Source organism: Coenobita brevimanus, chromosome 99 (genome assembly GCF_032717465.1).
Source record: "Coenobita brevimanus isolate Jiangsu-jjx chromosome 99, ASM3271746v2, whole genome shotgun sequence".
Classification (NCBI taxonomy): domain Eukaryota; kingdom Metazoa; phylum Arthropoda; class Malacostraca; order Decapoda; family Coenobitidae; genus Coenobita; species Coenobita brevimanus.
The window spans coordinates 7974400-8029399 of NC_137052.1; the positions used below are offsets into that span (position 1 = coordinate 7974400).

The 55000-nt window shown below is 43.7% G+C and overlaps 2 protein-coding genes and 2 pseudogenes across 2 annotated transcripts; 1 reads left to right on the top strand and 3 right to left on the bottom strand.

The window, feature by feature from the left end:
* Positions 1–14135: 14135 nt before the first annotated feature.
* On the bottom strand, positions 14136–14260 carry LOC145414497 (5S ribosomal RNA; annotated as a pseudogene).
* Positions 14261–16934: 2674 nt separating this feature from the next.
* On the top strand, positions 16935–17060 carry LOC145414502 (5S ribosomal RNA; annotated as a pseudogene).
* Positions 17061–26511: 9451 nt separating this feature from the next.
* LOC145414407 (uncharacterized) lies at positions 26512–35485 on the bottom strand. Its single transcript, XM_080283942.1, has 3 exons — positions 35409–35485; positions 34635–35326; positions 26512–26570 (listed from the first exon to the last, which is right to left on the bottom strand). Exons 1-3 carry the CDS (start codon positions 35483–35485, stop codon positions 26512–26514), a joined length of 828 nt encoding a protein of 275 aa, XP_080140068.1.
* Positions 35486–36789: 1304 nt separating this feature from the next.
* LOC145414408 (uncharacterized) lies at positions 36790–37461 on the bottom strand. Its single transcript, XM_080283944.1, has 2 exons — positions 37212–37461; positions 36790–37034 (listed from the first exon to the last, which is right to left on the bottom strand). Exons 1-2 carry the CDS (start codon positions 37459–37461, stop codon positions 36790–36792), a joined length of 495 nt encoding a protein of 164 aa, XP_080140070.1.
* Between the last annotated feature and the right edge of the window lie 17539 nt (positions 37462–55000).

Sequence of the window (55000 nt, forward strand, 5' to 3'; positions counted from 1 at the left end):
CCTACAGCTGTTCAAGTCATTGTCAGATTTTATTTTTTTATTTTTCTTATGAATGGAGGACGCCAATAATCTGGTGTATGGATTATTTTTTTATTCATTAGTTTTTCCGTCCTCTGTTCCATTATCAATATATATATATATATATATATATATATATATATATATATATATATATATATATATATATATATATATAGATAAGTAGATAGATAGAAAGACAAATAGATAGATATACGGAGAGAGAGAGAGAGAGAGAGAGAGAGAGAGAGAGAGAGAGAGAGAGAGAGAGAGAGAGATGGGCGTAATCAATTATTTGTAATCGATTACTTCGATTACTTCTAAAAAATGTAGTAATAGATTTTTTTTTTATAACCGATTACTTGAAACGATTACTACAGAAGATGCACATTTACTTTTGATTTTATCAGAAAAATATTATTTTCTCTGAGATATAAAAGAAAACGTTATGTACGTTTTGACCGTTTTCTTTAATGCCACTGGGTGCAAGAGCACTACGCTAGTTGGTAAGGCACGAGCTGGAAAATGTAAACATCTTCCCTTGTGTTCTACAAAGTATTATTTGCCAGATAGTGAGTATATTGCTGGTCAATACCCCTAGACAGTTGGCATTAGACAGGAATGATAAAACAACTGCTATTTAGGTAGATTAGGATAAAACCAGAATGCATCATCTACCGGCTGTGTGTGTGTGTGTGTGTGTGTGTGTGTGTGTGTGTGTGTGTGTGTGTAATAATGCATGCAAGTAATGAGTTCGCTTAATATCACACAGAAGTTTAATACAGAGAGAGGGGAGGCAGGGCAGGCGATACAACGGGGTCAGGGGCTGCCTGCGCTTGTGGCCACAGAGCAGAGGGCAGAGAGGGAAAAGGGAAGGCACTCAACAGGGGGTAGAGAACAGACTGTACACTTCCTAGGAAATAAAACTGACTGGAATTAGCTGGAATAAGATACTTTTCCATAATATGTCGGTACTGGCTGTAAGAAATCATTGTAACCACTCACTAAGGCTGATAATTGTTATACCTGTGAACTGGCTGTAAGAAATCATTGTAACCACTCACTAAATTAGGCTGATAATTGTTATACCTGTGAACTGGCTGTAAGAAATCATTGTAACCACTCACTAAATTTGTACGGGTATAGCTACTGACTCCTTACTGTATCTATCAGTACTACTGGTAGATACAGTAAGGAGTGGGGCCTTGAAAAACAAACATATAAGCCCAGATTCCAGTAATCGGAATGGTAATCGATTACTAATCGATTATTTTCCCTAAAGTAATCAGCAATTGCGATTACAAAAAAAAAAATGGTTGTATTGCCCACCACTAAGAGAGAGAGAGAGAGAGAGAAATGGAGAAATGAATTCCCCGAGCAAGGCAACTAAGGCCATATAGCCCCACTGGGTTACAGGAGGGAGCTACCCCTCCCGGCAACGGTAGCCCCGGGCGAGGCTCGAACTTGCGAGAGAGAGAGAGAGAGAGAGAGAGAGAGAGAGAGAGAGAGAGAGAGAGAGCGCTTACAAATAAACAAGATCATGTGCACAGCACGTGTGTGGTTGCCCCCTCGTCCTCAAGAGAGGTCCTTCAGAACAAGTGTTCTTTGTTGTACTTGGAGCCGTGGTGTTCTATTTAGCTCGTGAGTCGACCCTTTGATGGGTTTTCCTGCTTCCAAGGTTAATGTGTACAGTAAGTGTGACAGTGAGAATTGAGAAATACATAAATACATATATTTATACATACATACATCAGGAGGTAAGTATTGTAGTTAGCTAGGTAGACAGATACGGAGATTGTTCAGCCGACAAAGATATATGTTAGATACATACATACATGCATACATACATGGACATATTTACACACATACATACCGGTATATAAATATATAATACAAAAAATAATGATAATAAATTTTATTATTATGATTATTATTATCGGTAATAATAATAATAATAATAATAATAATAATAACAATAATTATTCTTATTCTTATTCTTCTTATTATTATTACTATTACCATTATTATTGTTGTTGTTGTTGTTGTTCTTCTTCTTATTATTATTATTATAAAATTATTGATATGATTATTTTTATTAAACAGAATGCCTCAGATGGAGCAGGAATAGTGTGGACACTAATCTGCTGAGGGCATCACCTACCCACCTGAAGCAACGAATGGAAAAGAAGGAAGTGAGAACGTAGAAGAAGGAAAAAAAAAAAAATCGTGAAACAGGTAGAGAAACTTGAACTGTTTACCTGTGAGTTGCAAGTGTATATGACGATTGTATGTGCTTTAAATCTTGGTCGTATATTTGATATAGTTAATGTTCAAAACTTGATAAACATCTGACAGGGATAACAATCAGTACAAACCTCTAAGCAACAACTAACGACAAACAAGAGTATAACAGAAACAACTGATAAACACCTCGGTACACTAGCGATCCAGAGAAAGTATCCAGGCCTTGTCGATGCCGTAGCCAGGAAACGAAGAATGGCCTGGTGTTCGGACACAGCTTCATACCCCCTCATCTCCCCCTCCATCCTTCCATTATCAACTACCACCACCTCCCTTGATCGAGAGGTAGCTCACTCCATTGCTTCGCGGTTTGTAGCACACACACACACACACACACACACACACACACACACACACACACACACAGAATGACTCAGTCCTGCAATAAATAACACCCGCTTTGTGTTCTAGGGCGTCAGTGCAATTAATGCAATTCAGTAGCAGAAATATCAGCGTCACGGGTGAGGCGTGTTCTACCCTAAGCTAAATAAAACTGACAGCCAGTAGCAGGAATAAAATAGCAGTTTACTTCATGAATGAACTATGGTGTTTGGAAAGTGTCTGTCTGTTATGCAGTAATTCTGCATATGTTTTACGTCTTCCTAATCAGGAGAATCGTATTTTCATTAAGCTAAATAAACTCATCTGGCAGTTACAATAATGCATTACCAATTGATATGAACTGATAATTCCAGTTAATGTGAAAGTAATATTTTGGAAATTGTCTGCCGCACTTTCATTCTGTTTATTCTACCTCTTTGTCTTTCACGTTTTCATCTGTTGAAAGACTTCACTCTCGTTTATGCTCAATAAAATCGTCTGCCTTTAGCAGGAGTGAAATAGCAATCAATGTGAAATGATAACTGAGGAACCGTGTGCTTGTCTTTCCCTCTGTCCGTCTATCCCAGTGTCTATCACATCTTCCTCTACGGGAGGGGTCTGTTAGCACATAATCTGAATCATGCCATGTAGTGGACACAAAAATGAAATAAGTCAACATGAATCAATAATCCAGAGTGTCTCTATCAGTTTGTCTGTCTGTTTATCTTAATTTGGAGGTAATTTCCTTCCGAAGATGTATGTAATCGTCTGTCTTTAGCAAGAATAAAAGAGCACACATCTCAGATCTCAGTGGGCGTGTCTGTGTAATTCCTTTTCCTTGCCGTAATAGTTTATACTGTACTCGTATTCATCTTGGCTTACATAATGTGTTTTTTGATACTGAGAATAAAATAACAATGTTGACTTTCTCCAAGGCATATGCCTGTCTTTCCGTCATTTCTTCCGTCTCCCTGTCCATCCCTCTGAAGATGACTTCTGTCCAGCCATGTGTTTCTTTGCCAGACAGAATTTCAAGCAAGTGTGAATGTTAAGCAAAACATTACAATATTTTACATACTCAGCCAATATAACGCTCATTCCTTTTTGCATTTCGCTCGTTTATTATGTTGCTGTGCAGTCGGAATTTTTTCATATGCATTGCACTCACGAGCACTAATTTCTGCTCAGGGATGCCCCTTCCCAAACCTGTATACCGAGGGTAGAGGGGAGGAGGGGACGAAAAGAGCTCCACCCGCCTCTTCCCCAGCTCCCAACCCTCCGCCATACCCCTCCCCAACGCAACCCCCACCCGCCATTCTTAACTGGCAGTTACATCTCAAGCTGACCTCATAGTTAACACTCTTGCTCACACTGCTACACAAACATAAAACTCTAGGGTATGTAAAAGCATATCATACTTATCTACCAACACGCTGCAGCAAAATATTAATGGTTATATAGTTAACAGTAAACCAAAACGTTAACAACGGCCATCCCAGGCCTAGTGCGTTAAGCGTACTGTTTTGAACACACACACACACACACACACACACACACACACACACACACACACACACACAGTATGTGCATTGGTGCGTGCTTGAGTGTTGCTTCTCCGAGTGTGCGTGTGCATGCATGAGTGTGCGCGCGGACATTCTTAACATTCAAGCTTCCTTGGAATTCTGTCTGACGGGGAATCATGTTGTTGAACAGATGTCATCGTTAGAGAAACAGACAGAAAAACTGACGGAAAGACCGTCATATGCCTTAAGAGTGATTAGTCAGTGTACTTAGTTTATTCTTCATATCAATAAACACATTTAGTAAGCCAGGTTGAATATCAACTATTCCCGCAAGGAAAAGGAAAGACACAGACACACGCAATTTGAGATTAAGAATCATTGTTATTGTATTCTTGCTAAAGACAAACGATTACATCCATCTTCGGAAAGAAATCGCCTCCTAAATAAGACAGTCAGACAAACAGGAAGACACAAATTCTGGATTATTGATTCACGCTGACTTATTATATTATATTCTTAATTTCACCAGACGACATTATTCAAATTAAGTGATAACAGACCCCTCTTGTAGAGGAAAACATGATAGGCAATTGGGCAGACGGACAAGGTGATAGACAAACAGTCTCTCACTCATTATTTCAATTTGATTGCTATTTCACTCCTGCTAAAAACAGACGATTTTATTCAGTATAATGAGAAGAAACTCATTCTGAAGATGAAGACGGGAAAGACAAAGAAGCAGGTAAAATAAACAGAACGAAGGTGAGGCAGACAGTTTCCGAATTATCAGTTCACATTAACTGGAATTATCAGTTTACATTAATTGGTATTGCAATATTATTACTGCCAGATGATTTTATTCACCTGAAAATACGGCTCTTCCGGACAGGAATACTTTAAGCATATGAAGACATACTAACAAACACTCTCCAAATAGTTCATTCATGAAGTAAACTGCTATTTTATTCTTGCTACTGGCTGATAGGTTTATTAGGTTTAGAACAGAACACACCTCACCCTTTACAGAGATATTTTTACTTACTGAATTACATTAATTACACCCACGCTCTCGAAGAGAGAGTGGGTGTTATTTATTTAACAGACTTCAGTCATGCAAGTAATGACCTGTCTTCTTTCCTTACTTTATCACACATTTCTGTGTGTGTGTGTGTGTGTGTGTGTGTGTGTGTGTGTGTGTGTGTGTGTGTGTGTGTGTGTTTTTCTTACCGCGAAGCAAAGGAGTGAGCTACTTCTAGATCAAGAGATCAAGGAAAGTGGTTGTAGTTGGGACTGGATGGAGGAAGGAGGAGGGGAGGGGGTTTAAAGCTGTGTCCGAACACCAGACCATTCTTGGTTTCCTGGCCACGGCATCGACAAGGCCTGGATACTTCCTTTGGGTCGCGAGTGTACATAGGAGGGTACATACACATTTACATAAATACATACATAAGAGGGTACATACACAGGTGCATACGTAAGTTGGTACATTCACACGCACTAATTCTTCCTCCAGGGTTATCCCTGCCTTCTCCCCTGTACCCTGGGGAGAGGGAAGAGTGGGATCGGAACCAGCTCTACCCCACCTTCAACCCCCAACTCCCCCACCTTCATCCACCACTTGCCAGTTAGTGCTTAGCCACAAATTTTCTCATGTCCCGTAAATTATGGCTTAACTTTTATCGCACACGCTGTCAACGGCCAAGATTTGGATGCTAACAATACTTTATTATTTAACTGCAGGCTTAAATTGAGCACAACATTCACAAACAATGTAATCCACATTATTGTGCCCTATACGACTATGGGCTGTAGTGCTTGTATTCTCCCTCCCCCCCACCGTCTCTCTCTCTCTCTCTCTCTCTCTCTTTGTTACTTTCACTTTTTCTTTCCTGACGGAGGAGTTATGAGGAAAAGATGTGCAACAAATGGGTAAATTGATTGAAGGGAAAATAATACAAGGAATAAACTCACTTGTACCCGATTGTAAAAATTATCAAAGAAAGAAGGAAAAACAGCCATGGTTCTACAAGCATGCCAAAGGAGCAGTCAAGAAAAACCACTTTGCTTGGAAACGTTACCAAAAAGTCAAATCTAACCTGAGTTACAGAGAATATATTAACCAAAGGAATGCATGAACAAAGGTTCTGAGGAATCTGTTTCAGGAAACGAAAACAAATTCAAAAGCGCTGTATAAATACGTAAACAGTAGTAAAAGAATCACAGACCACGTAAGAAGAGTAACAAAACGTGACAACACACAAACGACTAGTAACATGGATATAGCAAATGAGCTGAAGTGTTTCTTAAATCAGTTTTTACTCAAGTGGATGACCAAACTGAATTAATGCTAAATGATTTCATTTGTCTAAAATATTTACAATGAAGTACAGGATGCCTTTGACTCCAATGGCAGAGAACATGAAGAAGAATTAACAGATACCTGTGCTGAGAAGTCTCAAGTGAAAAGCAAACTTTATCATCATCATCATCCGGACCTTCTTTCCCTCTCTAGGGCAGGGTGAGGAGTAACAATGTCCAAACAGCCCAAATCTGCCCAATCCAATGGGCAACTCTTCCATTCACTCACCGTTGAAGCCCCCAGAAGCCTGGCTCTCTGATACGCCAAAAACATTCACCATGTTCTATAGCGTCACATAAACGTATCCGATAGAGTCAGTCTGGAAGCTGTCACGTTCAAAAAAGGTGCCTGATCATGCGCTTCTCCTCACAGTATTCATCCAGCCAGCTTGATCTTTTGTCAGTCCCTTAGCCTCACCGACTCCCTCACTTCCTCACACACTCATCCACCATATTCCTCCACCTTCTCCTTGGCCTACTTCGCCTTCTCCCTCCTTCAAATTACTCACACATACCTTTTTCACAACTCTATTTTTGTCCATTCTTTCCACATGACCATACCATTTCAGTACACTCTCTCCGATTCTGATGTCCACAGATATCCTCACTGCACATCTTTCACGAATCACATTATTTCGTATCCTATGCACTCTCTGTATTCCACATACATTCCTCTGCAGTCCCATTTCCACTGCTCTCACTCTTGACTTTTCATTTTCATGCCACACCACAGTCTCACATCATATATTAAAGTTGGCACTAACACTCCTTCATGCAAGTCTCGTACAGCCGCAACACTCAAGCCTCTGTTTCTTATCAAGGCTTTCATTGCACCAGCTACTTTCCTTCCTTGTGTCACTCTACTTTCCACTTCTTTTGCAAATTTTCCTCTCTTTTCTATCACTGTACCCAGGTATTTGAAGTCTCTCACCGATTCCAGTCTCTCTCCAATCACTGTAACATGAAACTAGGAGTCACCTTCTCTCTCTATAACCATCACTTTACTCTTTTCCACATTTACTATCAAGGCACGACACTCACAGACGTCAGCAAAACTCTGCACTAGTCTACCAAGTTCTTATCCCATATGAGAAGTAGACTGTAGCACCAGTCGAGCAGGGCAGTACTCCCAAGGTGGATGGAAAGCTGATGACAAGGAGAGCTGGAGCTCCCGTTTCATCAGCCCTCGGGACTACTCCCTGACCCCCCCCCCTTTGCTGAACTTTTTCAGTGTTTCAGTAACACAGAGAGTAGGCCAGCATGCTCTCCAATACAAGTTTCTCTAACTGTCAACACCAAACTACATGCACACCACACATTACACTTCCTTTTCAAAATTAAAAAAGAAAAATGGCATTATTAAATCAGGCCACGGGATCCCCAGGGGGGGGGGGACCATAAATTCCCGCACTATCTGCCCCTCTCCCTGCGACGACTCAGAGAGATGCCTGGAACCACTGTCTGACTCACTTCTTCATTTCTGCAGCATTCGCGGCCTTTCCTCTAACTTTCTGCCGAACATCTCCTCTCCTCCTCTAAACCTCATCTTCTCTTCCTGACAGAGACTCTGCTGTCTAAGGCAACTGACAACAAACCCTTTTCTGTTTCCTCCTGTTTTCTCTATATTCATTTCAAAGCCAAAGATGGCTGTTGTGTATATGAACGCAGCGATTGATCTTGCTCTCGTGTTCCTGAAGTTGATTTTTCTTAATGCTCTACTCTCTGGCATCGGCTTTCTCATCATTCTCTGACTAAATATATCTGCGATGTTTACTTATCTCCTAATTCTACTGACTATGAAAAATTTTCTACAGTATGGTGGAACAAATTCTATCCATTTCTCCTTTCCCTGAAATCTCCATTCAAGGAGATTTCAATGTTCACCACCACCTTTGCTCTCCTCTCCTTTCACTGATCCACTTGGTGAACAAGCCTACATCTTTTCTATCCTTAATGACCTAGAGCAACTTGTACAGCACCCTACCCGTATCCCCAACCACCTTGGAGAGAGCTCCAACATACCTGACCTCTTTCTTACAACTAATCCTTCTGTTTACACTGTTAATCTTTCCTCTCCGTTTGGCTCCTCCAATCACAACCTTATTACTTTAACCTGTCCTATCGCTCCGGTACGGCCTGTGGACCCTCCAAAGAAACGTTGACTGTGGCACTTTGGAGCTGCGAATTGGGAGGCCCTCAGGCAGTACTTTTTTGATATCCCTTGGAATGTTTATTGCTTCCATGGCCGGGAGCCATCTGAGTGTGCATTGCGCATTATGGAGGTTATTCTCTCGGGCAAGGAAGCATACATTCCCTTCTCATATCCTTTGACTATTGCAAGAAAGTCTTGGTTTAATCACACTTGTTCTAATGCTGTCCGCAACAAGGAGAGGGTCTATTAAAGGTACCAGAGCCAACCCACCCCTGAGTCACATCTTGTTTATGTTTCTGCCCCAAATCGTGCTAAGTCTGTTCTTCACCCTGTTAAAAATAATTTCATCTGTACTAAATGCTCTCAACTCTCCAACTCGAATTCTTCCCGCTCCTTCTGGCACCTTGCCAAAAACCTTTCTAACAACTTTACCTCATCATCCTTCCCTCCTCTTTTCTATTCTAATGGTTCTGTCGTTATTTCTTCTACTGATGAGCAGATCTCTTCGCTCAGCTTTCTCCTCCAATTCCACCTTAGACGATTCCGGTGCTGTTCCTCCATCACTTTCCCCCTCTGGCTTCCTCATGGCTGACATTAAAATTTCTTCAGGTGATGTATTTTATGCCATCACTGGCCTTGATACTAACAAGGCATATGGGCCTGATGGAGTCCCTCCTGTCATCCTCAAGAACTGTGCTTCTGTGCTTACACCCTGCCTAGGTAAACTCTTTCGAATTTGTCTCTCAACTTGTACTTTTCCTTCTTGCTGGAAGTTTGCTCTCATTCAGCCAGTACCAAAGTAGGATGACCATTCCCAACCCTCTAACTATTGTTCAATTGCTTTATCATCCTATGTCTCAAAAGTTTTTTAATCAATTCTTAACAGAAAAGTTTTAAAGCATCTTTACTATCACAACCTTCTTTCTGATCGTCAGCATGGGTTTCATCAGGGATGCTCCACTGGCGATCTTCTCACGTACCTTTCAAACTCCTGGTCATCCTCCTTTAGGGACTTTGGTGAAAGCTTTGCCATTGTACCTGACATCTCAAAGGCTTTCGATCGAGTCTGGCATAAATCTTCAATATGCAAACTGCCCTCTTACGGTTTCTATCTTTCTATCTGTGCCTACATCTATAGCTTCCTTTCTGGTCATTCTAGAGCCGCTGTTGTAGAAGGCCATCGTTCTTCTCCTAGCTTTATCAACAGTGGTGTTCCTCAAAGTTCTGTCCTATCACCAACTCTCGTCATTTTATTCATCAACGATCTTCTAAGCTGTTCATCTGACCCTATCCACTCGTACGCTGATGATTCCACCCATCACCTTTCCATTTGATTCCCACAACGTCCATCTCAGCAGTTGCTTCAACAACCAAGGGATGAGGCTATGGCACACCTAATGTCTGATTTGGCTCATATCTCTGACTGGTGTAAAAATAATGTTGTTGTGTTTAATGCATCAAAAACTCAGTTTTTGCACCTATCAACTTGACAGAATCTTCCACAGGAATACCCACTAATGTTTGATAATATCCAGCTCAATCCTGCATTACCCTTGAACATGCTTGGGGTTTCATTCACTCGGGACTTACTTGGAAAGATCATATTGCATCTCTTGAAAAATCTGCTTCCAAGAGATTAGGTGTGCTAAGCCGACTCCGAACCTTCTTTACCCCTGCACAGTTCTTGACTTATGGGTTTTATACGCCCCTGTGTAGAGTACAACTCTCATGTGTGGGGATGCTCCCCACATGCAGCTCTTCTTAACAGGGTGGAGTCAAAGACTTTTTGTCTCATCAACTCTCCTTCACTTACTGGCTCCCTTCAACCTCTGTCTCTTCACCGGACTGTTTCATCTTTATTTCTTGTCTATCACTACTTCAATGATCACTGCTCCTCTGAACTGTCTGCTTGCATCCCTCCACCTGTACGATGGGTGCTTAGCACCCGTCTAGCAACAAAGTCTCATCCCTTTCCTGTCCAACTCTCTAATGCAAGAATTAACCATTACTTTCAGCCATTCATTTATGCAACAGGTCAACTGTGGAACTGTCTCCCTCTGTCTGTATATCCTACTTCCTATGATCTCCAGTCTTTCAAACGCAGTGTGTCCAGGCATCTCGAAATGAACGGATCTTGAATTTGGCGCTCTTCTGTATTGTTTTTGTTTTCTTCTCGGCAGGAACGGTTTGCGAGCCCGTGGCCTTTGGTTCCTTCTTTCCTGCATTAAAAAAAAGGCAAGTAGTACTGCATCATCAGCATACAATAAATTTGAGATATTCCATCCATCACCATTCATTACCAGCGCAATCCCCCTCTCCATTGCTTATGTTTTTACTTCGCTCATCACCCCAGCCATCATATATTGAACAACCATGGGGACATCACACAACCTTGTCGCACGCCCACACCAATCATGAACCATTCACTTAGATACCCATTTACCTTGCAGATACTTTACTGTCATCGTAAAAACTCTTGACGGCACCTAGCAGCTTACCATCTATGCCGTACATGCACAAAATTTTCCACAATCCTTCTCTGTCTACTTTGTCGTATGCTTTTTCCAGTCCATCATAAACACTTTATGGCCATTCTCACAAGCCTTCTGCACTATTTGTCTCACTCCAGATATTTTATCCACACATCCTCTGCCACTTCTAAAGCCACCATGTTCATCATTCACCAAGACATCTGGTATCTCTCTTCCTTTCTCTAAAATAATTCTTCCATATACCTTTCCTACGACACTAAATATGCTTATGCCACGATAATTCTTGCAATCACTTCGCTCACTTTTATTTTTGTACAAGGGTACAATCACAGCCTTTTTCCACTCTGCTGGCACCGTTTCACTCAACCATGCCTTCTTACATATCTCCAACAAGCACTTCATTCCGCTCTCTCCACTACACTTACTCATCTCTGTATACACCTCATCAACCCCCAGTTGTTTTCCCATTTTCTCAGCGTTCTTCACATGTGCGAGTGTCACGTTTCCTATCACTGCATTCCTTCTCTGCCCACCCCCAAAACCAATCATGTTTACAGCGGCTTTGCTCTCTCTATTCCCATTCATCAGGCTTTAGAAATACTTTCCATCTGGTCCATACTTCATCCCCATGGGTTAATAATCTACCACTTACATCCTTCACACTTTCACATTTCTTTCCGCTGTCACTTCTACATTCTCTTTCCAGAATAACTTCCTACTTTCAAAGCAATTTGCATTCATTTTTCCTCCCAGATCATCGTTTACCTCCTTCTTTTTCCTCTTAACTAGTTTCTTTACGGGCTTCTTGTTCTCAATATATTTAGTTCTTATTTCAATTGAACCCCTGTCCTGTAACCACTCCAGCCACTTCTTCCTCTTTTCCTCCACTGCTCTCTTAACCTCTTCATTCCACCAGGCCGTAAATTTCTTCTTTGTTGTTACTCTTGCCACACCACACACCGGCTTAACATTCCTAATTTAGCAATCCCTATACACATTCCACAGGCTGTCCAGATCCATTAAATTCCAATTCACCGACTTTAACACCTCCCCTACTTTGGTCCTGTATTCATCTGCCATTTCTTTGACCCTCAGCTTCTCGATTTTCAGTCTCTCTCCCTGACTGCTCCTCTCTCTTGTGATCCACCTCACTCCTCTCAGCTTAATCTTGCATACCCCAATCATATGATCTGACAGACCTCGACATCGTCCTCTCACGTCCCTCGTATCAGCAACCATTCTCAGCATCGACCTCTCTACGAGCAAATAATCAATCAGGCTCCTTTCAACCCGATACCTGTTCCCTCTATACCATATATATTTATGTGCATAATTGTCTTTGAAATAAAAGTTAGAAATGCACAACCTCCTTTCCTGACACATATCCTTCAGTCGCATCCCATTATCGTTTTCTCCTGGCACTCCATTACAACCCATTATGTCATCTTCAGGAGCAAACAAGCAAACTTAAGAGATTAAGTGGTATACAGCACAGGACCTGCTAACATCCACCCTAAGGTACTTAAAGAACTTGCAAAGGAATTTTGTGAACCACTGACTATTCTGTATGAACATTCCTTAAGACTGCAACCATACTTCTGAGATGGAAGGAAGTGACTGTTTCATCTATACACAAGATCGGAACTAGATCACAAGCAGGAAATTACAGACCAGTGAGATACACATGCGTAACTTGCAAAGTATTTGAAGAAATTTTAAGAAATAATTGTAGCTCATGTAGGAAAAAGAAATATACTGTGTGAAAATCAGCATGCTTTTTGAAGTGGCAGATCATGCCAACCAATTTACTAGAAACATTATGTGATTGGACATATATGCATGATGAAAATCAGCCTTTTGATGTCATTTACTATGATCTAGAAAAGACTTTCGACACTGAACTATAGAAAAGACTAATTTTCAAGTTAGAGAAAGCAGGAACTGGAGGTAATATCTTGAGGTGGACAGAATATTTCTTACATAACAGAATACAGAGAGTTAGAGTAACTGGAGAACTGTCTGACCTGGCAGAAGTGATCCGTGAAGTCTCACAGGGTTCAGTGTTGGGGCCAATTCTGTTCCTAATATGTATAAATGACCTCCCAAAGAATCTTAGTTCCAAAGGCAAAATTTTTGTCCACGACACAAAAATAGCTTACATAACATTGTAGGAACAATGAGAGAAAAACAGTTATTGCAAGAAGATGTAGATGAGACGATGGTTCCATCAAATAATTGACTTAAAATTCAGTGACTCAAAATGCAAGACCATGCATGTAGGAAGAACCAATCCAAAATATAACTAGAGTATAATATTGGGGAATATGTGCTGACACAGGTTACAGAAGAAAAGGCTCTGGGAGCGATACTTAGTGATGACTTAAATGCTGATGCCCACATAGTTAAGACTGTGTCGAAAGTGAACAGCATCTTGGTCTATTAAAAAGAACACTCAAGAACTGGAGAGAAGAAGGATTCATTACTATTTACAAGACCTACGTGCACCCACATCTAGTGTATGCTGTACAAGTATGGTCCCCCAAACTGAGAAGAAACATAAATAAAATAGAAAAGGTGCAAAGGAGAGCAACACGTCTCGTTCCAAATCTAAGAACCCTGGAGTATGTAGAAAGACTGAGAAGATTAAATCTACCAAACCTCGAAATTAGAAGAGAGGTGATATGATTGAAGCACTTAAAATCATGACTTGAAAAACTGGACTTAAATAACATGTTTCTAGCTAAAACACAAGTCTAAGAGGTAACTCAAAAAAGATTGTTAAAAGATGTAATAAAACACAAACAAAAGGCACTTTCATGCACTGGATTGTATATGATTGGTATAATTTTTTTTTTCATTCATTCATTGCCAGACGCCATGTATCCCAAACGGGGTGGTCAAGGGCTTAGAGTTAATTGTTTTACAGGGAGGGGCACTAATCCTCCACCAACCCCACTTGACACGTAGGGATGCCAACAGCATCTGGTGTTCCCAGGCGGTCACCCATCCAAGTACTATACTAACCAGACCCAACGTTGCTTAACTTCGCTGATCGAACGGGAAGCGGTGTACTCAACGTGGTATAAGCTACCTGAAAATATTGTGAGTGCTATTTCGGTAAATGTTTTAGAGGGAAGATAAGACAAATTTATATTTGATATAGAAATGGAGGTAGGCAATTGGATCTATGAAGATCAGTAGTGAATCCAGTGGATTATAGTGGTAAGTTATATTGGTAAATCTACTTTCACTCTTCACTCCCCCGCTTTCTTTTTTTCCCCGCCTGTAACCCCTACCCATCTCCAAATTTAGGCCCTTATGGTGCGCGGATGGGTCTGACTTGGGGAAAAAGTAGTGGAACATGACCTTCCTCCTCCCAAATATCTTTGTATCTTTTTTTTTTTTTTTTTTTTATTATTATTCTGATACCATATTCTCTAAGAAGTTATTACTGTACCATTCAAGAAATGCATTTGCAGTTTTTTTTTTTATGCTTGTTATAATTTTTCCCGTGTGTGTGACACCATCTTTATTTACGGATTTTTAAGAGACTGGTGTTACCTGTTTATGATCAAATTGCTGCACGCAGTCCAGTCGTTGACTTCTACCATTCCCAAGTTACCTGTGTCTCATACTGTGATGATACAGGCAACTTCACAGCCTATTTCCAAGAGCACTTTATCTAACAGACTTTTACACCATTCCACTTTTTATTATTGTCTTCAGAAAGGTATGCACATGGTATAATTTAAGAACACATTGGACCCCCTCTCAAGTCTTATTTAAAACTATTTTCTACCTTTGGACTGATTCAGAGACGTTGTTTATCAGATTTAGCATATTATTTTAGCAATAAAACATGGAAAATTGGCCTAAAAGACAACTATGGTGATAGATAACCTAACATAACCTATATGGATATATGTTGAGACCAAATCAATCCTAACAATTTCACCAGATTTACCAACTTTGCTATGAAGAATCAGCTAAAGTAGAAAAGCAAACTAATGTCAGATGATTTGTAGCTCTTTGTAGGTGTCTAACATTAAGGCCAATCAAAAGCACAATTTGCACAACAAAAAATGTATAATTGATTAAAAGATTAGGGTAATCACCACAAAACAATGTTTTATTACCAAAAATAATTTTGTAAATTTTGAATAAATGTACCAATTTTATTCTTCTATATATTATCACACCAATTTTATTACAGGTATTAACCCAGATGGATCGACACAAATGAATTATGAATATCTGGGATGACTTGAATCATCAAGATCAACTTGAAGCCAAAATTGGAGCCAAGAGAATTGCTGCACGACAAATTCTTAGAATTATTCCAGGTAATAATGGACGATACCTCCAATTAATTTCTCCCTACATTCATCTGTACATATTACAGGCTCCCTAGAGCTTTAACTCTATTCTTGTTAACTCATTTCTACATTCTCATGTTTAATAACATATTGTTATGAAGGTTTTGAGCATTCGTGTACCTTTAATATTTCACACCTAAGTATTGAGTTTTTAGGTCTTTCTGTGTACTGTATTTTGAATTTCTTAAAACTGGATTCTTCTGAAAGTTTTGAAGATTCCGTTTTGTCCTTAACCCATATGTATTATTATCTCTCAGTGACTTGAACATCGTGTTAAGCCTGTCCTTTCCCCAGGTCGGATGGACCCTTTTACTGCCATGAGTGAGGAGGAGTTTGTAAATCGTTGCAGACTGACAAAACATGTGATGTCTGAAGTTATTCAGAAAATTTTGGATCAACTTCCTGTCACTCTTGATAGAAGAGGTATTTCCCTTTCGAATATCATTTCAGCCAAAAACACAATTACGATATTTTGATATTTTTTTTTTTTTTGGTATTTTAGACAATTCTAGGACATTTTTCTTTTGTGGCATTTTTGTTGCAAATTATTTGTATTTTACTCCTGAAGGTTAGGTTAGGTTAGGTTATCTTCAAGGGTAAAATAAAAAACAATTTGCGAAGAAAATGCCCTAGAAGTAGTGTCTTAGAATTATCTAATATACTGAAAAGACGACCAAAATCTCGTAATTATGTTTTGTCTTGAAACTATAATTTAACTGAACTCCCTAATAATTACATCATAACTTATGCAAATTTTCAGTGGCTCGAACATTCTGTGTGTAATTTCTTATTTTACTTCTATTACCAGAGAGATATTAACCCTTGATGGACCAGGGGTTGCCAAGTTAAACAGAAGGCCAATGGGGGTTCTGGTGGACCCCAAAACTTATTGGTGGATTTCTGCCATATGCATAAAGATATAGCTACTAAACTTTGTACATATGTTGCCCCAGACGCGGCACGTGAAACAAACCCACCAAGTGTCCCTTTTGGTTTTAGTTTTGTTTTTATTATGATTTTAACAAAATTATTTCATTTTATCAGAATTTTATTAAAGTTTGAGTATGGAAGTACTGATCCTACACTTATTTGAATGTCTGATTGTCAGTATTCTTGGAACATGTTCTCAACATAATAAGTCCATGTATTAAGTAAATCAGCACGATCATAAAATAAAACTATCCTTATAATGTTCAAATTTGATACAAAGATTTTTTTATTTTTTTGATCAGCGTATTGCCTTAAAGCTAGTTTTGCAGTTTCACAATCTTTTTTCATTAGTCTTAGATACAGAAGGTACTTAGTATATGTCCTGGGTATGTTTCATAATACCACAATTTTTTTTTAAATTTAACTATTAATGTAAATTGGGTGAAATTGGCAAGTCAGCTTTAACAGTGGCCATGGAACTTTTAACAGTCAGTATACCGCTTCCCGTCCGATCAGCGAAGTTAAGCAACGTTGGGTCTGGTTAGTACTTGGATGGGTGACCGCCTGGGAACACCAGATGCTGTTGGCATAACGTTCTCCCTACGTGTCAAGTGGGGTTGGTGGAGGATTAGTGCCCCTCCCTGTAAAACAATTAAATCTAAGCCCTTGGCCACCCCGTTTGGGGTACATGGCGTCTGGCAATGAATGAAAAAAAAAAAAAAATCTTCTGTATTATACCATCACTTGCATTATCAGTATCATTATCATCAGCACTCGAGACTCAATACTACTCACACTAATTTCACTGTCTGATAGTTCAAGCACTTCATAATCATCAGCGTTGGATACAGATAAATCACAGACTGAATCATTTTTTTCTTGGTCACCTTCAGCCACCGCTATTGACATTGACATTGTCCTTAATGTTTATAATCTGAAGTACCTGAAAAAAAAAAAAAAAAATTGTCACACAAAAGGCCAGATGGGGTCTTAGCAGACCCCTCTAACATTTATTGCAATGTCACTCCTAAGTGGTGCGAGATTTTTTGGTCAGATTTTATAAACATATAAAATAACCATCTACAATAAAAAACATGGGGGCCAGGTTGTGAAAATATAAAATGGCTTAATGGCAACATTTTAAAAACATGCTGGTGTCCGCAGGGACCCGATTGGCTCACGAAGGGTTAAAAAGTTATTGTTAGAAATGCATCTTCATTTTAGTTGTACAGTAGGTATCAAATGGGCCAGAACAAAATTGGCATGTTGTATTGCTTGTATTTCATATATAAAATAATGTTTACCCCTATGCAAGATAAACTGAGTGTGGTGGTTTGTTTTGATATTATTTTCTTTCATTACATGTTGTCCTTCTCCCTTTGGGGCTAAGATACGAATAAATATGTGTATGTGGATGAGTGAATTGGGAGTGTGTCGTCCTGTCTTGGCTACCTCCCTTTCTTTGAGGGAAGCTGCCTAGGTATATAGATAGACAGGTTGTCCTTTCGGTCAGTTTTCGGTAATTCACATCACTCGATCCTGACACAACCACGTTGCAGACCACGTTAATTTGAATGTCTTCTATATATTTGTTTATGGATATATATATATATATATATATATATATATATATATATATATATATATATATATATAATGTGAAAATTCTATATGCCTATTTAATTACCTAGGATCTCCGCCAACGGCTGCCACTAGCCGGCCATATTATTTAACTTTCTTAACACCCGTTTTTTACATTTGGAAGCTGGCTGTCAAAGGCAATTGAGGGAAGGTTGGATTAGGATAGGTTAGGTTTGGTTAAATCATTAAGTTTCCCATTGTTTTGACACGAGATACACTGACGCCTCCAGTTGGAGCGATGGTTGGTAATCAACGCGGCCAGTTGGTGAGATCAACGGTAAACATTGCCTTGGGTGACCTGGCTGCTTCCTTAACTACCCCAAAATAGGTATATCTTACCTTAGGCAGACCTAATCTCCAAAACGATTGATTTCCAACAAAAATGAAGCTCAGATTCATTCAAATCACACTAAAATCGACCAGAAGATATATTTTTAGTTTCGAAATCGAGTGATGTGAAGTACCGAAAATTGACCGTCCTGTCCCCACCCTCCCTTCAGGTATTGATAGCTGTGCGTTGTATGGAAACTGGGGTCACCAGCCGTCCAATGGTGACTGCTAGGATATCTCCCAGATCAAAGTCAGCCACTGCCTGAAAGCTGTGTTAAGAGTAATTGCCAGTAAGAGTGGCCGCTACATACGCTTTCCTACTGCCAATGATATTCAAAGAACACTTCATGAATTTTACAAAATTGTAAGGATGCCAGGAGTAATAGGTGCAATTGATTGTACCCACATTCCAATATTGATGCCATCAGTTGATAATTCAGAAGTTTTCAGATGTAGGAATTTTTTTTTTTCTCTCTCTCTCTCTCATCCAGGCCATCTCTGGGCCAGATTTGATGTTTTACGATGTTGTTTCACGATGGCCTGGGAGTGTCCATGATAGTAGAATATTTGAAAAGAGCAGGATTTGTGAGGAGCTTTAAGACGGCTTATTACCAGGCCATCTCCTAGGGCAGGGGTCGGCAACCTCCGGCCCGCAGAGTCCGAACTCATGGCCCATCACCCTGCTTGATATTTATATAACAATCTGGCCCGCAACAGCCTAGCCAACTAATTGATAAGTCGGCGCCTCGCGACGTGATCGCGGCGGGTAGCGCAGGTGCAAATTTGCATGACTGAGATCTTTACCACAGAAGCACCCCGGAAAATCGCCAGGGAGCAACTCTTTTCAAAAATAAAATATACAAAGTCTTGCATTCGCTCCCAGCTAAGTGACCGCCACCTCAATGACATTCTGCTCTTGTCTACCTCATCAATCGATCCAGACATTGAATCACTTCTCCATGGCAAACAGCACCAACCATCCCACTAATTTGAATGTCTCTTGATAAAACTGTTTTCTGCAGTCACTGATTAGCATGTTTTTCAATAAATTTCTAGTAATCTAGTCACTGGTTTGCCTGCTTTTCTATAAAATTTTTGTATATTGTCACAAACTGTTTTCTGCAGTCACTGATTTGCATGTTTTTCAATAAATTTCTTGTAATCTAGTCACTGGTTTGCCTGCTTTTCTATCAATTTTTTTTTTTTTTTTTATATTGTCACAAACTGTTTTCGGCAGTCAATGATGTGCATGTTTTTCAATAAATTTCTTGTAATCTAGTCACTGGTTTGCCTGCTTTTCTATAAAATTTTTGTACACTGTCACTTTTGGGTTCTCTTTGGCACTCCGGCCCGCAGGCTACTCCTAGAAGCTTTCTCTGGCCCTCGCACTGAAAAGGTTGCCGACCCCTGTCCTAGGGGATAGTGGGTATCCCTGCAGGAAAATACCTTTTGACACCTGTTGGCAACCCAAACAACTGACAGGATGAGGCACATAACTTAAACCAAAGCAAAACTAGAAACATGACTGAAAGAGTATTTGGTGTTCTCAAAAAGAGGTTTGTGTACTTATCAATACCAGTCAGGACAAATTTGGACACCACAAAAGCAATAATCGTTGATTCTATGGTTCTCCACAATCTGGCTGTATTACCAATAGAAGTAACGCCGGAGGTTGGAGAAGCTGATCCAGAGAATGATGGACATATATTACTCAATGAAATTAATATAACACTGCAAGGAAGAGTAAAGAGACAAACAAATAATAAGAGAATAATGTTGAAGATAGAGTCTGCTATACTACTGTACATCATGCCATAATTAAATTTAATATTTGTTCACATAAAACTGAACTCTTCTTTGAGAGCAGTGATAGGCAACAGGGAAGTCAGCATGGAAGGAAAAAAGTGTCTGCATGACAGTATCAACTCTAACGTATGGAAGTGAACCATGGACATTGTTGGAAGGACACAAGTCAAGAGTGAAAACAGTGGAAATGAGTTATTTGAGAGAAGCTTGTGGGTTACATGGAGAAACAGACTGGCAAATGAGGAAGTGAAGGAGCGTTGTGGTGTGATGTGGATGTGATAGAAAGCGTTAGGAGAAATACGTTGAGGTGCTGTGGCCATGTGGAGAGGATGGGGAGCGAGAGACTAACGAGGAGTGTATGTGAGTAAGGTGGAGAGGGGGAAGAGGGAGGGGGAGGCCGAGGATGAGATGGAGGGATGGAGTGGAGAGATATATGAGAGAGGTGTGTGTGAGCCTGGTGGGGGAGGGGGGACCGTGAAATGGCAGGGGACAGGGCTACGTAGTGGCAATTTGTTTGTGGCCACCCATTACGGGATTATGGCATCTGGCAATAGATAGATAGATAAAATTGAGCTCATAATTTTCTTATTTATGTTATCTAGTAAGAATAAGACATAATATATTTTGAACTTTGAATGTTGTTAGTAGAGCATTTGAATTAAACTATCTCTCCCTCTCTATCTATCTATGTATTGTCAGACCCGTAATCCAATAGGACATGGCCGCAAACATATCGCCTCCACGTCGCACCGTCCCCCGCCGTTTCACTGCACTGCTCCCAGCTCACACCCCCGTCTGTCATATACCTCTCCACTTCATCCCTCCATCTCATCCTTGGCCCCTCCCCTCCCTCTCCCCTTCTCCACTTTACTCACATACACTCTCTTCGTCAGTCTCTCGCTCTCAGTCCTCTGCACATGGCCAAACCACCTCAGTGTGTTTCTCCTATTGCTTTCTATCGCATACTCATCCACACCACAACGCTCCTTCACTTTCTCATTTGTCAGTCTGTCTCTCCATGTGACTCCATATGCTTCTCTCAAGTAACTCATTTCCACAGCTCTCACTCTTGACTTCTGTCCCTCCAACAAGGCCCAAGCTTCAATTGCATACGTCAGAGTTGCTGTCACAATACTGTCTTGCAGTAACTTTTTCATTTCCTTGCTCACTTCCCTGTTTCTTATCACTGCTTTCAAAGAACCAGCAACGTTTCTTCCTTGTTGTACCCTTTCAAGCATTTCACTCTCTACACTTTCATCCTTACTTATCATACTACCCTAGCATTTAAAGGCACTCGCATTTTCCATTTCCTCCTCATCCAACCTCACTGTACATTCAGTGAATTCATTTCTCTCAAAGACCATAACTTCGCTCATCCCTACATTCACCTTTAGATTCCGTTTCTTACGCACTCTACCAAACTCATTCACCACGCCTTGCAGCTCCCTTTCTTCATTTAACAACACATTATCATCTGCGAACAAAACAAAAGTAAAGGGAGTTTCTACACACTGCCCTCTCTCATTAGGGCCGCTCCAACATCCACATGCCCTACCTTGTACCTCTTTTATAACCCTATCCATATACAGATTGAACAACCATGGAGACATGACGTCCCTGTTTCAATCCAACCTTCAAATAGAAAAATTCACTCAGTTCACTGTCCACATGCACAGCACCCATAGCACCCTCATACATACTCTTCACGGCATTGAACAACTCGTATGTTCCATATACTCCTAATACTTTCCACAATCCTTTTCTGTTCACCCTGTCATATGCTTTCTCCAAATCCATGAAGGCAGCATACAACTTCTTTCCCCTCTAGAAACTTTTCTACTAAAGAAGAATGAATATCTGATCTACACAACCTCTTCCCTTCCTAAAGCCTTCCTATTCTTCACCAATTATCTGTTAGTTCCTTACTGTAACTCCATCAGTAACTATCTTACCATATGCTTTTCCTAATACACTCAGAAGACAAATGACTATGATTACTACACATTTCTTTTTCCCCTTTTCCTTTGTACGGGGAAATAATTATACCTGACTTCCAATCCTCCGGGACTCTGCCTTCCTCCCAGGCTAATCTGGAGATCTGCACATACATTCTACTATTATCTCTCCTCCATGTTTCAGCATTTCACCACACAGTTCATCAATTCCTGGGCTTTCCCCATTCTGATTTTCTTCAGTTTCCACAACTTCCATCTTACTGATTTCTTCCTCTCTTCTCTCATCTCTCCTTCTCCCAGCCGTTCCCCAGCCACTTATACCAGCATTCCTTTCATTCTCTATGTTCAACAGTTCCTTAAAGTGTTCTCTCCATATGCTCACTTGTTCTCCCTTCTCCACTAGCACTCTACCATTTTTATCTTTTACTCCCCAACTAACTTCTTTAACGCGTCTAACTCTACCTCTTTCCAGAAAATTTTCTCATATTCTCTCCAGTTTACACTCAAATTCCTTCCTAATTCCTCATCCACTCTCTTCTTACTCTCTCTTCCTAATATTTTCACCTCTCTCTTCCTCTCTACATATATCTTTCTCATCCGTCTCTCAACTTCCTCCACGCCCCAATTTCTCATCCACTTACTATATGCTTTCTTCTCTTGTCCCACAGCCTGTTTCGCCTCTTCTTTCCACCATGCTGTTCCTTGCAACCCGTTTCGTCTTCTCTTCACCCCACACACCACCTCACATGCTTCACAGACTTCTGTGAATATCTTGCACATACCTTCCATGTCCCCCATCTGCTCCTAATCATATTTACCCAATCGCTCCTTTACTTCACTCTTATATTCTGCCTTTTTTACATCCTCTTGGCAACTTAGATGACACTTTAATCGAGGACAGGTGCCTGGTCACCACTGCCTACCCGGAGGCAGATAACGAAACCAGGGAACAACTCATATTTCATGCACTCATCAGGATCCTCCCCAGTTTCATCAAAAAACATTTTATCATACATGCCCCTAGGGGAGACCTGGGTAAAGATATCCAAGGAACAAGGCGCCTTCTAGCCACCCACCCCACCATACGCCAATTGCTCCGAGCTTAGGGGAAACAAAAACCGAAGCAAAAAAAGTACAGAAGGCGCCCACCACCGCCCCTGCACCCCCCTATCCTAGTGGGGGCCACCTCTCTTCCTCCCCGATTTACGACAGGGGGAAAGGGCACGTTTCCTTTCACTCTCCTCCCTCTATCTCTTCTCTTTTACCCTCCTCTTTCTCTGACCCACCCTCACCCACCTCCTCTTTCTCGTTCACCTCCTCTACCTCACCCTCAACCTCACCATCCCCACAGACCCCCAACTCATCCCCAATAACCTCACCAGAAGCTTCGCCGCCTGCCACACCCCGCACCTCATCACCCGCCATTCCACCATGAGCTCAGCCCCCTGCTGCCACCTACACCGCCCCGTCACCAAACATCCAGACAACACCACGAGGCTGCACCTTCCCCCCACCACCGGCTCCTCACTGCCCACACCTCACCCCATCATACCTCGCCTCCGGCGACACACCACCCACCTCACCCCACTCCTCAGCTCCTGCCACCCCACCACCACCACCAATACAACCACCTCCAACCAAGCCACCATGGTTCCAGTACCGCACACTGCCCGCCATCACTCCCACACCCGCATCATCCCTTGGCTTCTCACCCACTGCCCACCCCACACTGCAAGCACAGAACCCTGCCACCGCCCAAGCCACCCCACCACCAAACAACGGGATGGTGCCACAAGACCGCACTCCCTCCTCGCCACCCACACCTCAAGCCACCTCACCACTGCTACCGACCTCCAGTGCCAGAGCACCCTCACACCCCCACACACCACCCACCCCAAGCCCCACCGCCTCACCCACAGCCACCATCGGAGCGCCGCCCGAAACTACCCCACCCTTGCGCACCACCTGCCCTGCCACACCGCATGCAGCCACAGCACCAAAGGGCCGTGCACTCACCTCACCACCCACTCCCACCCTTAAACCTGCCATCACCAGCTCTGGCCAACTTCCACCCCTGCCCACAAGATACACCACCACCTCCCCAACCCCAACTCCTTCCCCACTGTCAACCACTGCTGCCAACCCTTCCCCTGACTCCTACAACGGCTACATCTCACCTTTAATTTCTCTACCTACCTCCCCCTCCCCGTCATCCACCACTCCGCATCACACCTCACCTAACGGGCCGCTGACACCGTGTACTCCCGACTCCTCGCCCACACCCTCACAACCGCCCTCCCCACCCCCTCTGCCTACCACCCTGTCCCCAACCTCCTCACCTGCCATCTCAGGCCACCTTCCCCACACCCGCCTTTCCTCACCTTCCACCCCTGCCGCCTCCCCCAAACCTGCAGTCACACCACCGCCCCAGCATGCCGCCGCAACACCTACAGCCCACACTGTAAGGGCCCTCCCTTCTTCCTCTTTTATAAAAGTTTCAGTCTTAAGTCCCCTCTCGTCAATCTCTCTTATCTCAGACTTCGGGGAATCCTCGACCACGGTTAGCCCTTATTATTAAAATTCCTCTTACTAATTAAACAGGGGTAATTGTGCAGTGCATGATCATTGTGAGGAGGTCATTATAAAGGAAATTCAAATTAGAGACATTACTTAACACTAGAATGGTACATTATAAAAAATGAGAAAAATATACTGAGTACTAAGTACAACATCCCGTATCCTTAATATAGCACCATGAATTATCCACTTATCACAGCACCATCAGTCATTCACTTACCCCTCCTTGCTTGGACCCGGTTCCCTAGGCTGTTCATGGCCTAGAAACCGTCCCTGACGACTCTGGAGGTCCCAATCACAGTAAATCTTCTCCAACTCTCGAACCCTCGAACCTGTTCCTATAAATTCAACATTATACTTAGGAACGTTTACTCCTTAATATTCCTTATTGTCTAACCAAACTTGGCTTTACTTTGGATAATAAGGAACATAAGCTAAGTATTCTTATCTTACTCCTTAGCTTAGCTACGTATTTCAGAGTTAAGTGCACTTCTATGTCATGATACATTCACTGATATTGATATAAGTATCGTAACTTACATAACCGGGTTCCTTTCTTTGTTCTCTTATAAAACTGGGGCCTTCATCTGCGTCACCAAAGACCCCTGAGTGGAAAGAACAAAGCTTGGTCTAGTTTTGGGATACTGGCATATTTTGACAGTATATACCATACACCACTGTCTCATTAGTTCATTTTACTTTAATTTTGGCCATTGACAATTAATCTTACCTTTCATATTCCAAGAAACAGACGCTGGCACACAGCCAGTCTGTACCGCTTCCCCGACAAAGACCCGCTCAAGGCCATCTCAGCTCCAAAACAACCAAAGCCATGGTTCTTTCACACTCCATATTAGGTTTATGTATTAGAAAAATTACAGATTCCTTAGTAAGTAACTCTTGGCAATTTGTCAGATCACATTTTATCACAAACGGTGGGAAAATCTTCTTAATTATTAAAATAAAAAGGTAAACAAACCCATTCTCCTTCTTGTTACATGGGGCAACTAAAATACCTTCTCCTCTCCCATACGGTAGTAGATTACTATGAGTACTTTGGACTTATTTCCTAATTACATCAATTTGGGACCAGCAATTAGGGAAAACAATTACATTATGTTTTCTCAGAGGGATTTCGGTCATAATATCAATGAAAAAAAAAACTTTGGGTCACTACAGCACCGCCCCAGCATCACAACGCTGCACGCCCAACACATCACCCACACCCACCCTCAAGATCACCATCATCCTCTCGGGGCACCTATCACACCCACCCCCAAGATACGTTGCCACCTCCACCCCTCCCACCTAACCACCAAACCCTACCCCTTCCTCCACTCACACCCCCAACACAACACCGATCACACTCATGCAACACCAAGCACAAATTACGTCCACCACCACTCCCAAGAGACACCACGCCGCATTACTCCACCACAAAACCTCACCTGCCCTAGCCGTGTCCAGCATTCAGCCCAACACTCAAACACCAGCAACACCCCGAAGCATGAGAGTTCGGTGTGCTACATGGGTGCTGCCCTTCGGGCGCAGGCACTGAGTCCGCGGCCCCCTCCACCTCCTGCAGCTCCTCCACAACATCAACGACGCATCCACCCTCTTCATTACCCGAGACCTGACCTCTCCTGAAAACCCAGCCACTATGGCCTGGACCACCCTACTACAGTGACAACAACCAGCCCACCACACCGACACCATCCAAGTTTATCACCTTCAGTCACGAGGTCGTGACTTTTTCCCCGACGAAGGTGGTAAACTGCCGGGTTTGGGCTCTGAAAACAACACAAGATCCCTAAAAAGAGCCCACAGAGAGGTAGACAGCACACGGTCCAGCTCTGTGTGAGAAAGACATAAGTCCACCTGGGCCGCGCACCCCTATGACCTGCAACTAGCCCAGCGCCACCATAGCAGTAAACCGCAACTACCTTGCGGGTGACCCGACCCTCAACAACAACGGGATGGAGCTATTACTCTAGCTCCAGTCAGCACCCCTGAGATGGCCGGTAGCTGCTCAATCCTCCTACGGGAGATGGCCTGCAGCCGCTCTGGAGGTAACAAGGAGACGGCTGGTAGCCGCTCCTACCTTCATCAGGAGATGGCCAGAAGCTGCTCTGAAGGTGTCCTAAATGAGATGGCTGGTAGCTGCTCGACCCTCCTACAGGGGACGGCCTACAGCTGCTCCGGAGGTAATGAGGAGACAGCTGGTAGTCGCTCCTGCCTTCGTCAGGAGACAGCCGGTAGCTGCTCTGAAGGTGTCCTTGAGTCGGTCTGTAGCCGCTACCTTCCCCAGGCCACAGCCAGTAGCCGGGCCTTAGTGATGGCTAATAACCACGCCCCTAGAAGGCCATGGCCAGTAGCTGGGCCCTTCGGCAGGAGATGGCTGGTAGCCACTCCTCCATCAGGTGCTGACTCCTGTCCATGACACTACGACCCAGAGGGAGACCCCAGCCTGGAGGCGTATTGGAGAGGCCCTGTAACTACCACTGGGCTCTACTCACTGCAGCCTGTTCCTGAGAGGACCCGCCTGATGGACCCCGATGGAGGCCGATGCCGCAGCCCACTCCTGACGGCATCTCCAATTGCTGGGGACCACGGCCCCTGGGACCTCCAGACCATCCCCAGGACCCCCGGGAAGGACATCCCTTCATCCTGACGCCGGAGATCTTCATCCTCCATCAGGCACCTAAGCGAGAGGTTCAGGCAGCTGTTCGGCCCCAGCCCTGAGGGCCAGACTCCCTCCCAAGCCCTGAAAGTGAGGGACCCTTTGCCACCAGCAGCCCTGGACGAGAGAGTAACCCCTACGCGTGATCCTGTGGCCCCTGAATACAGAGACCCCTGGTGGAACTCAGCCCCATCAGTAGTGAGGCTGAGTCGTCTCCGCCGCCCTTGTACCCAACCGCCAGTACGCCCAGTCCTGACAGTGAGTGACAGTGAAACCACAGTGTCCGTGACACAGTGAAGTAAAGGCAGAACAGTGAGTTATCAGAATATGGAAAGTCAGTGTGCAAAGCATCAGTAATAATATAAAAGAAAGGTGGAATAAGTAAGGTAACAGTGAAACCGAGGACACAGCAAGGCAGTAAAATAAGGGTCTGTAACAGTGAACACGCTACCATATAGTGACACAGCTTCACATTATGATCATACGGAGGTCCCAGTGCAAGAGCAATAACCCCTTAAACGCAGATCGTCGCGTTTGCGACGCTCACCGAAAAGGACATAACAGCGGATCGTTGCGTTTGCGATTCTAGTTAATTTTGAATAACCGCAGGCAAGCAGGTTCAAGCTGGTATTCTCTATCAGTACCATCACCCTTTAGCTACTATTAGCACACTTGACCTTTGTACCATTGACCTCCGTTGTTGCCAAGTATCTTTTTTTTTACCCACCCACGCACCGCGGCCTGGCCATCCTCGCCGTGATATATGGCAGTGCGCGGACTGCTCAGAAATGTCAATCTGCGCCTTCTTCTCGCAAGCACTTTATGCTAATTGGAAACGCTTGTTTCCCCAGTTGTCACACTAGCTTTTTTTCGCGCGGTTTGCCCCTGTTTAGCGTCAGTTTACCGCATTCTTTAAAGGTGACACCATGTCAAATTCTAGCTCTTCCGAGTCAGTGCCTTCAAGCCCTCCGAAAAAGGGCTTTGTGACCTCTACCCCATCAAAACCCTTACTAGGGAGTGCAAAGGGCCTGAGTGAGTCTGCTATAGGCCTAGAATTACTGAAAGCCTCTATGGACTACGGTAGTGACATTGCGGTGTTATCGAGCCTTGCTGAATTAGACACTTTATCGAGTGCTGAGTCTGAGGTGCAGGAAGAGACAATTCCTGTGCCTAGCACCTCGTCAGGCAAGGCTCCAGTGCAGAAGGGAGTGGCATATGGCAAGGGGGCCAAGAGGAAGCGAAGTGGTGACCCCAGTTCCCAGCCATTGTTCTCCTCAGGCCGGCCATTGTCCCCAACCCCAGGTCACGCTGCCACCATACCATCTCGCACCCCCAGCCCCATTCTCTCGTCATCTTCGTCTGCTGTGCTTTCTCCTGAGTCTTCGGAGTCTCCTTCACCACCTCAGAAGGGAAGTAGGCAGTCTGGTTTTCGTAGAGGTTTCTGTAGGCCCCGTGTTCGTCCTGGCATGAGTAGGAAAGTGTCTCCTAGTGGTAAAATTAGTGGTAAGGTTTACTGCACTAGGCAACTCACCACACAGCCTACTGCGAGTGACCTTGAACATTCTCCAACTCTCCCCACCACCACCACCACCACACAGGCACGACCTAGCTCACCCACTACCACACGGCCTGCCTCACCCACTGCCTCACCGCCTGCCTCACCCACTGCCACATGGCCTGCCTCACCCCCCGCCGCACCCACCCACTCCCAGCCTAGGCAGGGCACTCTGGACGCCTTCGTGTGGTCTGAGGGCTCTGATTTTGTGCCAGAGGATCTGCCCTTTGATTCCACTGGGTGTGGGATCCAGGCTGACTTCCCTGTTCCCGAGGGTGGTGAATGCTTGGACTACCTGTTGGCCTTCCTGGATAACGAAGTCATGGAGCAGATTTGTACCGAGACAAACAGGTACGAAGGACAATGTGCTGCAGTTCGTCAAGGTGAAGGTGCAACGCCGTCCACGTCGCGGATGGCAGCATGGGTTCCTGTGACGATCCAGGAACTATTTGTATTCATCGGCTTGATGCTTCTGATGCCACATAACTGGAAGCACAAGCTCGAGGAGTACTGGAGTGCTGACGATCTTTGCCCCACACCCATCTTCAACAATTACATGACTCGGGATCGTTTCAGGCAACTCATGACGTACCTTCACTTTGCCAACAACGATGAGCCTTCCCAGACTGACCACTTATGGAAAGTGAGGGAAATCCTGAACACGATCAAGGACAAGTTTATGACGTTCCTTCGGCCCTTCAAGAAAGTAGTGATCGACGAGTCCTTGGTTTTGTTCGGGGGCCGTCTTCGGTTCGTGCAGTATATTTCAAGCAAACGCCACCGCTTTGGAAAAAAGTTTTTCATGCTGTGCGACTGCAAGACGGGGTTCATCCTAGACTTCGTTATCTACACCGCCAGCAATGTGGACTTGGACAAGACTGACCCCCTTGGATTCTCTAGCTCTGTGGTGAAAGTGCTTCTGGAAAAGTACTTTGGCGGGAATCATGTCCTGTATACGGACAATTATTATACAGCTCTCAAACTCGCCAAGTACCTTTCAGAGAACGGCGTCGGATCCTGTGGCACTGTCAGGAGCAATAGGGCACACTACCCTGCCTTCCCTGAGGCTGAAAGATCAAAGCGGGGAGACGTGCACCTGAAGAAATCCGACAAGATGTTGGCGATACGGTGGCACGACAAGAGGATCGTCAATATGCTCACCACAGTCCACAAGGGGGAAATGCAAGCCACAGGGAAGGTCGACAGAAGGACTGGCGATCCTGTGATCAAGCCTGATGCTGTAATTGACTACAACGTCAATATGCGGCTGGTGGACAAGTCCGATATGATGATCGGAGAGATTGACTGCCTGAGGGGGAACCGTCGCTGGTATAGGAAGGTGTTCTTGCACTTGCTGGATATGTGCATGCTGAACGCCTTCATCCTGTATAAGATCAAGAACAGGAAGCCAGCTAACTACTCTCTCAGGCGGTTTTCTAAGACTTTTGTCTATCAGCTGCTACAGCGTTTTGGGCAGGTACTGCCATCAGGTCCCAGGCGCCACTCACAGACACCTCCAGACCGCCTACAGTGCCAGGACTACCTTCATCGACACCACCTGGAGCCAATGCCTAGCACTGCCAAGAGAGGGAAAGCACTGAGGAGGTGCCATGATTGCAGCCACACTAACCGGCAAGAACGAACTTTTAGACGCACCTCCTTGCAGTGCAAAGAGTGTCAGATTCCCCTGTGCGCTTACCCGTGTTTCTTTGACTACCACAGCCTGAGAAGATATTGAAAATAAGGGTATAAATATGTAAATAATACTGAGAGTGACAGTGATACTAGTGTTTAGTTTTCTTGTACGTACTGACAGTGACAGTCTGTTGAGTGTAAATTAGTGTGTGTAGTTGTAAAAGCACTGACAGTGACAGTGATTTCAGTGTAAATTATTGTACATAGTAATAATATAAGTATTGAGAGCGACAGTCACTCCAGTGTAAGAAGTTGAAAGCATATTTTTCTATTCTATGTTATGACAGTGACAGTTTGGTGTGTAGAAAATATTATTTTCATAAGTAATGACAGTGACACTGATGAATAAGGCACTAAACTGACAGCGAGAGTGAAAGTGAGCGATAGAAATGAAGTGCAAGCGGCCGACAGGAGCGAGAATAAAGTGACTGGCGTAAGGCAGAATAAAATCGCGCCGCGGTGGTCTTTCTCATTCCCGCTTCACAATACTGGCAGTGACAGTGATTTTTATGGCCGTAATAGTGCCATGCGAGCCTTTGGGAAGTACTATGAAGGAAAATAATGTAGTATACGTGTTTTTGGCTGTGAAAAGGGAAATGTTTGTTCAGTGACGGGAAGACCCCCGCCGCACTGCATGTCGGCCTTACGCTCCGTTGATTGTAGCCTTATTTTCAGTGCTTATTGTACAAATACGGATTCCAAACTACCTGTACGTTGTAGTATAAAGTGTACTGTGACAGACTGAGGCTGTGGTAGAGGGGAAACCGGGTTGCTGGAGGTGTGAAAGTGAAGATTTTGTACCCAACTTTGCAAGTCTCCACAAGTCCTTGGGTAGTCCACGAAAGCTCAACACCTATCTCAGGAGAAATCTGAATGTAAGTACTATCTGTCATAAAAATTATAATGTTCTAGGGTTAATCTCTGATTTTTGGCAAATATTTCCCTACAGGTTCTCAGACTGCGATACAACCCCGCCACAAGGGGGGGGGGGGGTTCGGCTGTCGACGGCCGCGCTTTAAGGGTTAATTAATGACCTGACCGACAAACCAGTCAGCCTGTCAGCAGCGAAAATAGTGCCACAAACTCCAGCTAGACTTTTTCAAAATAAGTGTTTAGCTTCCCTGCCCTAAGTGCTATTCACCTTACCCGATCGTGTCCTAAGTAGTATCCTGTGCGATACTAACACCCGATATCTAAGCCTAATAATTATAATTGTTCAGCATAACTGTATTTGTGACATCTGCCTGTTCCACTGTAGAATTTAGCAATACATATGTAAGGTTGTTGCCTTGAGTTTTTGTGTCCTGCCTTTCTCTTATTTGTCTATGCTCCGGTCTAGAAAGACAACCTTGCTACACATTAGGCGTTAGAGGGACGGGATGCTGACCCTAAAACACCTAGCATTACAATATGTGTAGCTTTTTTGGTTATGAGAGTATTTTACTAGGGGCAACACCAAGGCAAATGGTGAGGATAGATAAACACAAATGTGCTGGGAAGAAACAGTCAGGGGTGTGAGTATTGACTTGGAACAATACAGAGTTACTGCATGATTTCAGAATAGTACGAGGTCATTACATTACAACATGTGTGGATCAGTTACATGGATAAAATAGTTACAGACGAGAAATATGGGTAATGAATTCAGTGAGAAGCAGGAGTGCAGGGCTGATGTGTTTATGTGTATTGTATATGTAAATTTGTACCACGTGGCCAGATTTTACCAGGCGAGACAGAGAGCAAGGAGGTAGTAGCCGGGGTGAAGTTGAGAGTAGAAAGAAGGCTGGAGACAGGTTGCCCGCTCGGTTTTAAGCCCCCTAATGAGGTGGGCGGAGCACCGGTAAGCCTAGGTCACCTGAATATTCAAATTTGATTGGTTTAGGCACCACTGCAGGTGAGGAGGGAAGAGAAATTGAATTCTATTGGTAGTGGCACCAATAGCGATGCTGATTCCGAGAACGAGGTGTGGAAAAAGCCATGATGGAAGGAAACCACGTGAGTATGGTGAAATGAGGGAAGAACCATGAGGGAAGGAAACCATGTGTTTAGATGAAATGCAAGGTACAATACTTTGTGGTGTAATATATGCCACAGCACTCCCCCTCCCCCTTCCTCCATTTTATGGCAATAAAAAAGGGAGAAAAGAGAGACAGAAAAAAATATATGAATAGGGTACAAGGTACAATATATATATATATATATATATATATATATATATATATATATATATATATATATACTGCTTTCAATGTGACGAACATTTGAAAGTGATTTGGATGCGGTAATTACAAACAGTAGTTGTGATAGACAGGAGAGTTTCTAATTACAAATCCATTCCATGGCTATGTGTAATGGAGTAGCGTATTAAATGGAGAGGGGGGGGCATGACTATAATGTAAGCAATAGTAGCCAGGCATAACTTTCTTTACAAATATTTGACTAGTGCTTAGTTATGATGAATGAACGAATGAGAGTTATGCCCCACCTCTACAATTGAGCTCTTATATAAGGTAGGACAAACACAAAAACCAATTCTGTACCATACGAATGCAACGCAGGTGTGATGACATGGAGTGTCTGCAGTTTTTGACATCAGATTATGCTGGAGTGTAAAATTGTGGTGGTTTGCTGAGACGACCTGATTTACTGTGGGTAAATGTGGGAGTTATTGATGTAATTTGTAGGGTACTAGTTAGTGATGGAGGGATTACAGGAATGATGGGTGTTGATGGATGAGGGGTATTGACTTGGGGAGGGGTGGGGATTGGTGGGAAAGAGTGTGGGGTAGGATCGCCTGAGGTTGACAGAGAGGGTGGGTTAGGGTTAAGGATTGGGCAAGGGGCGGGAGCTGGGGGTGACGGAGAGAGTGGATGAGGTGTAAGGACGGGTTGAGGGATGGTGGGTGGGTGAGTAAGGTGAGAGGTAGGATCGTGTGAGGTTGACAATGAGAGTGGATGAGGTGTAAGGACTGGTTGAGGGATGGTAGGGTTAGTGCTGGAGGTCGGGTTTGTGGACGGTAGTGTGGGTAGTGGTGAGGGAGTGTTTGCGTCAGGGGTAGAGGTGTGCTTGTCTGCATGACACCTGAGTCAGGGATGACAGGTAGCAGAGGGTACGAGTTGACAAAGGGGATGGTGTGTGTGTTCTTACCTAATTGTACTTACCTAATTGTATTTTTACAGGAATGAGTCAAGCTCATATTGTCCCGTGTCTTAGACCATATTTATCGTACATATCCTTAAATTTGTGAATTGTTTTGGCACACACTATTTCATTCGGTAGTGCATTCCATTGATCACTTGCTCTGTTTGGGAAACTGAATTTCCTTACGTCTTTATCACCTCTCTTCTTATGCAGTTTTTTGCAGTGTCCTCTTGCTGATGCTTCTCCATATGTTAAGTAATCATTTATGTCTATTTTCTCCTTTCCTGATATGCACTTATATAGCATTATCATGTCACCTCTTTTCCTTCTTTCCTGTAGTGTTGGTAGATTCAGTTTATTTAGTCTTTCTTCGTAGCTTAGGTCCCTTAAGCTTGCTATCCATCTTGTAGCGGCCCTTTGAACTTTTTCAATCTTGTCTATATGCTTTTTGAGATGAGGACTCCAGACTACTGATGCATATTCCAAGGTTGGTCTAATGAATGATGTTATTATCCTTTTTCGCATGTCTTCATTTATGTATGTGAATGCTATTCTCATATTTGCAAGCAGTGTATACATGTTCCGTACCTTCTCGCTGATGTGGTCAGCCGGAGATAGTCTGTGTGTGTGTGTGTGTGTGTGTGTGTGTGTGTGTGTGTGTGTGTGTGGGGTGGGTGGGTGGTGCATGTAGATGTTGGTGCTGAGATATGAGGTGTTGATTGTGGGCGTGTTGTTGGTGGGCTGGCGAGGTTGGGGGATGACGTGTGGGGTGTTGTCTGTGACTGGTTTTGTGGTGTGGCCGGTTTGACTCTGCAGAGACTGTGGATGGTTTCCCATGTTTGTATACTGTGACAACCTTGCGTGAGTTTGTGATCACAGGATATGGGCCTTCGTATGGGGATTGGAGTTGTGATGTGCGTTGACCCCTCCTCACAAAGACCTGTTCGGCGTCTGGTAGGGAGTGTGGGATGAACGTTGTCTGGTGCTGGCAAGAACGGGGAGGGACTGGTTGTAGCACCTGCATTGCCTGCTGGAGCTCTGGGAGGAAAACCAGGGCTGCCGTGCCTTGTTGTGGGGCGAACTGTCCCGGTAGCCTCAAGTCTTCCCTGTACGTTAGCTCCGCTGGGGAATTCCCAATGTCCTCCTTCTCTGTAACCCTCAAGTTTAGGAGGAGGATTGGCAGCATGGCCACCCAATTCACTGGGTGGGGAAGTGCCCTCAGTGCTTCCTTCAGGCGATGATGACAGTGCTCAATCATTCCGTTTGCCTGAGGGCGATATGCGGAGGTTCTGTGGAGTTTGGCACCCAGGAAGTCCATTAGGTCCTGCCAGGCCCGAGATTCGAACTGGGGGCCCTGGTCTGTGATGATGACTTGCTGGGCGCCAAAACAAGCAACCCAGGATGTCAGGAAGTGGTATGCCACACGGTCCGTCGTAGCGTCCAGCATGGGTGTGGCATTGACCCACCGTGTCGCTCTATGTATGCATGTTAATATATAGTGGTTACCCCTAGATTCGGGGAGGGGGTCAAGGATATCAATGTGGACTGTGTGGAAACGTTGAGTTGGTGTGGGCAGTGGTTGACTTGGTGTCTTCGTGTGGCGATGCACTTTTGTTGACTGACAAGCCACACATGCTCAGACCCAGCTGGTGTCACGCCTCATCCCTGGCCATACCACTCACCAGCTAAGTAAGCTGAGCATGCTGTGAATGCCTGGGTGCCCCATCTCCTGGTAATGATTAAAGACTTGCCTTTGGAATTGTTGGGGGATAAAGGGCTGTGCTGCCCTGCAGAGCATATCACATCAGAGTTTCTTGGGTGTGCCAGTGACATTAAACTGTTGTAGTTGAAGTGAGGTCATGGCTTGCAGCAACACTTGGAGCTCCTGATCATCCTCCTGCTTCCATGCCAAGGCTGCATGGTCAAGCAGGGGTAGCGTAGGGCTGACAGCTGAAACTCTATGGGACAAGGCATCCGTGACCTTGTTCAGGTCCCCACTGATATGCTGGATGTTGGTGGAAAACTCTGAAACGAAGGCTAATTGTCTTGCCACCCGAGGAGACCAATTTTCACCTTTCTGAGCCATGACGTAAATAAGGAGTTTATGGTCAGTGAGGATGGTGAATTCTCTGTCTTCCAGATATGCCTGAAATGTCTGACTGCCTCATAGATAGCCAGCAACTCCCTGTCCAAGGCACTGTATTTGCACTGGGCAGGGTTAAGGCACTGGCTGAAGAATGCAACAGGCATGTTTGCACCATTGACTTGTTGTAGGACTGCACCCACAGCTTCGGCAGAGGTGTCTGTGGTGAGTGTGATGGGGGCATCGGGTAATGGGTATGCTAGGGGGGGTGTGGTGGCGATGTGGTTTTTGAGGGTGGTGAAGGCATGGTCTGGCTGTGCAGTCAATTGAAGAGGCTTGGCGGATGTCTTTTGTCCCCTTCAGGAGATCATTAAGGGGGGCTAGTGTTGCTGTGGCATTTCTCAGGAACCTGTGATAGTAATTGACCATCCCCAAGAACTCTCTGAGCCTGCGAGGTGTAGCCGAGCATGGACTGTCCTTAATGGCATCCACCTTCTGCGGGAGGGACGTGATACCTGTGGCAGATACCCTGTGGCCCAAGAAATCTAGTTCGTCTGCACCGAGGATACACTTCGCTGGGTGCACACGCAGCCCGTAGTCCTGCAGGCATTGGAACAGCATTTGGAGGTGTGTTTTGTGCTGCTCATGGGAATCAGAAGCGATGAGGATGTCATCGATGTACACCATAACGAAATCTAGCCCCCTGACAACTTGGTCCATAAATCTCTGAAACGTTTGTGTGGCATTTCTGAGGCCGAAATTCATCTTTGTGTATTCAGACAGGCCAAAGGGGGTGGTTACTACCATCTTGGGGATGTCCTTCTCCGCCACAGGGATTTGGTGGAATGCCCTGACTTAATCAATCTTGAAAAATACACGACGGCCCTGTAGTTGGTGGTGGAAATCCTGGATGTGGGGAATGGGGTATCTGTCGGGAACTGTCATCGCATTCAGTGCCCTGTGGACCCCACATGCTCTCCATTCACCCTGCTGTGCCTTCGGTACCATGTGTAGAGGGGATGCCCAGCACTTTGATGACTGCTGAATGATGCCCTCATTGAGCATCGTCTGAAACTCCTTTTCCACTGCCTGACGACGTTCTGTGGCAAGGCATCTGGGATGGGCGAAAGAGGGCGGTCTGGAAGTGATGATGCAGTGCTCAACACCATGGTCTGTACGGCCGTTGTTGGGCGAGTGAGAGGTCAAGAGGGGAAACTGGCATCATATGGAATTGTATGAGGATTTCTGGTGAAGGTGTGTAATGAGTGGAGGATTACCAGCACACCCGGTTACTTTGAAGGACGAGTTTGAGGGTCTGTGATATAGATTCCGTCCTCTGGTATCCACGAGCAAGTCATATGCCTCCAGGAAATCAGCGCCAATAATGGTCTGATTAACGTCAGCAACGAGGAATGGCCAAGTAAAAGACACTGAATGGGCAAGTGCCACGTGGCGGGGTTCCGTGCTGAATGTGGCTATGAGGGTGCTGTTTGCTGCTATCAGGTCAAATGCTGGTTGCTGAGCCATTTTGTGGTCAGAGGTAGGAAGGACTATACTGTATGCGGCTCCAGTGTCAATAAGGTATTTTGTGCCTGAGATAGCGTCTTTAACCCATTGTAATTTCCTGGAGTCAGTGGAACGTGTTATGGCTTTGGGTGTGCTGATCTTGAGGGGGCATTTGGTGTGTGTGGCGGGAAACACTACTGGGACTGTCTCCCGCCATATGCGTTTCCCATCAATATGCAGGGTGGTGCACATCGTCTGGCTTCCATGCCAAAGCGTTTGTGATACGTACACAACACAAAATTGTCCCTTGCTGTTTGGCGATTAGCATTACAACCACAGTTCACTGAGGGGACACTGTTGGAACACTGAGGGGCTGGGGAATGATTTGCAACACTGGGGGTCTGAGTCGTGAAGCCACTTATTTTACTTTCCAGCTTGTCTATTCTATTTGTTAAATTTGTCAACAAGGTACACAGCTCTGACATGGAACCGTTTTTGTTCGGTACACTGTTCACTGACACCACTGTTTCACTGGGGGTAGCACTGGAGGCGATGACTGGGGAAAAAGAGGAGTGTGCACTTACTGGGTGGTTGGCATAATGCTGTTGAGTTTCATAGAGAATGTCCGCCTCCTCGATGAACTCAGCAAGGGATGTGCCAGGGGCTAGGGATGCTAGGTGGAGTCGGAAGTCTGGTGGCATGAGCTGGAGGAGTCGGTGCCGGAGGAGGTCATCTGATAGGGTCACTCCAGCTGCTGTGAGAGTGGCTTGAATGTGGGCAAGGAGGGCCAAGGCACTGCTGTTGGGAGCGAATTGCATCCAGCTCCATTAGCAGTGCCTGCTTTGAGTTGCCCAGGGCCCACAGCAAACTCTCCATGAGGGTTTTATACTTTTGCCCTGTATGTGGTGTCAGGAGTATGTCCTGTACATGGGTAGCTACCTGAGTTGGAAGAGTGCGGACAACTGCTCTGAATTTGTCATCATCACTGTTATCATCAGGCCACGTGGCATCAACTTGTGTAACCCACGTGTTAATATCGTACGTGAATGTAGGAAGGGATAGACGGATGTGTGGTAAGGTCTCCATGTTCTTTATACACTCCGGGAAGTCACCAGTGTAGTGTTTTTGGTTATGAGAATATTTTACTAGGGACTACACCAAGGCAAATGGTAAGGATAGATAAACACAAATGTGCTGGGAAGAAACAGACAGGGGAGTGACTATTGACTTGGAACAATACAGAGTTACTGCATGATTTCAAAATAGTATGAGGTCATTACATTACAGCATGTGTGGATCAGTTACATGGATAAAATAGTTACAGACTACAAATATGGGTAATGAATTCAGTGAGAAGCAGGGGTGCTTGGCTGATGTGAATTTGTGTATTGTATATGTAAAGTTGTACCACTTGGCCAGATTTTACAAGGAGAGACGGAAAGCAAGGAGGTAGTAGCCGGGGTTAAGTTGTGAGTAGAAAGAAGGCTAGAGCTAGGTCGCCCGCATGGTTTTAAGCCCCCTAATGAGGTGGGCAGAGCACCAGTAAGCCTAGGTCGCCTTAATATTCAAATTTGGTTTAGGCAGGTGAGGAGGGAAGAGAAATTGAATTCTATTGGTAGCGGCACCAATACCGATGCTGAGAACAAGGTGTGGAGAAAGCCATGAGGGAAGGAAATCACGTGTGTATGGTGAAATGAGGGAAAAACCACGAGGGAAGGAAACCACGTGTGTAGATGAAATGCAAGGTACAATACTTTGTAGTGTAATATACGCCACATATGTACCCCTGAAGGATTTTATTCATTGTACCACAGAACGATTTTATTTTGCCCTTGAATGATGTTATTCGTTGTCTCCTCTTCCTCTCCTTCTCCTGCATCTCCATCTTCTCCCACTCCTGTCTTCCTCCTCCCCTCCTCTTCTCCTCCTCCTTCTTATCATTTTCCTCTTCCTATTCTTCCTCTTCCTCCTCCTTGTCGTTTTCCTCTTCCTTCTCTTCCTCTTCCTCCTCTACAGCTTCCTCCTCTCCCCCTCCTTCCTCTTCTTCTTTTTCTTCGTTATTTTCTCCTCCTCCTCCTCCTCCTACTCCTCCTCCTCCTCCTCATACAACTACAACAACAACAACTACTACTACTACTACTACTACTGCTACTACTACTACTACTACTACTACTACTACTGCTACTGCTATTATTACTGCTGTTACTACTATTACTGCTGCTACTATTACTACATCTACTACTACTACAACATCTACTACAACTACTACTACTACTACTACTACTTTATGATGATGAAATGTGTTGTTTTTTAAGTATCAAGAGACACAAAATAAAGCTGATTGATTAACTGATTGACTACTACTAACCGGTATTACATTTACTACTACTACTACTACTACTACTACTTCTACTATACTAAAACAACAATAACAACAACTACTACTACTGCTACTACTACTACTTTTTTTTTTTTTTACAAAATCACCTCCATCCATTAGGGAATTATATTGTGAAGATCAAAACCAATCTTCCTAATACAGTTCACGATTTGGAGTTGTAATGTGAAGGTTAACATTAACCCTCACGTTACAATCCGTTGGCCCCAGGCACGCCAACGGCTGTGGTTACCACCTATCTACTATTACTATTATTATTTTATTTTATATTTATTGATATCACAGTGCCGCAGCGATCAGTTCTGGCGCAAACCCTATTTCTGGTTCATATTGTTACGTCCCAGTCCCCACACTGCCACAGGCTCCAACAGCAGTAGTACGGTACAGGAAGGACGTTGCCCAGTGAGTTGTTCTTCTTATGGTCAGCCTTCAGGTGTGCAGTACACAAGATCAGCTGAGGCGAAAATAAACACTGGCTCCTTAAAGTTCACTGTCTTTATTTTCCAAATAATTCCACTTAATTCTATCCAACTTCACTGTTCTCACAAGCACTGGAACTATGCACACTTTATAGATTGCAGTTACACTTAATGTTTAACAACACTTCACAGTTAGTACACTTGATGCTTGCTAACACTTCACTTAATACACAAGTACTGAAAATAATCTTCACTGACTGTAATTACACTTAATACACTTCACTCTCTTCTCAAGTTCCACTGATATACAAACTTCAATAACCCGTCACTGTATGCCACTGTTTTCACAAGTACCAAAAGTATACAACCTTCACTGACCTGAAATCCGACTGAACTCCAAACTGACTCAACACCTCGCTAAACTTGTAATAATCTCTACCCCATCCTTATATAAGCTTGCATTGTTCTAGAAACGTCCAATTCTCCAACATTCTAGGACATACTGTTTTGCATCAACCCCTAGCAACAACAGTTACCAACTACGAGACATTAAAACATGCTAGAGTTGTCTTACATTACATAACACTAAATCATTAATCATACGAACTTAAATTACATAATTTAACAAGCAATTACTTAAATAAAACATTACTGAGAAAAAGAGCACAAAAATAAATGAATGTTTAACTTACGAAATAACTACGCTCACAAACACCAGGCAAATTGGCAACTCTGTCTCGTACCGAACTTACGGTACCAGAAACGTCTCGAAAGATCTCGACTACCTAACTGGCAAATCTCCCTTCATAACACTACCCCCTCCCTAGTTCTTTGTCGTCCCGAGAAAACTACACAGTATACACAAACATAAACATAAACCCTAATTCTAATGAAACATCTAACTGTACACAAAATAATCTTTCAACTTATCAGGTCTTCTTCTATGCCGCTTCCAATGATGTCCTTGTTCCTCCACATAGTCCACTCCTCCAGGAAGGTCTTGGTCCTCTTCTTGACACAGCACACATCACAGGTCCGACACCACTCTTCAACATCCTGACGCATGCCAATCCAGCAGAACTTATGTCGCAGCCGGCTTCCCAGGTGCCCACTAGTGATCTGGTTATGGGACTTATCCAAGATCTTGGACCTCATCTTCTTCGGAACCACCAGTTGCCAACACTTGCTGAGGCCATTGGGCGTCACCCACTGACGCTCCAGTAGTCCGTTGCAACGAAGAAGGTCCCACTGACTCCAGCAGCTTTTGATCACAGGGCCCAACCTGGAAACTCCTCCCCGTGATGGTCGCACTGCACTCTGCTGCAGCCACTCCAGCACCAGTTGCAAATCTGCACCCTCCATCTGCATCCTCCCCAGGTCCTCTTCGTCCGACGCCGGACCCATCACTACAGTACAGCTGCATTTCTTCCTATGATTCCCATTCCTACTACACTCCTTGCTGTCTGTTCCTCTGTCTTCTCGTACACTATTCATCAAGGTTCTCCTGCATTTCTTCGGTGGTGGTTCTTCTGCAGCCCTCTTCTTATCATCCCAACCATTCTGATCCGCAAGTAACTCAAACTGTGCACGGTAAGCTTCCCAAGATACACTACCATCACTTTCTTGAGGTTTCTTCTTAACTGGATCCCCATTATAGCCATGCACTTCACTGGTTTGGGGCCTAATAACTGAGGCATCATAATTAAGTCCAGGACTTAAAATTTCTGCATTCTGATTATTGAACCCTGTAATGCTACCTTTAGATGCCTGGGATCTGTCGAGATTCACCATACACTGTTCATTCCCTTCATAAGCTCCCTGTACACTAACCTGAGGCTCAGCAATGCAATATTTCTCTACAGCCTCAATTTTTTCACTAATTATTTTCACATGGTCGACTACATACTTCAGCTGGTTATCTACATGCTGTCTGCACTCCATCACTATTCCCTCACTAATCTTCAGTCGGTTGTCCACATGTTGTTTGCACTCTGTCACTATTTCCTCACTAATTGTCTTCAGTTGTTCGTCTACATGCTGTTGACACTCTGTAACATTATTGCTTACCTCATACTTCTGCTGCTCTAGCTTGGCATCTACTTCCTCTTTAAGCTGTTGCTGTTCTTCCTTCATTTCCACCATGAATGCATCTGGCTGTCCCTCTGTTGTTCCTGTAGTGTGTCCTGAAGCTGTTCATATCGTTCTTTCTCTTCTTCATTCTGTGCCTGTAATTGTTCTTTGATTTCTTTAGTATGTGCCTGTAATTGTTCTTCGAGTTGTTTCTGTCCTTCACTTTGTGCCTCTAATTTTTCACTCTGTGTCTCTATATGTGCTTGTAGTGTTTGTAATAGTTTCATAATTCCACCCAGTGATGTCTCTTCCTGCCTAGCTTGGCCTCTTGTCTTCACAGCTTCCGCTTCCATGTCGAAGGTTAGACTCACTGCAGCCCTGAATAATAATCCTCACTCCTGACACCAGTGTTACTCCAAGTCCCCACACTGCCACAGGCTCCAACAGCAGTAGTACGGTACAGGAAGGACGTTGCCCAGTGAGTTGTTCTTCTTATGGTCAGCCTTTAGGTGTGCAGTACACAAGATCAGCTGAGGCGAAAATAAACACTGGCTCCTTAAAGTTCACTGTCTTTATTTTCCAAATAATTCCACTTAATTCTTTCCAACTTCACTGTTCTCACAAGCACTGGAACTATACACACTTTATAGATTGCAGTTAAACTTAATGTTTAACAACACTTCACAGTTATATAGTACACTTGATGCTTGCTAACACTTCACTTAATACACAAGTACTGAAAATAATCTTCACTGACTGTAATTACACTTAATACACTTCACTGTCTTCTCAAGTTCCACTGATATACAAACTTCAATAACCCGTCACTGTATGCCACTGTTTTCACAAGTACCAAAAGTATACAACCTTCACTAACCTGAAACCCGAATGAACTCCAAACTGACTCAACACCTCACTAAACATGTAATAATCTCTACCCCATCCTTATATAAGCTTGCATTGTTCTAGAAACGTCCAATTCTCCAACATTCTAGGACATACTGTCTTGCATCAGCCCCTAGCAACATGTTACCAACTACGAGACATCAAAACATGCTAGAGTTGTCTTACATTACATAACACTCTAAATCATTAACCATACGAACTTTAATTACATAATTTAACAAGCAATTACTTAAATAAAACATTACTGAGAAAAAGAGCACAGAAATAAATGAATGTTTAACTTACGAAATAACTACGCTCACAAACACCAGGCAAATTGGCAACTCTGTCTCGTACCGAACTTACGGTACCAGAAACGCCTCGAAAGATCTCGGCTACCTAACTGGCAAATCTCCCTTCATAACAATATTAATGATCTCTTATCTGTCACCCACAACCCCATTCACTCATATGCAGATGACTCAACACTACATAGTTCATTCACACTCAGACATTCATTTACAAAGTCTGATATCTCTACCTCTCAACTCAGTACAGCCATCTCCATATATCAAGATCTATCCACAATCAGTGAATGGGGACAAAACAACCTTGTCTCTTTTAATGCTAGTAAAATTAAATATATACAGTTTACTAATAGACAGATATTGCCAGATTCGTACATTACCTTCAATGCTACTAATATTCCCATCTCCAAAAGTATTGAAATTCTTGGCGACTCACTTAACAGTGCCCTCAGCTGGACCTCTCATGTCAGATCACTTGCTAAAACCGCCTCAAAGAAACTTGGATTATTGTACAGAGTCCGTAACTTCTTCGCCGATGAGCAGTTAGCTATAATTTATAAAAGTCATGTGCCTCTCAGCTTGAATATTGCTCACCCTTGTGGAATGGATGTGGTGAGGTTGCATTAAGACAACTAGACAGAATTCAGAACAAAGCTGTTAGAATCATTAACAACCCTGCCATTAATATAAACTACCTCCCCTGCAAGTAAGAAGGAATGTTGCCTCCCTTGCATTATTTTACAGATATTTTTTTGGCAAATGGTCAGACGAAGTTGCGTCCATGGTGCCACCTCTCCATGCCTTCCCTCGTGCTACACGGGCATCTGGTAGTGCACATGACTGGAATGTCACTCAGCCATATTGCAGAACTTCTGCATATCAGAATTCATTTATTCCCCGAACTGCATCTCTCTGGATCTCGCTTCCCCAGAGTTGTTTCCCTCCAGATTTCAACCCACAACTGTTCAAGTCTAACTGTTACAGATATTTTATGAACAGAGGACACCAGTAATCTGGTATATGGATTATTATTTTTTTTACTCATTTGTTTTTCCATCCTCCGTTCTGTTATTTATAAAATAAAAATAAAAAATAAAGACATTAAACTATTGGAGTCGCTGGTCTATGCGACTCTCGACCACTGTAGCTTCATAATCCATACCCGCCAGAGAGACAGGCCTGAGGGCTGATGATCTTGTGCCCCTGAGACATAGCAGAGCAAACCTCACGAGGGACAAGCGTGACATCATGGCATATTTCCTGCAGCATTTTGGCAGTGAGGTCGCATACTTCATCGTGTCAGATGCAAACAAAGCCTCCATTCTTGCATACCATTGCATGGTTTGCATTAAAGGCAATGCCACATGCACAGTGTTGAGGCAGGTTCTCTATTGGCCACCCATATCTCAAGGCTATGGCGTCAATAAATTCTTGTTTGTTGAAGTGGAAGCCTTTTGCCTTGAGAGGCAGGATTGTGAGCCAGTTCGATACCCCAACCTCCTGTGCAATTTCAACTCTTCTTCACTGGTCTGGTGTTAAATGTTCGATTATGTGCTGCAGCTGATCTTTTTGTCTTGCCTCACGCTCCTTGCTTACCTGTGTCTTTATGTCTTTCTGCCTTTGGTGGTCGATTTCACTCGTCTCAACCTGGGCGCAGATCTTCCGTGACAAGGATTCGGTGAGCCTGAGTGAATTTCTGCGTTCGTAGCTTGCCACGGCTACTGGATTTATAATGCCAAGGCCTCCCATCCTGGGTGGTAATGCTAGAAGGTCCCTCTCTTCTGGTGTGGGGATGTGGCCATTGGTTAGAGATGGGAGGAATGAATCCCTGATTGCATCCTCCAGTGGTTGTAGCAGCAAGTCGATGTCTGGTATGGTCCTCGTCACGAAGGTCCACTTGTGCTTTACACCATAGGTAAATGCACTGTATGCTGCATGGGGTTTTGTTTTTGCGTGGCTGGATAGTGTATGAATTTCTCCTACCCATGTCTTTACCTCATCACTCACATATTTGTCTGAGTTCCTTGGTTCCAATCACAGCCCCTAGATGCCTCTGACCTTCCTTGGTCACTATCACGTTTGTGCCTCCAAATACTTCCTGTGCATCTTGATAGTAAGCTGGTTTCACGATCAAGATGGACTTACTTGCATTAGGGTAGTAACCTATTTCAGGGCCATGAGATGTTACAAGGTCCCACCATTTCCTCACATCCTCAACCTTGCCAGCATCCGTGAGATCATCTGCATAGGCTACCTGTTTTACATTGGTGGCCTCGTATTTGATCTGTTGTTGCAGCACTATCATCGCCAGGGCGTACATAGCCATGGCAACGGGGTCCCCCTGGGTAGTTCCTTCTGTGGACTGGATTACACCGACATCGTGAGCGGATGTCTTACCCACAATGTAGAGGTCTGCTGGTTCTTTGTAGGTATTTTCCACATATTGGGCAAATGCTGGGCATTTAACTTTGATATTGTGCAGCATTGCCTCCCGGTTGATGGAATTAAATTCATTTGAGGCATCAACTAATAATAATGCCTGACAGTCCTCTTCCCCAAATATTTTCCTCATGGAGTGAACTGCTGCCTCACCTCCTGCCTGCTGGCCTGCACACACTTGGAGGTTGCCAACTGCCTGCTTCACATCATCTTTCACCACCTCCATGATGCATTTTCCTATAATCCGTCTTAAGACTTCTCCCACCCTGATGGGCCTGCATCCAGGGTTCTTATCAAGGGGGATTAGTCTGCAAGCCGTCAGTGCTTCTATGTTACTGCACTGACTTGAAGCCAGCTTCCTCGCCTGTGAGGCAATGGTGTTATATAAGTCTGTTGCTGCCTCCCAAACTTGATGTTACTGAGGATTACTCGCCAAGATTTTGCATCCAAGCCTGACAGTCCTGCCCCTCCCTGTGTGTGCATTGCCTTCCGCCACACCATATCTCCAGTTATCCTGTCATATATGAAGGAATTGGGAGGAGTGTAGTTGCCGTCAAGCTTTGACTGGGCACTTGCTTGTCGTGCAGTCGGGTGTTTTTCTTTTAGTTGTTGCTTTGTTTCTTCTGTCAGGTCCAGTACTCCGTTTGGTGATTCAGCTGACAGGGATCTTGTTGCCATCGAGACCTTCCCCTGTCTCATCTTGCTGCCAAAAATCCTTGCCACATCGTTGGTATTCTGATTTCTTCTGCCTCGGTTGTTTATTCTCATCTACAATGCCCTTGCTTCCTCAAGTAGGTTGTCGATTTCACCTCTTTTCCATGTTTCAACCCGCCTTTGGATGGCCCTAATATTTTCTGCAATGCTAGCTCTTGGGCGGGTCTTGTTGAGGAAGAGATGTGGTATTAGCGCAAAGACCTTAAGAGAGAATGAGGAAATGGGTGTCTTATTGTTGTAGTTGGCTATCAGGGGAGTGATTTCCTTGATCATGTCAGTTGTAGTATTGCATTTGGGAGGTTCAAAAAGGTTACTTGAGGACCATCCAACTATTTTATTATATGTGGTGTTCACCCAGGTTACTGCATTTTTTCGGGATTTGCCCATGCAGTATGTGGGACGACCTTCTCGCGCAGACCTGTGAGGCTGTTCTGCTTCCTCGTTGTTTGTCACTACCGTTCTGAGCCCGTGTAATACCTGGATGATTCACTCTTTCATGCACTCCTCTATGGTGGTCTTCATCCTGAGTTTCATTTCTATTATAAACTTCATGATGTTCCTCACCCCCAACTTCACTACTATTCACTTCCCCATGGTGATTTAACCCACCCAGCGCTTCCATATCTCTCGCATCTTGGCGTCCGTCTGTATCCCTCGATTCATCACGGGGTCTTTCACAACCACGCATGTCCGTGTGATTGTGCATATTGTCAGTGACCGCCCCATCAATTTCCATGTCACCAATCTGTCGCCTGCCATGTTGGAAGCGGTCAAGTGCCGCTTCTGGTGGTTTGTGATTCCCTAACACATTCATACAGAAAGGTCCCATCCTACAGTATGTACACGGCGACCTGTTTGTTGCACATGAGCACCTGATACACTTATGCTGCCTACTGGAGTACTGACAACAATACTGTGGCATGGCCATGGTGTTAAAGTTTTTATACTGTGGTACAGTATTAATAATAATAATTATGGCTACTTTTGTAGTAATGTTACTAGAACTACTGTTTTACTATACGAATTTTAAATTTAGATATGATATAAATGAAGAATGTGCTTGTTTTACTTCTGTTTTTGTAGATAATATGATTAAGTTATGAAGCAGTTTGCTCGTTTTTCTCTAGTTTTGCATATCAGTTAATATCTAATTGTTCTGCCTTATACTAATAATTGACTGAACTGATAATGTTATGTATCTAAAGTTTGATATAAAGTAAAACAAAGCTTCTTTGTTTAAGGGTTAAGTAGGTGGCCAATGGGTGTGGTGCAATAATGTGGAGCCTTGTTTATTGGTAATGGGTCATCAGGCGTTACGGTGTAGGGGTGAGGGTGGTGTGTGGCGTAGCGGCAGTGTGTGTGTGTGTGTGTGTGTGTGTGTGTGTGTGTGTGTGTGTGTGTGTGTGTGTGTATAATTTAGTGATATTGGGTCTTCGGGCGCTATGGTATAGGGGTGAGTGTGGGGTGGTGTGTGGTGTTGGGACAGTGTGTGTGCGTGTGTGTGTGTTGGTGTTGTGACATGCGATGTGTGATGTGTGGTTGTGGTGTGTTGTGGGGGTAAGATAGAGGCACCTTGGTTTACTAAGGCACATTGGCATTAACAAGGTTTGTTTAGTATTTCTTTTGAATACAAAAGAGAATTTTGGGAGGGTTGAGTAAGTAGTTCTAGTTTGTAATTTTATGGAGTTTACATTAGTTCTATTATATAGATATTATATTAAAAATACCCTTATTACTATTGTATTTAATAATAATAGTGTATTTAAAACTAGGGTACTATGTTTAAATTTGTTATTTAATTGAATATATTAAAATTAAAGTTTTAAATATTACTATACTATTCATTATTATAGACTTATCTACTGTGATTGGTTATATATTTATACGATGAGATTGTATGTATAATATGTTTTATAGTTATTTAAGAACAGTCATTGTGTGTGTGTCTGTATGTATGATGTGTTTACATTACAGTGTCATCTAAGGTGTGTGTAAGATTCCCTACCTAAATGTATTTGTATGCCACACTTCTATACCATCTGGTTATGCTGGTGGTGTGTATGTAGGAGATTGTTGTATAGTTAGTGGTAGTTGTTCTTCGATATAGTGTTTGTAGATCGTATTATTAGGTGGTGTGTATACTAGTGATCAGTGGGTGATATTCAGTGTGTGGTAACAGTTGATGTGTTGGGGAAATGGCGTTAGTGCTCCAAGGATAATGGAGTGAGCAAGAGGTGTGACAGGCATCCCACGTCTCATTGTTATTTGTGAAGAAAGTTAATTACTGAAAAATAGGCTTCAGAGAGGTACTTATTTTGTAATTGAGGGTGGCGATACTTATATTCTGGATGTGTGGGGCAGCGCACATGTGGTGGCGGGGTCCCGGGTGGCTGATGATATAATGTATGGTGTTGACACCAGTCCAGATAACCCTCTCAGGTCAGCACCTCGCTCGCCAACGGTCCCTGCACACACACACACACACCCTTCCTCCCCCTCACACCCTACTACTACTACTACTACTACTACTGCTACTGTAACGCTACATCTGCAACTACTACTACATCTACTACTACTACATGTACTCCTACTACTACTACTACTACTACTACTACTTCTACTGCTACTATTCTGCTACTTCTCTACTCATCATATATTCCACCACCACCACCACCATCCCCTCCTCCTCCTCCTCCTCCTCCTCACTTACCTACCTTCCTTCTTATCTACCTACCTATTTTACCTACATACCTACTTTCCTTTTTTCCTTCCTTCGTTCCTTACCTACCTATCTACCTATTTTCCTCTTTTCCTTCCTTCCTTACCTACCTACCTACCTACTTACCTACCTGCCTACCTACCTACATACATACTTTCCTTTTTTCCTTCCTTCCTTCCTTACCTACCTACCTACCTACTTTCCTTCCTTTCTTCCCTCCTTACCTACCTACCTACTTTTTTTTTTTTTTTTTTTTTTTTTGTTCGACTCTGGGCATAGGCTTCACAGCCTGCTTTCAAGGCCCAGTAGTCCTGCTACATACAACACACCTCCACATGTCACCACTTCGGCGCGAACACCCACCATCCATATTGAACACACGCTAGGGCTGTCTCATACAGGACTGGTGTATTGGTATTAGCGGGGGTATTTTTACGACATGTCGGCGGGTCATCTGGTAGATCAGTAAAGTCTGATTTTTTATGAAATTCAAATCCTTAAACTGTTCCCTGCCCCAGCGGGGATTTGAACCTGGGTCCGGTAGGACTGCATGCCACCTCTCTACCGACTGAGCCACCGCCTCCCCCTACTTTCATTCCTTCCTTTTTTCCCTTCTTTCCTTCCTTCCTTCCTTCCTTTACTTCCTTCCTTCTTTCCTTTCTTCTTTCCATACCTGCCTACCTACCTACCTACTTTCCTTCCTGACCACTCCTTCCTGACCTCCCTCCCTCCCCTCCTCACCCCTCCATCTCGCGTCCTGCCTCATCACCGCCAATCGTTCAACCTTTTCACTTTCAAGAGGGCCAGATTTAATCACTCATCTTCACCACGCCTTATGGTTGGGGGGATAGGGTGGGGGAGATGGAGGAAATGGGGGAGGAGAGGAGATGGAGGGAGGGGGAGGAGAGGAGATGGAGGGAGGGGGAGGATGGAATAGAAAAAATGTGAATGTGATTTAATGTGAAGGAGAAATGGGAGGGGACGGGAATGGAAGGAAATAGTTTTGTGGAATAGGGGGATGGAAGGGAGTGGGAGAGAGAAGGGCGAGATGTAGGATAAGAGTGGTGCAGGTGATTATAATGTGAGGGATAGATGGGAAGGAACGGTGTATTAGAAGGATGAAGAGGAAAACAAGAGGGAGGAGAGCAGAGGAAGAGTGAAGAGAAAGAGCGGAGAAGGAAAGGAAGAGAGAGGAGAATAATAACTGCAAGGAAATGAGAAGTAAAGGAAGCGTTGGATGGAAAGAGGGAAATGAGAGGGAGGAAGATGAAATGAAGAGAAGGTGAACTGAAGGTAAAAGAGCAGTGTGGGGGAGGGAAGTATAGGAAAATTGAGGTAAGAGAATGGGAAGAGGGAGGGGGAAGGAAGAATAGAGGGGGTTCGGGTGGTGGTGGGTGAGGGGGTCCTGTGGTAAGTGTAAAGCCATTCTTCTCCACGAAAGTGAACATTTAAACCCAGTACTCTTCGTTCTTTTAGACTTATTTCGTCTGTTGTTAACGCTATTCCGTGTTTTGTTTTGGTTGCTTCGTCAGTTGTTTTCTTCGTTTCTTGTTTTGGCTATGTCACCTTTTACTTTGGCTGTTGTCTTTTTTTTCTTCTTTGCTCTTCCGGCCTTTGTTTGATATTTTTTGTCTTGTTTTGGCAGTTTCATCTTTGGTTTTATTTTTGTTTTGGAGATAAAATGAAAATGGTTAACGTATCAGTATCGTAATAATAGTAAGGTACAAATAAAATAGTAAATAAAGATAAGATAAGTCAAGACAGAAATAATAAATGTAATAATTGTAACGGGACCTCCATTTCGGGTCAGTATGTGGCGTGTGGCCCATGTATCCGTGGCTGAGGCACGTTTGTGGATGCATGGATGGGCGGGTGGGGTTCATGTCAGTCTAAATGTCTCAGTTTCGCCCTCTCACCCACACACCCACATAGTTTTCCATTTATTTTCCACCCGGACAGTTATTGGTCACCCATTCATGCATACACCGCGCTCAGCATCCTCTGTTTCATCCATCTCCCCACTTGTCTTTTCCAGGCATTTTCCACCCAAATACCATTTTTTCATACATCCTCCTGCCTCTTCTTCATCCAGCTATCCTTCTTCCACTCATTTTCACCCAGCACTCAAAGCGGCCTCCCATTTTTCACCTAGCCACTCATTTACCCATCTTTACAACTTCACATTGTTTACCCACTTATTGACCCATCTATCCACTCACCAACCTATTCTTCACCCACACATCTGCATACCCAACCCCTCATTTCTCATTCACCTACCTTCTCATCTGTTCTCCTTCCCTCTCTCTCTCCTCTCCAGCATTCATCCATTACCTTTCCGTTTTCGTGTCGTTAATATAGGTATTGAAATTCTCAGTGTTTCACTTAACAATGCCCTCAGCTGGACCTCTCATGTCAGATCACTTGCTAAAACCGCCTCAAAGAAACTTGGATTATTGTAGAGTCCGAAACTTCTTCACTGACGAGCATTTAGCTATAATTTACAAAGGTAATGTGCGCTGTCAGCTTAAATACTGCACACCCTTGTGGAATGGATGTGGAGAGGTTGCACTAAAACAACTAGACAGAATTCTGAACAAAGCTGTTGGAATTATTAATAGCCCTGCTATTATAAATAAACTACCTCCCCTACAGGTAAGAAGGAATGTTGTCTCCCTTGCATTATTTTACAGATACTTTTATGGCAAATGCTCAGACGAAGCTGCGTCCATTGTGCTACCTCTCCATGCCATCCCTCGTGCTACACGGACATCTGGTAGCGCTCATGACTAGAATGTCATACAGCAATATTGCAGAACTTCTGCCTGTCAGAATACTTTTACTCCCCGAATGCATCTCTCTGGAACTCGCTTCTCCGATGTTGTTTCCCACCAAACTTCAACCTACAGCTGTTCAAGTCCTACTGTTAGATACTTCATGAATGGAGGATGACAGTAATCTGGTGTATGGATTATTATTTTTTCTATTCATTTGTTTTTCCTTCCTCTGCTATTATTAAAAAACAAAAAAGGTTCCACCATGCTTGCATGCGTCGGCCTTGGTCACCTAATGGCGGCTTTCCATGCTGTTCGATCTCTAGCAGCTTTACTATTCAGTCCCTTATCCCTGAGGTCACACTTAAACACATAGACATCCGTTATGCCATACACACTCGTGCCACATAATGCTATCGATCCAAACACCTCTCCTGACCTACCTGTCCACCTACTTCTTATCTAGTTATCCACCCACACTCCTCTTCCCTTCTCACTAACCCAACAATCCACCTACCCATCCCTTCATCCCCCTCCAGCCTCCTCCTTACCTCCCTCCAAACCTCGTCCCTCCATACCTACTTCTTTACTCCCTTCCTTCTCCTCTTCTCTCTTCCTTCTCCTCTTCTCTCGTCCTTCTCCTCTTCTATCTTCCTTCCCTTTTCCTCTCTTCCTTCCTCTCTCCTCTCTTTCTTCCCCTCTCCTTTCTTCCTATCCCTCTCCTCTCTTCCTTTCCCTCAACCTTTTCTCCCCTTCCCTTCTCACCCCCACCTTACCATTCAGCTTCACTCCGTTACCCATGGCGTTTTCTATTTCTCTCTCAATTTCTTTTCCTTCTTTTATCTTTCCCTTCCTCCTATACTTCTCTCTCTCTCTCTCCCTCCTCCACCTTCCCATCCCTACTCCCCCCATTCTCCCTCTCCCCTTCCCTCCCCCAACCCTCACCACTCACCCCTACCCTGTCACCTTCACCCCGTCATCCGTTTGTGCCTCTCTCAGGCTCTCTTTGATCTTTGACGACCTAGCGCATTAACCATATGAGAGAGAGAGAGAGAGAGAGAGAGAGAGAGAGAGAGATTACCGGTACTATTGTAGATAATTGTTCACTTGGAGAATGATTCTCTCTCTCTCTCTCTCTCTCTCTCTCTCTCTCTCTCTCTCTCCCCTTTGTTCAGTTTTCACTAAAAAACGACATTTTTGCTAGCTTAGCTTTTGATTCTCGTCGCATAAAAGTGGATATATGTATTTTTGGAGGTGTTTATGTATTTATGTATGTATATGTATGTTTGTGTTATGTACAGGTATGTAATATGTACAGGTATGTATGTTGTGCTCCGGCAATGGCATGCTTGTACTGTACAGGAGTAGAATGTGTATGTGCACATGTGTATGTATTTGGTTGTGTGTGATGTGCTTGTGTGTATGAAGAGATGTTATTGTGTGGTTTAAATTCATGCATGTGCAGGTGATTGATTAATTGATTGACTAATTGCTTGATTATGTGTGTGTGTGTGTGTGTGTGTGTGTGTGTGTGTGTGTGTGTGTGTGTGTGTGCTGTAGAAAATGCATGTTCGTTTAGGTGATATAATGTGTGTCTGTCTGTATGCTTCTCTGTATAAATTTGTATGTATTTGTATGCATGCGTGTACGTGCCTGTGCATGTAGCATTATGCAGCTATAAATTCATACTTGTGTAGTGGTGTGGCTGCTTGAGGTGTGGTAGCGTGTGGTGTGGCAGTGTGAAGTGTGGCGGTGTGTAATGTCGTGGTGCGGCAGTGTGGTGTGTGGTTACCGGTATATGTTTGGCAGTTTGAAGTGTGGTGATGTGTTGGTTGGAATGGTATTGTGTGGTGGTATGAGGTATATCAGTATGTAGTATGGCAGTGAAAGGTGTGTCGCAGTGTATTGTGGTGGTGTGGTATGTTGTGGGAGAGTGTAATAAGGTAGGGTGAGATAGCAAGTGGCGGTGTGAGACGTGGCAGTGATGTCAGTAGCTTACTGTAGGTAAGCAGGTAGGTGGGTAGGTAGGTAGGTAGGTAGTAAGTGGAGGACGCAATTTATGAGATTTTATGTTCTTCTAGGTACGTAGGTAGTTAAGCGAACGACGAAAAGAAATGACCTAAGTAGGTAATGATGAAGGAAGGAATTTTTGATATGATGCCCGTTAATTAGGTACCGTTAGTAAGTGGGTACAAAGATCGACAGGTAGGTACATACGTTAGTGAAGGAAGGAATTACTAAGGTTTAATGATGTTCTCGTTAGTAGGTAGGTAGGTAAGTGAATAAAAACAAAAATAGTTGGGTAAGTAGGTAAAGACGAAGGAAGAAATTAGCGAGATTTGTGATGCCCTTGTTGATTGGTTGGTGGGTTGGTTTGTAGATAGGTATAGGTGTAGATACCGTGAATAAATGTATAAAGTAAGTAAAGGGATGAATAACACCAGTAGGTATGATGCACCTATAGACAGGTAGGTAGATTAGAAGTTAGGAGAGTGAAGAAATGTAACTGATAGTGAAGGAAGAAATTACACGTGGTCTTAATGTTCCTGTAGTTAGTGAAGGAACATTACGTGGTTTATGATGTTCCTGTCCGTGTTCTCGTGGGCAAAGGAAGCTTCATAACACTTTCTCCTGAACGATAAATTTTTAAAACTACCCATCCTCTTTTTTTATTCTTATATCTTTGTAATGTCTACATAGAGTGTATGAATAACACAACAGAGTAGGCCTAACGGAGCAGACTCAGAAATAAATCGGTCAGGAGGTGTTAAGCTTCCTAACCCCACGAGACTACTGCTCCTTGATTTTAACTTGTTGAGATTATCGTCCTTTTACCG

What these genes read in the sequence shown, in the direction of transcription:
- LOC145414407 (XM_080283942.1), bottom strand. Translation starts at nt 35,485, where the DNA reads ATGTGTGGCTTGTCAGTCAACAAAAGTGCATCGCCACACGAAGACACC. An exon ending in ACTGCCCACACCAACTCAAC is followed by an intron (nt 35,327 to 35,408) that starts GTTTCCACACAG and finishes ATGCATACATAG; the next exon opens with AGCGACACGGTGGGTCAATG. An exon ending in CCGGCCACACCACAAAACCA is followed by an intron (nt 26,571 to 34,634) that starts GTCACAGACAAC and finishes TGTTGTTTTCAG; the next exon opens with AGCCCAAACCCGGCAGTTTA.
- LOC145414408 (XM_080283944.1), bottom strand. Translation starts at nt 37,461, where the DNA reads ATGGCTCAGCAACCAGCATTTGACCTGATAGCAGCAAACAGCACCCTC. An exon ending in CAAAGTAACCGGGTGTGCTG is followed by an intron (nt 37,035 to 37,211) that starts GTAATCCTCCAC and finishes GCCTTGCCACAG; the next exon opens with AACGTCGTCAGGCAGTGGAA.